This window comes from Grampus griseus (genome assembly GCF_964374135.1).
Source record: "Grampus griseus genome assembly, chromosome: 19".
Classification (NCBI taxonomy): Eukaryota; Metazoa; Chordata; class Mammalia; order Artiodactyla; family Delphinidae; genus Grampus; species Grampus griseus.
Window position 1 is genome coordinate 7405020 of NC_139013.1, and position 60054 is coordinate 7465073.

Below are 60054 nucleotides of genomic sequence, written 5' to 3' on the forward strand. Positions count from 1 at the left end.
GTGGGCTCTGAGAATGAGAAAAAAAAAGAGAAAGGAGACCAGAAAGAAGGGAAAAGGCCAGAGAGATGGGGAGACAGAGACCCAGACACGGGTAGGGCCAAAGACCATGAAAGAAAGGGACACAGACACAGAAAGAGGGAAACAGGAATCCAGATGGATGGTGACATAGCATCCCAGAAAGAAATTGTAGACAGGAAGAGAACATGCCAGAATTCCTAGGGGGTTAAAACCTTTAGTGTCTCTCTCTACTCCCCCAGCAGAGGGCGCCCGGGGCCTCATTCCCTGGAGTCCGGGTGTCCAATCCCCACGACTTCCCGCCAAGCACATCGGATGGGGCTATTTTTACCCCGTGTCATAGGACACCGGTGGCTGGAAGGCCATCGTCTGTCTGTCCTTTGGTCCCTTCGAGTGACCCTGCGGCATTTCCCCAGCCCACCCCTGACCTGTTCCTGGCAGGCCTGCTCTCCTTTTGCACTATTCAGGGCTGCAGCTCAGGCCTTGCTGGGTCTAAGAAAGTCTGGCAGAGAATCCAGGTGGAGACCCGGGGGGTGGGGGTAGGGGCAACCCGAGCGAGGGCACCCCATGTGGGGGGCACACGCTCAGGGTTTAGAGCTGCTGGAGCATCCCCAGGATGGGGAAACCACCAGGACAATGGCAGAGACAACCTAGGGTGAATGTCAGAGAGAGATTCAGAGATATGACTCGGGAGAGGCTCGGTCCTCCAGAGGCCCTGAGACAGAGACTTGCAGTAATTCAGAGAAACAGGGAAAGAAAGATACCCAAAGGGGAGACCCAGAGAATCCCAGGGACAGAGACACAGTGGGCTGAGAGGTAATGAGAGAGAAGAGACCCAGAGAGACAAGACGCAGAGAGACCCAGACAGAGGGGAAAGACAGAGACCAAGAGAGACAAGAAAGAAACAGAGATAGAGATACAAGAATATAAGAAAGACGGAGATTCGGAGAGACCAAGACACAGAGACTGACGGGAATCCCCACAGATGACCCTAGAACGGCAAAGCTCAGGGATAAATGACCCATAGAGATACTCAGAGATAAAACCCCGAGATCAGAGATACAGAGAGACCCAAAGTGAAGACACAGCCAGACACAGAGACATACAAAAGAACGAGAGAGAGAGACAAAGAGATGGAAATTTGTGACTCGAACAGAGCGGCTCAGATACTCATAAAAACATAGACGAGAGACATACACGGAAACCCGGAGAGACGCAGGACAGAGATCTCAGGCGATGGAGAGACAGAGGGAAAGGAACCCCGAAGGCCAGGTGGACCCGGAGAAAGCGCAGCGCCGCGTCGCCTGGGGGTAAAGGGAGGGCGCCCCGGCAGAGGGCGCCCGGCCGCCCTCTGCCCCGCCGGGGTCACGGCGCCCCCTCCCCCGCGTCCTGGCCGCACGGCCGGGCTATTTTTACGCGTGGACACCGGACACCAGGCTGGGGCGGCGGCGGCGGCGGCGGCCGAGGCGGGGCCGGGCCAGGTCGGGCGTCGGGGCCACACGTCCGTCCGCAGGTCGCCGGGGCTGCGCGCACCATGGAACCCGGGTGCCCGCAGCCGTGCGGCTGCTGCGAGCGAGTGGTGCTCAACGTGGCTGGGCTGCGCTTCGAGACCCGGGCACGCACGCTGGGCCGCTTCCCGGACACGCTGCTCGGGGACCCGGTACGCCGCAGACATTTCTACGACGGCGCGCGCCGCGAGTACTTCTTCGACCGGCACCGGCCCAGCTTCGACGCGGTGCTCTATTACTACCAGTCGGGCGGGCGCCTGCGGCGGCCGGCGCACGTGCCGCTCGACGTCTTCCTGGAGGAGGTGGCCTTCTATGGGCTGGGCGCCGCGGCGCTAGCGCGCCTGCGCGAGGAGGAGGGCTGCCCCTTGCCATCGGAGCGCCCCCTGCCCCGTCGCGCCTTCGCGCGCCAGCTCTGGCTGCTCTTCGAGTTCCCCGAGAGCTCGCAGGCCGCGCGCGTGCTCGCCGTTGTCTCAGTGCTCGTCATCCTCGTCTCCATCGTCGTCTTCTGCCTCGAGACGCTGCCCGACTTCCGCGACGACCGCGACAACTCGGGGCTCGCCGCGGTGGCTGCAGCTGGCCCGGTGAGGGGGCGGGGCCTGCGTGTGGAGAGGCGGGATTTGGGAGGAGCTGGACGAGGTCCACGGGGTCCTGGCCAATCATAAAGTGGGGTAAGGGGCAATGGGAGGTGGGGCCTCTCAGGAAGGTGGGGCCTGGCTGTGGATAGGCAAGGCATTGGGGGCCTGGTTGGAAGACCTGACCAATCAAAGGTGGGCAAAGGCCTGTGAGAGGTGGGCAAGCCAGGGACGGCGCCAGACCTGGGAACCCTACATTAAATCCTGGGCTGGGGGCGGGAAAGGTGTAGCTTAATGGGGCGGGGCCTGAGGATCTACATAGGAGGACCTGCCTTTTCAGAAGGCGTGCGCTGAGGTAGGTGAGAAACCCGGCTTTTGGAGGGCAGGAGCACTGGAGGACAGGTGTATTAAGAAATCAAAACTGAGGGATAAGGAGAGACTGAAAAATTGGGGGTCTATACGGCTGGCAGTAACCAATGGGAAGGATGGGCTGGAGGTAGTGAGATCTGGGACCTGAAGAAAGCCGCCGAGGGAGCTGCAGATGGAGGGGTGGGGCCTGAGGATTGGGGCAAAAGGAATCCATCATAAAGAAAGTTGAGCTGAGGGCCGTGAGGGAAGGGGCCCGGGTTTTGGCATAAAGATAAGGTGTTTAACCATTATGGTCCAGGCTGGGTTTGGGGAGGGCAGGGCACAAGGGAGTGGGGCCAGGATGGGGACCCTCCCCATCTGGAAATTCAACTCTGGGGGTGGGATATTGGGAGGGAAGAGATTGAGCCCTACTCAAGCATTATTTCAGGAGCCCCTGCCAATGAAGGATCAGGGACCCTAAAGTCAGCCTTCCCTGGGGGTCCCGAGAAGGAGTGTACTACAGCTAGGTCACCGGGGTTCTGGGGGTAGCAGCTATTGACCAATTTGTAAAGAAGTAGTTGAATATTTAAACAGGAAATATGGCCATTCCAGTGCGTCCCAGCCCTGGTATGGTCCTCCCTGAACCCCTTCCTCTCTGCAGTTTCCAGCTCGGCTGAACGGCTCCAGCCCAGTGCATGGACCCCCACCTCGCTTGCCCTTCGATGACCCGTTCTTTGTGGTGGAGACATTGTGCATCTGTTGGTTCTCCTTCGAGCTGCTGGTGCGCCTGGCAGCCTGCCCAAGCAAGACAGCCTTCTTCAAGAACGTGATGAACCTCATCGACTTCGTGGCCATCCTGCCTTACTTTGTGGCACTGGGTACCGAGCTGGCCCGGCAGCGGGGGGTGGGCCAGCCAGCCATGTCACTGGCCATCCTGCGAGTCATCCGACTGGTACGCGTCTTCCGCATCTTCAAGCTGTCCCGGCACTCAAAGGGCCTGCAGATCTTGGGCCAGACCTTAAGAGCCTCCATGCGAGAGCTGGGCCTCCTCATCTTCTTCCTTTTCATTGGTGTGGTCCTCTTCTCCAGCGCAGTCTACTTTGCTGAGGCCGACCGGGCAGACTCCCATTTCACCAGCATCCCTGAGTCCTTCTGGTGGGCAGTGGTCACTATGACCACAGTTGGCTATGGAGACATGGCGCCCGTCACTGTGGGCGGCAAGATAGTGGGCTCTCTGTGCGCCATTGCCGGCGTGCTGACCATTTCCCTACCTGTGCCAGTCATTGTCTCCAACTTCAGCTACTTTTACCACCGGGAGACAGATGGCGAAGAGGCTGGGATGTACAGCCACGTGGACACGCAGCCCTGTTGCCCACTGGAGGGCAAGGTCAATGGGGGGTTTGTGGATCGAGAGGTTCCTGAGCTCCCACCTCCACTCCTCTGGGCTCCCCCTGGGAAACACATGGTCACCGAAGTGTGAGGACAGTTGAGGTCTGCAGAACCTCACACTTCCTTGGAGGGAGGGAGGGAGGGAAGGGAGGAAGGAAAGTTGGGGGGAGGGTGTTGGGTTTAGGAAGAACTAAGTTAAGTGGTAATGAGTTGGGGAACACTAAGTCTTATTGGGTCTTGAGTTGTGGATTGGTAGCTCCTGTGGGTACCTCCTGAGGTGACAGTGAATGGCAATGGGTTATGCTGATTTGAGGGGGGGCTCCATCGGTTTGTATTGCATTGGGTTGTGTAAAGCTTGGGGTAGTGTGGAGGTAGGTTTTGTCACATAATTTTGTGAGTTTCTTAGTTCCATGTTGGGTCGGGTTGGGTTACGAGTGTAGGTGAGTCTTGTCCAAGTGCATTATGCAGGATTCTGTGGTTTTATGAGTCCCCTAGGGCCATGTTGGATCAAGTAAGGTGGTCACCCACGGCACTGTTGGGACTGATTGTGTGTTCATGCATGGCACTGTAGAGTTGGGTTGAGACACTGGAAACTGCGTGGCTTTGTGATTCTTCTAGGGCCATGTTATTTTAAGTTCTGTGAACTTGTGAGTCATGTAGAAATACAAAGAGTCATGTGATAGAATGTGAGCTTTCTAGGTCATATGAGGTTAAGTTGGGTTGGAATGTATGAGCATAGGAGTCTTTCAGGGTTCTGTTGCGTTGAACTGTGTAGAGTTATATGGCTAGAAGTTTGTCGGGGCTACAATGAGTTGAGTCGTAATGAGTTGTATAATCATGTGAACCTCGTAGGACCAGTTCAGTTGGGTCATACAACTGTTTGATTTGGGTTACATCAAGTTCCGTCCTTGAGTCCTGGAGGAACGTTGGGTTGAGCTGGACTGTATGTACGAGCACCACAGGGCCAGGCCATACTGGTTTGTTTTGCATTTAGTGGTAGCGCCAGGACCCAAGGATAACAGCACTGGGAAGGAATCATGTGTCAAGGAGTGAATATGGTACGTGGACTCTAGGAGACCAACTGAACTGGCTTGCCCAGTGTCATCCCCATAAGGGGCAGGGCTAAGTTCTGTATTTGTAGATTCAGTTGGTCACACAGAAGGCTTCTGGGTGACCTTGGAAGATGTAGATGCCCCTTCCGTTTACCCCACACCTGCTTTGTTTTGCCATTCAAACCCCTTCTCTATCTGTCTTCCCATAGAGTTTTCCTTCCAGACATGGAGATCAGAGCCACAAGGGAAGGGGAAAGGGGGAGAAACTGTACTCTGTTCAGACATGATGGGGGGATAGAAACCCAAAGGAGGGGGACAGAGAGCTGGGGAGGGATAGAGACCCAGAGAAAGAAAGAGAAAGAAACCCCAAGAGGGGAAAAAGACCCAGAGAGAGGGGGAGACAGAGACCCATAGGGGGCAGGTATCAGGCACCCAGAGAGCAAGGGACAGAGACCCAGAGTTGGAAAGAGACCAGAGCACCCCAGAGAAAGAGAACCAAGAAAGAAAAAGGCAGAAAAAGTCAGTGCCCCTGAACCTGAGAGAGATGCACAGTGTATTCCATGGAATCACAAAGGGATCCCAAGTCAGGATGCACCACCCTACCCTCCCGCAGCTCAAGAAGTGTGTCAGACAAACTGCAGGGCCCACTCTATCTTCCTGGGGAGAAAGCAGTGTCTCAGAGCATGGGAGTGGCTTCCCAAGGTCGCGTGGCTTGTCCCCGGGGAGGGATGGGGGGCTGGACTTGTGGCCTGCTGCTTGACCCTACATGTCCCCATCAGCCTGCTGGTCTGCACAAGACTTCCCGAGTCTAACAGCCTCATTTCTCACAAATGAGGAAACTAAGGCTCGGGGGAGGTGGGGGGTTACCCAAGGTCAGAGGTCTTTCAGTACTAAAAGGGCATTTGGAGGAGAAAGAAGAGGAGGATGGTTACATCATTAACATATATAGGGCTGCCTGTGTGCCAGGTAACTTTCAAAGTACTTGTATTCATTATTAAAATCCACCCAGTGGTTTACAGAGAGTTGTTGTTGTTATTTTTAGCTAGGAAACCACCCCCCTTTCTTTTTTGGTCAAATGAAATCTCACTTAGGAGCACCAGTGTGAAGCATCAGAGGGTGTGAACTGGTTTGAGGAGTCTCTCTTGACAACCCAGAATGTGGCTAACAAATTCCGTTTGGAAACCCCTGATTTAATCCAACCACCTTTTTACACAGAGAGAAGAAGGTACAGATTGTGAGAAGTGTTTGATAAAGGTTGAAAATAATGTAACCTTTAAATAATATAACACTTCTCTCCGAAATGGAGAGAAAGGCACATTTGGAAAAGAAACGGAGACAGACAGACCCCCCTCACAGTGACAGACACAGGGCAGAGTCTGGGAGGCAGGCACAGAGCCCAGCACAGGGACCCAAAGAGGAAGAGACACGTGCAGAGAGGACAGAGATACCCAAGGGGAGGAGGGAGAGCAGGAGAGAAGAGGGCGGCGGTCTGGGAGGGGGTAAGAGACAAGAGGGAGGACAAAGACCCATAGAAGGGGGAAGAGACCAGAGAGGAAGGGCCAGAGATCCAGAGAAGAGAGAGGGACAGGGACCCAGACAGAGAGGAGAGGGATAGAGAGAGAGGGGGACAGAGACCCAAGGAGAGAGGGGGAGACGGAAACTGTTTCCCATTACTCTTTGAAAACTCACCCCTACTACCCCTTCAGAGACTGAAAGTTGCATAAAGTTCCTCTGGTAGGGCGTGGGGCATGTCGGGTGCTTAGGGGTATGGGAAGCATGGCGAGGTCAGGGAAGTGACCTGAGTGGACACTCAAAGACTGAGAAGCGCCCCTCCTCCACCCCAATAAACAACTGCAGCAGCCTTCTGTGTGGCCTTGGCTCGGCTGGGGAGAGGTGAGGGGAACACCCTAATCCGGGGACACCCTTCCCGCCACCTTGCCATGCTATATTTAGGCTGAGGGAGGGGTACGGGATGACCCCCCCACCACCTCCACGAAGGCAGGTGTCGGCTTTCCTCCTGAAAATAGCTCCAGGGGAGGGGTGAAGCACTAAGTCTGTCCCGGGACTCCAACTCCTGTCTGATCTCCATCTGTCTTAAGGTCTCTCTTTCTCTGGGTCTCTTTCCCCCTTGTGGGGTTCTGTTCCCTTTTCTTAGCATGTCTGTCTCCTCTCTCTGCATCTGTGTCTTCTCTCTCTCTCTGGGTTTCTGTCTCCCTCTTTCTCTGGGAGTCTGTCCCCTTTTCCTCTCCATTTTTGTGCCTTTCCCCCACCTCCCTTCATCTGTCACTATTCACTTTCTTTCTCTAAGCAGGTCATTCTGTTGCCAAATCATATCTTTGTCTATCTCCGGGTCCTGGAATACCTTGAGTTGCTCTTATCTGAACTCAGGACAAGACCCTCTCCCCAGTCCCCACCCAGGAAATTCCAGCAGAGAGGACTTATGTGGGAGAGACCCCCCTCACCCAGCGTCTCCCCGGGGCCTCGGGCCTTATCACTTCCCGAGCCCAGCTGGTTAATGTCTGGCCTGGAGCTCCCGGGAGAGTTGGGGATGAGAGCAGAGGGTGGGAATCTGCCCGGGGATTGACACTTCACTGGCAAAAGAACGCAAAGGAATCTCAGGCCCAGACTCCTGGGTCTGAGGGAGGAGGCAGCTGGAGCTGAGGAAGAAGGGGCTGGGGGTCCAGACTCCTGAGTCTGAAGGAGGAGGGGGCTGCGCGGGCCCAGACTCCGGAGTCTGCGGGAGGAGGGGTCTGGGGGACCTGGACTCCTGGATCCGGGGGAGGAGGGGGCTGGGGACCCGGACTCCTGGGTCTGAGGGAGGGAGGGGTGGGTGCTGGCGCCTGGCCTCCTGGGACTGAGGCGGGCGGAGGGCTGAGCTAGCCAGGCCGGGCTTCCGAGGTCTCTGCACGTGTGTGGAAGGCGGGATTCCCCCGGCCCCTCCTCCGCCGTCGGGCGCCGCCCCGCCCCCGCCCCCGACCCTGGCCCTCGGGAGCTTGTGCCGCGAGGAGCCGGTGGGCGACCGGGCGTCCCTGCAGCCAGCGAGCAGGAGGAGGAGCCGCCGCCGCGCCAGGGGCAGCCGGGGTAGCCGAGGAGTGCGCCCCAGGTAAGAGCCTCCGCGCCTCCTCCCCCGGGATTCCGGCGTCCGGGTCGCCCTGCCCCCGGGTAGGGAGGGGCGGGGGCGGGGCCTGCGGGGGCGGGGCCTGGCGGAGGAAACTGAGGCAGGAGGGCAGTGTCCCAGAGGGACAGCCCGTGACCCCCAGCGGGGTCTCAGGAGTCCGCACCCCCTGGCTAAACCTTCTGGGGGAGGGGGGCCGGGGAGTCCGTATATCTGAGTACCTGGGAAGGAGCTTGAACTCCAACAAAACTCCAGGGTCTGAAGGAGGAGGGCACTGGGGGTCGGACTCCTGGGTTTGAAGGAAGAGGGATTTGGGGGCCTGGACTCCCGCATCTGAGGGAGGGAGCTGGGGACCTGAGTTCCTGAAAGAGGAGGCAGCTGTGGCCGGGGCTCTTGGGTCTGAGTGAGGAGGGGTCAGCTAGGGCCCAGGACTGCAGATCTGAGGCAGGAGGCAGCTGGGAACCTACACTCTGGGTTCTGGTTGGGTCAACATGTGCCCCTCTTCACAATTCCCCCTTCCCATTTCCCCATCTCCCAGCCAGGGCAGGCGGCCACGCCAGGTATGTGCAATAGAAGTCTTGGACGGGCCCTGGCCTGTCCTGTGAGGAGAGAACATTCCAGGAAGCAGCCTCGGGGACCCGGGGCTTCTTAAGTGTGGGCCCTCAGGGACCCGGGTGTCCAGGCCAGCCCTGCCCCCGCCCTGTCTGAGAGATGAATGGGCTGAGGAGGATGTAATCTTTTCCAGCCTCCTTCATCCTCAGCGTCTCCCCTCCCCTCTCCTCCCCCCATCTGCTTTCCATCCAGGAGCCATCACCTGGGCAGGGGGATGCAGCCTTGACGCTTGGTCCCTTACACTTTAAAAAGAACACTTTTAGAGAAGGGGAGTGTTCAGGCCCCCTCATCCACCTGCCTCTATAACCTACCTGTTCCCTTCCTCTGCTAGGTGGTTGCCCCCTCCCTCTCCTGAGATGTCAGGAAGGAGGGGGCCACCTGCGTCCCCCACAGGGGCCCCCCGGAGCCTGGGGGCCCCCAACCCCGGAGCTCGGAGGTGGAGGAGGTGCTGACAGGTCTGGTAACCACCCACTTCTAATCAGTCCTCTCCAGGCCATCCTGTCCCAGAATCCACAGGCTTCCAGAATGTTCTAGAGAGACTGCAATATGCACACCCCTGCCAGTGTCTCCCAGCCCTGGGCCAATTTCATGGACAGGGAAACTGAAGCTCCACCTGAGAGGAAGTGTCTTGCCTTCACAGTGGCAGTTTTAAGCTGAACCTGGGTCTCCCTAGGATTCCAGAACATGACCTTTCTCAGAATTTTGGAAACTCAAACCTCCTCCAGACTGCAGGGCTTAGGGTTCCTTGGGGTTGTAGAGGCAGGATGGCAGAGTGGAGTTGCTGGGACAGGGTTCAAGTTCCACTTCTGGCATTTGCTGGCTGTGTGACCTGGTGCAAGTCACTAACCTCTCTGAGCCTGTATTTCCCCATTTGTTGGCTATTAATAGTAATCATAGTAGACTAATTATGATTAATCTAGAAGTTGAGCATTATCGAAGCCCTAGAATATAGGGTCCCCCCAAGTTCTAGAACAAGTGCCAGAACCGCCTCCCTGTGGTTCTGGCACACAGAAGTTCCCATCGGCCCCCCCCCCCCACTAGGTTATTATCCTTCTCTCTAATTCCAGCTTCCCTCTCTCTATCCTCAGGTGCTCAGCGAGATGCTCCCCCACCCCTCAGGCTCCCTCCCCATCCTCCTACTTTTCCTCCTCCCCAGTGTCGCAATGGAGGCCCACGCCTCACCCTCACCCCTGCCCCCATTTCCAGTCCCCGAGTGGGACCTCTTGTCCCCCCGAGTAGCCCTGTCCAGGGGTACCCCCGCTGGGCCCCCTCTGCTCTTCCTGCTGGAGGCTGGAGCCTTTGGGGAGCCAACTGGCAGCCCGGCCAACCGCAGTCGGCGGGGGGTGAGTGAGACAGCACCAGCGAGTCGCCGCGGAGAGCTGGCTGTGTGTGATGCAGTCAGCGGCTGGGTGACAGACCGCCGGACTGCTGTGGACCTGCGTGGGCGCGAGGTGGAGGTGCTGGGCGAGGTGCCTGCGGCTGGCGGCAGTCCCCTTCGCCAGTACTTCTTTGAAACCCGCTGCAAGGCTGACAGCGCTGGGGAAGGTGGCCCCGGTGGGGGTGGAGGAGGCTGCCGGGGTGTGGACCGGAGGCACTGGGTGTCTGAGTGTAAGGCCAAGCAGTCCTACGTGCGGGCGTTGACTACCGATGCCCAGGGCCGTGTGGGCTGGCGATGGATTCGAATTGACACTGCCTGTGTCTGCACGCTCCTCAGCCGGAATGGCCGGGCCTGAGGCCCATGCCTGGGAACTGGGCAGGTAGAGGAAGAAGAGAGCTGGATGCTGAAAGACCTCAGGGGTGGCCTGGCTGCTCTAGGCCTCAGTTTGGGAACTCGTCAAATGGTCACAAAAATCACAGCTCTCCGATTTTGAGAGCTCCATCTGGGCAAGAAAGACAGATGGTGAAACCAAATGGGGGTTTTGAAGGATGAATAGGAGTTCTCTTGGATGAACTTGAGGGTAATAATGATGATGATGATGATAGCCAATATTTTCTGAGTGCCTACTGTTTATGAGCTCTAATACACAACTTGTCAGATCAGCTCTGGTGGATTTGACCATTGGAGGCCCTCAGCTTCTAAGTTGCTGACCATGCGATCTCAGAGGACATCACCTTGCCCACCCTGGAGAGAGTGATAAGGAGGGGATATGTCAAGAAGTGTGTGTGGGAGCATAAAAACTGGAACATGTAGGCAGCTAGTTGGGAGCTGGGGTTCAAATGAGAAATCTTACTTAGTCAGATAGGGCAAGTGTTGGCTTAGATATTCTGTTTTGAGGTAGTGAGCTACCTATCACAGCAGGAGCACAAGCAAGGTTGAATGACAGGAGGTCAGGATGCTTAAGAGTTTGGCCTTGGTGGGGAGTTGGAATCAGGTTTCTACCCCTCTTCCCTGTCCCAACCTTTACCCTATACTAGTAAAGAAATAGACCTTACCATTGTCCAGCTTGAGTAGAGCATGAGGTTTTGACCAACTGGCCTGTCCCCTGGCTGGGATCAGGGGTGATTTGGACCCTGATCATCCTAGAATGAGCCAGGAAAATCCAACAGGAGAAGCGGCCCCAGAAGCCTGAATGAGGGGGTCAGTGGCACCCTGGGCCAGGCTGCAGAAGGCAGCCTCAGTTTTCCCTGTCTGAAGAACGGGTTGGTGGGATGAGATAATGGGGGCTGAGGAGGCAGAGGCTTTGACCAAAAGGGCTTTAAAGTGAGGAAGTGACAAGTCAGGGATAGACCCCACACCCTCAGGACACCCCTTCATATATTACCATTCCATAGCCACATGCAAACACAGACACACACTTTTGCCCTTGTTTCTGCATCTCTGTGTTCTGGGTCTGTGGTTCCCGCTCTCTTTTCTGCCGCCTCCTTTGTTGTCTCTCTATCTAAATTCCTGTCCCACCATCTCTGGGTCAGTAGCTCTCTTTCTGTCCCTGTTTCTCACTCACTGTCTCACCCATTCCTGTGTGTGTTTCTTTCTCATTCAGCAAAGCTCCTTCCACACCCCCCTCTTTATTGCTAAGTATTTCCCCGTGGGTCCCTCCCTCTTCTCCCACACCCATACCCAGGTGGAAGTTTTCAACCAAATCAAAGGCAGGTAGGACAGAAGCCGAAGCTGATGCTGAGCCCTTCAGCACACACAGGGAGGGAGGGAGAGCCCTGGGGAAGTCTGGAAATCGTTACCCAGCCCCTCACCCCTACCCTCTGCTGCCGAGGTGGGCTGTCCTGGCAGAGGGAGGCGGTGGCCAAGAGGGCCGGGACCCTATAGGAAAGAGGGATGTTTCTCATGGATGCCCTGATGCTCTGAGTAGCTCTGCCCTCCTCTCCCTCTGTTCCTCTATTTTTGGGTCTCTGACCACCCCCCGCCCCAGGTCTCTGTCCCCCTCTCTCTGCTGCTCCCTCTCTGGGTCTCTGGGTCTCAAACTCTCTGAACTCTGTACTTCTATTGCTCTCCCCCGCACTTTCTGCCCTCCTCTCCCTCTGGGTCTCCGTCCCCACCCCCCCCCCCATTTCTCTGAGTTTTTGTGCCCCTTTTGGGGTCTCTGTACTCTCTCAAAATCCTCCTCTCTCCTGCCTGGGTGTCTTTCTCACTCCATCCATCTGCACGCCTGCAGGCCCTTCATTGGCTGGGTTTAGGATGGGCGGGTTCTGTCACTCGGGGCAACAGCAACAACGAGCCGGCTCCTGCTAGGCTACGGGGCGGGGGTGGGGCCATGGCGGGTCGGACCCTAGCTCGGCGCTACGGTCCCCCACGGTCCCCCATCTCTGGGACCAAGGTGCCTGGATCCCAGCCCAGCTGGCATCTCACCAGCAGTGGCGTCGCCCACCACTGTATCCCGCCCGTGCCCTTTCCCCCGCCCACTGTGCAGGTGAGAGGACCCTAGGCTCTTAGCCAAGAGGAGACTGGGGGCCCAGACTGAAGGAGGGGCCTGGGGATCCAGACACCTGCTGAGAGAAAAGGGGATTCCGGGCTTAGAGTCCTGTCTGACAGAAGGAGGAGGGTTCCAGGGACTGGGTCTGAGAGAGGAGGGGTCAGGGAATCTGGATGCCTGGAACGGGCGGTAGGAAAGGGCTGGGGACTGACTGGGAAGGATCAGGGCTTGCGGACGAGACTCCTGAGTCCTTTTAGCTGACGTCCTGCACCTTCTCCTCAGTCCGCGGTCGCGGAGCCCCTGCTCCTGGCCGCAAAGCAGGATTTGCATATTTGGGCTTTCGACGAGGTCACCAACAGATGGGAGACAACCTCGGGCTCGGCTCACGTGCCCAAGACCCACGGCGGGCCCTACGCGCAGCCCAAGGCCCCAGAACCTGCGGACCGCACGCGGATTGTGGGGATCAAGGATGTGGCGGAAAAAGTAAGGTTCTGGGATGCCCAGGTCCGCGGGAGACAGGGCTGGGGACCGCACTGGAGTCCCGTGCACCCTCATGTTGTGTCCCCGCGTCGTCTTCTTGCAGCTCAGACACCGCGGCTGGCGCCTCCCTCTGATCACAAAGCACCAGTGCAGTGAGACGAGGGCGCAGTACACCGGCTGGCCCAGCCTGGACCGGGGCGCCACCTCCTTCATCGGGCCCCAGCCCCTGGAGCTTGCGGACCACAGCCGAGGGGGCCCTTCCCAGGTAGCGGAGAAGACCGTAGTGGCAGGATCTGGCAGAGCTTTGAGACCCTGGGGCGGGGTCTGAGGGAATTTTGAGTCTGGGGTCTAAAGAGTGGGACAGAATCTGGAGGTTACATTGAGTGGGGAAGGGGCTTAGGCCTTTTGAGGCGGCGCCAGGAGGAGGAGGGGACTGGAAGCCCGAAATCCCAGCTCTGAGGCTGGGGCCACAGCTAGTAAATCCTGGGGCGGGCCTAGGAGGCGGTTCTGAGGCTGTGGGCGGAGCTAGGTAGCCTAATGTACGTGTGGGCGGAGCTTGAATATTCCGAGGCCGATCTGGGGCGGAAGGCGGGGCTGGCTTTCCCTGTTAGGGTGGTGTTAAGGAGTAACAGTCGCCCGAGGCGCAGCTGAATTCCAGGGGCGGGACCGAGAAGGTTTGAATCTAGGGGAGGAGCAAGGAAGGTTTTTTAGTGACTGGGTGCTTGGCTTTGTGTCCGATGACGGGCAGAAAGTATTTGGATTTTGGAGGTGAGGCTAGTAAGGGTTCTGATTTGGGGAGCGAAGCTGAAGTGCACTGGCCAGGAAGGATTCTGATTCTGGGGGCGGGTGTCGGCCTGGTTCAGAGGCGCTGTTGAGGCCAAAGGAAGAGGAATTCCGTCTGGGACAAAGGGCATGAAAAAGGGTATGAAACCTTTCTTGCTCATCCCTCCTCCCGCAATCCTCCTCAGGCTCTAATCCCCTGGACGAAGAACCCCGAGCTGGCCGGCCGGCCTTTCACTATTTCTGACCAGGGCATCCTGGACCGCTATCAGCTCTATCTGACCACTTCGGCCCGGGACTTCCAGGCCTATTCGAAGTGAGCCTGGGTCCTCCCTTGGCACCGACCCCCTGCACAGCCCCCGCATAGGCTGGTGGGACGCCGAGCCCCCCCGGTGTTGGGTCCCCGTCTCTGACTCAGTAGTCTCGGCCTTCAGCTCCTGCACGCGCAGTAATCAGAAGTTCAGACCCAGCCCCTACCTTTTTTAGCACCCTGGTACACTTAGTGTCAACGCTCAGGAACAGGAAGCCTGCAAACGGCCCAAGAAGGAGCTCTGGATCTGGGGACGTGGCCCTGAGGGTCTAGAGCGGGCTTCCTTTGGTATTTGAGTCCCCCAGATAACTCTTTTCTAAGGATGAGAAAAGTCCCAGATTCCAGGCCCTTAAATACCTCGAGGACCCAGGAATCCAGGCTAGGACTCCCCAGTCTCATGCTTCCTAAAGGGTCCCTGACTCCTACAAATGTGTCCTCGAGGATCTATCTAGCTGTGCCCTCCCCATCGTGCCTCCACCCCAAACCCCGACAGGAAGGAGTTGTCAGGCTACCCTCGCAAGGACTCGATGACCTCCTGGAGCTTCGGGAGACGCCCCAGACCTGGGGCCCCGGCCCGAAACAGCCGCCCGGTCCGTGCTCCTCTCGGCCACTCCGGCCGCCGAAAATCCGCGTGCCCCGCGCCCGTGCGGTGATGCCAGTCGTGCCGCACCGCGGGGCGCTGTCTCTGGCTCAAGAATCCTACAGCCCCCCGCTGCACCCACTCCACCGGCTCGACCGTTTCTGCCCGCTGGAGCCGCCCTGGGGCGGCCCCCACTGGAAACCCGAGTCAGACATCTACAGCGTGCCGAAAGCCTACAGCACCGAGAACTTCAACTACGGCAGCTTAAATCCGGCGCTGGCCTGAGCCAGACGGGCCAGCCCCGCCCTGGACACGCCCCCTAAGCGGGGGCGGGGCTGAGCCTGGAAGACTGGGACTAGGGGTACACTGGGTGGGGCTAAGACGGGACCCCCGCCCACCACCTGGGGGCGGGGCGAATCTAACAGGTCCACTCGATCACGGGGGCGGGACTGAGCCTGGAAAATGTACCTTGGGGCTGTGGGCTAGAGGGTGGCACACACCCTCTGGGGCGGAAAGGGCAGAGCTTATCTCAGTCGACGACAGAGTTAAATAGCCTAAACCACGCTCTTTGCTGGGTTCAGTTCCGGCATCCTGGTTTCTGGGGGCCTGAGTGTGGGGCAGGTGGGATTCCCGCTGAATCCCTGGTGGAGGGGCGGCGCGTCTGGGTGGACCACCCCCCACCTCTGGTGACAGAATCCAACATCGAAGCCACCCCCCTCCTAAGAAGTCGGACTCAGTCTACGGCAGGTGGAGCAGGGTTGAGGCTTCAGCCTATAACCACTGGAGGATTGTCAGAGGGGCGGCGCTCCAGCCTCTGGCGGGCTCCCCTCAGGATGGGTAGAGGGGGGCCCACAAGGCAAGGGGCACAGCCTCCTATACCCTATTTCTTGTGCTCCCACCACGGCCTCCCTAGCACCTGGGGACTGAGTCTGTGAAGTCTGCTTCACCTTGGGCGTCTTCCGCTTCTTGGAGCGGAAGCCACTCAAGGAGTGGGGGGAGGGGGGCGCCACTGGGCCATTCTTGCATCTCCCTGACCTTGTCTGCCTCTCGCCCCCGGGGAGATTAGTGTCCAGGTTACCCCACCATGCTGCCGCCCCCAGTGGCCTTGACGCCCCCACAGCCCGCAGCTATAAGACCAGGTAAACGCGGCAGGGGAGACACCGAGGATGGAGATGCTCCAGGTAAGACCGCAGGGCCCCTGGGCCCCTTGCGACTACATCCAGGCCACGGCTGGAAGGAAGAGGGAGAGTCCTGTGACCTGGCAAAGGAGGCCTCTTTCTAGAAGGGTGTGGAGAGCCAGCAAGCTTCCTGGCAGGAGGAGGGAAGCAGCTGGTGCAGGGCCTGAGGGTGGGTATCTGGGGTCCCTGGGTATGGGGATGGGAGATTCTTGAATGGAAGACGTCAGGCAGAGGAGCTGGGTCCCCGAACGTGTGTATGCAGGGCCGGGGGCGGGGTGGTAAGGACTCGGGGCGGAGGGCTCGGGCTGGCCCTGAGGCGCTGGCCTGGTCCCAGGGGCTGCTGCTGTGGCTGCTGCTGAGCGCGGCCGGGGTGCGGGCACCCGGGGGGCCACTGCGGCCGCTGTGCCGGCCCATCAACGCCACCCTGGCCGCTGAGAACGAGGCCTGCCCTGTCTGCATCACCTTCACCACCAGCATCTGTGCCGGCTACTGCCCCAGCATGGTGAGCTGCCCGGGGTGGGTGGGTGCTGCCACCTCAGCTCCAGGTGGATTACTCAGGGCCAGGCCCACAGAAGACAGGAAGTGGCCCCGGGGGTAGAAGCGTGGCCCGCGCCCGGGGCAGGGGCTGGGCGTGTGGGAGGGAGAGCACAGATGGTCCTCTGGACACCGGAGTCTGGGATCTGTAGGGTGCAGTGAGGGAGCTCGGGGGAGGGCTTGGCCCCAAGTAGACACCCAAGCCCTCCCCCGCAACCCCGCCACCTCCAGGTTCGGGTGCTGCCGGCTGCCCTGCCGCCTGTGCCCCAGCCAGTGTGCACCTACCGCGAGCTGCGCTTTGCCTCCATCCGGCTCCCCGGCTGCCCGCCTGGTGTGGACCCAATGGTCTCCTTCCCGGTGGCCCTCAGCTGTCACTGCGGGCCCTGCCGCCTCAGCAGCTCTGACTGTGGGGGTCCCAGAGCCCAGCCCTTGGCCTGTGACCGCTCCCCTCGCCCAGGCCTCCTCTTCCTCTAAGGATCCCCACCTCAACCTCCCATGCCCACCCCAACCTCCCATGCCCACCTCAACTCCTGGAGCCAGCAGACGTTCCTCCCCATGCCTCCTAATAAAGACTTCTCAAACTGCACTCTGCGGGTGTCTTTCTGGGGTGTCAGGGTGTGTGTGCCTGTGTACGTGCACACGCACACACAACACACACAATAGGTCCAGTTTCAGAACCATTTTATACAAAGTCACAGTGTCAGAACTCTGGGAGAAAATGGGGAAGCGGGGGTGAAGGTGATATCAGCTCAGGAGGTGTCCATGGTTTCACCTTCTGTCAGGAGAAGGAAGGCCACGTGGTCAGTGTGGCCCCGAGGGCAGGGCCTGAGCTCTCCAGGCTGGGCTCCCTCCTCCCTCTCTGGGGCAGGCGGGGAGGGGGACACTCACTGAGCTCATTGAAGAGGAAGGCGTCCTGGTACTCCTTCATGTACTGCGTGGAGCGCGACTCATCCAGGAAGAGCGAGTAGACCCGCTTGATGTCATCAACCTGTACCTCGGTGCCCTGATAGGGGAATTGAGACCTCAGTGGGGCCCCTCCCAGGAGGTGGGTCAGGGTGAGGACTCTGGGGCCAGGTCGCCTGGATTCAAATCCTGCCGTGGCCACCTCGTGGCTGTGGGCCCCACCTCCCCACGGCTCAGTTTCTTTTTTTGTTTGTTTTTTTGCGGTACGTGGGCCTCTCACTGTTGTGGCCTCTCCCGGTGCGGAGCACAGGCTCCGGACGCGCAGGCTCAGCAGCCATGGCTCATGGGCCCAGCCGCTCCATGGCACGTGGGATCTTCCCGGACCGGGGCATGAACCCGCATCCCCTGCATCGGCAGGCGGACTCTCAACCACTGCGCCACCAGGGAAGCCCCCCCACCCCTCAGTTTCTTCATCTGTAAAATGGACTTAACGGCATCAACTTGCAGCCAATAGATATTTACTCAGCACCTCCCGTGTGTCAGGCTGGGAGCCACAGAAATTAACTCGAGAGACCAAAGTCCCCTGCCTTTGAAAATTTGGGTTCTGAGACTAAATGCAACTGCCCAGGGAAAGCCCTGGGAGTAGTAGCATGTCCTCCACTCGCTCATCTGACCCCTGGGCAGACGCAGCCGCTGACCTTGCGTTTCCGGCACACCAGGCTGGCGGCCGTGATGAGCTGGATGGCGTAGCGCAGCGAGGTCTCCAGCCCAATGCGGGTCAGCACTGTGTAGGCGTCCTCACTCATCTCCACGTCTTCCTCCTCACACCTGCGGGCAGGGGGCGTAGGTGGCATTCAGCCAGGGCCATGGCACTGCTGGACCTCTGGGATACACGTGGAGTCCACGTCCTCAGATGCACAGAAGAGCCACCGAGGCACAGGCTGGGCCCAAACCTTGGGCCTCCTGAGCCTCTCCCTTCCAGGGCTCTTTCCACAAGGTCAGTCACCGGCACAACCCCTCCCTTCCCCAAAGAGCATCCTCCCATCATAGGCCACTGCTTGGATGCCCAGCCCAGTCCTGCTTCTGGCAGGCCCAGTGACCTCCCCCTCAGACCTCAGTGTTGCCACGTGTCAAACAGGGTGGACACCAGCCCTGCCTCTCAGGCCTGCAGCCTGGTCCTGCCCCGGAAGGCCAGGGGGGCCCCCCCACCCGCACCGGATGCGGAGGATCTGCTTTGTGTCTTTCTCGCTGTAGGGAGAGGTCGAGACGATAAGCAGGCGGTCCAGCAGGTCAATGGGGATGCCGTGGGGGCTCTGGTAGCTGGTGCCCCGGATCCTGGGGAGAAGGGGGAAGGGAAGCTGTCAGGGTGATGCTCTTAGAACCTGGCTCTCCATTCCCTCTACTCAGAACACCCCACCCCTACCAACCCCCTCGGCCACAGCCCGCTCACTGGACCAAATACCAGTTAGCCTTCAGCTCCGCACTGGTGTCACTGCCCGATGGCGCAGCCACCCCCTGACTGCATCAATCCCCCTGGAGCTGAGCTGGTTTTAGCTAGATATCTGTGTCCAGGATTACTGGATCAAGGTCCCACTCCTCTGCTTGACACAGGGCTCCACAAGGGATGCAACTGTGCCGGTCCTGTCCCCGGCTGCACCTGGCCCAGCACAAGGCCTGGCACGTGGGGCTAGGAAACAGCAGATTCCCAGTATTCATGGTAGCTGCGTTCTACAAAGTGGAGGCGAACACTCAATTAGCAAATACAGGGTTAGGCTCTTGTGAGCCTCTGGTCACAATTTTTGGTAACCAACCAACAGATAGCCCAGTTTCAGGTTAAAGACACCTTATTCAATATATATTATTGACTTATTCATGCTGAACTCATAGCCAATAGCACTTGAACTCGTGCCTGAAGGAAGCTCATCTAACACATGTGTTTTCTCTGTACGGCACATCCCTGCCTTCTTGCGCTTAGCGACACTGGACAGCTGGGGGCCATTTTAAACAGCAAAATGACCAGGGAACAAAAAGCATACAATGTGACAAATGTCGCACTAAACAGATCAGGAAAAGGACACTTATTTACAGCACGTGAACTGAAACTAGGAGGCAAAGCACTGCCTGCTTTGACCCTCGCCTGAACGGTCTGCCATGGGCGATTCAATTTTTTCCTGCTCTGCACACGCTTGTGAATGACCGCCAAAGTGTGATGGATACCAATTTGGAGGCTACAAATCAACTGTAGCGAGTAAGCAGATCCACGAATACGGAATCTGCAGAGGAATGACTGCGTTTGCTGCCCCTCATAGGAGACACCCCTGTTCCCACAGCCTGACCTGCAGCTGCTACAAACATGCTCTCAGCTGGTCTCAATCAACCCTGTCATCTGGATACCAAATTCTGGCCCTGCCACCTTCTACGTGTGACCTTGGGCAAGTTACCAGGCCTTGCTGTCCCCATCTTTAAAACGGGGCTGAGGGAATTCCCTGGTGGTACGGGTGGTTAGGACTCCGCACTTCCATTGCAGGGGGCACGGGTTTGATCCTTGATTGGGGAACTAAGATCCTGCAAGCTGTGACGCATTGCCAAAAAAATAATAAAAAAAATAAAGCAGGGCTGAGACAATATTACCTCCCGAGCTTCTTTTGAGGGGGCCGAGCAGTTCATCCTGGAAAAGGGCCAAGCACAGAGCCAAGGACAACCTGCCTGCTGCCCCTGGTAGCCATGCCCCTGTCTTCCCTGCACTACAGCTGGCACAAGGCTGCTGCCCTGGAGGTGCTGGTCCCTGGGCTACCGTGCAGCCAGGTGCTGCCACACACATGAGCAGCCCTGGGTAATGGGTCCAGGTGGCCATGCTGAGTGCAGCCTTTGGGCCCCAGCCTCTTGCGGGCTCTCTGCCCTCCACTTCCTTCTCCCTTTCTGTGGACTCTTGAAACGTAGATGAGGTGGGGAAGAGCCAGCAGGGAGGACATGGCACAACGACACCCTAGGGCAGAGGTTCCCAAGCTTTATGGCGTCTGGTACCCTTCATGTCTCAGGAATTTTTCCATGGTATCCTTAGGTCAAAAGAAATACTAAGCTTCGTTCCCTTTATTTCTATTAAGCAGTTAGGTGTAAGCAACTTAATTGTAGTAGTTTCTGCAGCGTCCAAAACATGTCACTGTGCATCCCTTAAAACCTTAAAACATCCCACAGGGGCTTTCCTGGTGGCATAGTGGTTAAGAATCTGCCTGCCAATGCAGGGGACATGGGTTCGAGCCCTTGTCCGGGAAGATCCCACATGCCACGGAGCAACTAAGCCCATGCACCACAACTACTGAGCCTGCGTTCTACAGCCTGGCTCCACAACTACTGAGCCTGCACGCCTAGAGCCCATGCTCTGCAACAAGAGAAGCCACCATAATGAAAAGCCCGCGCACCGCAACTAAGAGTTGTTCCCGCTTGCCGCAACTAGAGAAAGCCTGCGCACAGCAACGAAGACCCAGTGCAGCCAAAAATTAAAAAAAAACAAAAAACAAAAAAACATCCCACAGCACTCCTGTGTTCTCTGCAGTACCCTGGGGTGCCTTGGCACACAGTTTGGGAACTGGAGCCTTAAGGGCTACTGGAACAAGAAAACAGAAAGAACACGGCACCTGGACTTCCTTGTGGAGCAGAGTTGCCCACCAGCCCTGACCAGCCACCTACTTTAGTTTGAGGGGAAAGTACACTGTCTTGCCTGGGCCACAGAGCTTGGGAATAGCCAAGCCCACCCCTCCCTAACGAGGTGCTCACCAAACGTGCCCTGATTACCCAGTGACCGTTCCCACCACCCAGAGGTCCCCGTTCTCCCCAGGGGCCTCTGAGGGGCCGGCAGTGGCTCACCGGGTGATGCCGCGGTTGGTGGCCATGATGAGGACAGGCGCCATGTCACTCTCCAGGGCCCGGTTGAGGAACGAGAAGCTCTCAATGTCCAGCATGTGGACCTCGTCGATAAATAGCACCTGGGGGTCAGGGGGGCGGATGTCAAACCCACCTCCTGTGTCCCCTCTTCTCCCCCACCGCAACGTCACCTGCCGTGGCCCCGTCCCGGTACTCACGCCGGGGATGATCTCCGCCTTGCCTTCCTCCCGCCACTCGGCCACCTTGGCATTGATCTGCTCTCGGACTTCTGACTTGATCTCCCCTGTGTCACCTGTGGGAGGCGGGGTGTCAGAGACAAGACAGGGATCCAGGGCCGGAGGGTGAACCAAGATGCAGAAGGATGGGACGCCAGGGACAGAGGGAAGAGAGACCAAGCCCCTGGAGTGGCAGCATGACGGGAGGGCCAGGGAGTCGGAGATGTCCCAGAGAGGCAACACGGGGAGAGACGAACCACACTGACAGATGGAGAACAGGAGTCAGAGAACAGGGATGGGGGAAGAGGGGGCAAGCCATCGTCACGGGGGGGCCATACTGGTGGATGGGAGAGGGAGAGGGGAGCTGCCAGGCTCCCCGGGGCGGGGGGAGACGAAGGCTGGGCCTCACCTGAGAAGAGGGCCAGGAAGCCCTGGGTGCGGGAGTTGATGACGTCAATCTCATGCAGGGACACCGTGTGCACCACCTCCTTGCGTTTCTGGAGCTCCCCGTCTGGGCACTGCACGAACTTGGTCTATGGGGCCGGGGTGGGGTTCGTGTGGACAAGGGCAGAAAAGAGCATGAAGGGGGGGCCCAAGGGGCCGTCTGGGGGAGACTGGGGCTCCCTGGAATGGAACTAAGAATCCAGATGGGGGTCACCCAGAAACCCCGGCCCAAGGGGTAGTCAAGACCAGGGCAGTCAACAGCACTGAAGGATATGGGGGTTCCTGGAGGACCCCGGAAACCATGAGCCAAGTGCCAAGTTGAGGGACCCCAGCTGTCCTAGAGGGTACAGGGAAGAACCAGGAGTACCAGGGACATGGGGTTGGGGTGACAGGAGGATCCAGACCCTGTAGGCCCTGGGGTGATGGAGGAGAGAGAAACATCCTGGTGCCTGACCGAGGGGACCTGGAGCCCTGGCCCACCTGGGAGCCCATGGCGTCATAGTCTCGAGCGCGTGTGAACGAGCGTCCCAGCTTGGAGATCTTGCCCGTGGCCTTGTCAATGGTGATCACATCCCTGCAGGGGATGAAGGGTGGGGGTGAGGAAAGGAAGGGCCAGAGCTCCCCTACCCTGACCACCTGGTGCGGACCCCACTGCTCACCCAGCCTGGACCTTGTCCTTGGTCAGGGACTCGATCATCTTAGTGCCCAGGTCGTATATGGTCTCCATCTCTGTGGTCTTGAGGGTTAGCTTGCCCACCTTGGAGCCCTGAGGGGTGACATGCCAGGCAAGGGGCTCAGAGACGGGCCCAATGTCTCCCTAACACAGCTACAGAACAAGCATGACATGGGGCAGCTTTGGGGGCTTGACGAAGATATCCATTGTCACAACTGCAGTGACAGCTTCCTGGGTGCATGTGTGTCAAAGCCTAACATCTTGTAAACCTTCAAGGGCGTGGCTTATTGGCTGTCAACTGCACATTAATAAAGCTATTATTAAAAATCCAGTAAAGAAACAAACAAAAACCTAAAAGACAAAATCTATAAAAACAACAGGGACCTAAGGTCTCACAGAATGGCCAAAGGGGTCCCACTGTAACACTCCTTTTCTATACCCAAATGAAAGGCGGTTTTTGTCGATCACAAACCCAGAAGAACTCAGCTAAACACAACTAAGACAACAAAAAATGCCACGCCCCTCCCCACGAGATAAGCTAAGAAAACAAAATGCCACGCCCCTCCTCACAAGATGAACAGTCACCAAGTCTGGGCTTTTCCCAGCATATTGGAGTCTCTCCTGTTTCCTGGAATTGTTTCCATAGTGAGGTGCTTCCTTTGTAGGGACAGGTGGCAGCATAAAAGGACTGGGATTGGGGAGGGAGTTAAAGCGAGTTTTGGTTGTTCATTTTTAAAGGGAGGATGTATCCACGGATTTCTGCTGTAATCAAAATCTAATTTAAAGAACTATCTGGGGAATAGCTTCCCTATATTTAAAGATTCTCCTACCATGTTTTTAAAATTGAAAATTTAATTGCAGTGGATGAGACTAATTTAGGAGGCTGTTTACAGGTGTTAAAAGTGCAAGTTGACCTCCACCCTCCAGCCTCGGGGGTAGCCTAGACTCGGGGGCAGACTCACCGTCCCTGTTGCTGGCCGATCAATCTGGATCTCCACCACCTCCCCTTCGATAATTTCAGTCTCCTCCCTGGGCAGAGAACAGATCTAAGGAGAGAGCCCGAGGCCTGGGTCCTCAGGAATTGCCAACTCCCGTGAGCCCTTGGGTGCAGGATGAGCTGGCCAGGGCCGGGGGTGGGAGGGGACGTCCCAAGGCCGCTGGGACCTGGCATCACCCCCTGCTTACTTGATGCGCACACCGATGGAGCGCCGAAAGGCCTGTGTCAGCGCCTCTGTTTTGCTCATCTCCAGGGAGAAGATCTCACTGCCGGCGATGGCTGTGAACGGAGTGTCAGGGCCCAGGGCCTGTGCCATGCCTGGGAAGGAGGGGAGGCAGCCTGGGTAGGTGGGGGCAGCCCTGGCACCAGGTCCCCAATACCCGCTCTGTGGCAAACCAGCTCTTCTCCCTCCTCAGGCAGGAGAGCAGAGGGGCAGGGTGCTGAGGGGCAGACAAGGAGACGCAGAGAAGGCAGGGGACAGAGGGCCGCATGGGGAGGATCAGAACCTGCGCTGCCCAGAGGGCAAACCTTATGACTGTAATCTTGCCAAGCCTTCCTCCTAACCGCTAAGAGCTGTCTAGCCTCAGGGCTTGGGGGTGATGAGCAGGGGTAGAGACAAGGGGCTGAAATTGAAGGTAAGAGAGTCAGACTGTGTAGGTTTGAATCCCGGCTCCAGGGCTTAGCACCGGGTGACCTTGAGAAGTCTGCTCCCCAAGCTGGTTTGCCCCTCCGTGTAATGGGACCGATAACACGACAAGCACTGGCACGGGATGGCACCCTGCACAGGAGCGATTACGAGGGCAGGCAGGGATACACTGGTGCTCAACCACGACTCCGTCACGGTCTGGAACCAGCACAGGGACGGGCCTCCTCTATGGCTTGGGGCCTGGAGCTGGCTGGTAGACAGCGGGGCCATTCCTGCCATCACTCCAAGTGCTGAGCCCCTCTGCCAGCTCCCCTTCCTGAGGGCTCTGCCCAGCTCTGAGCCAAGTCTCCCGGACAGGAAGTCACCGAACCCTCCTCACCAGTGTGAGCTGGGAACTCTCCTTGGTCCCCTTTACAGATGTGTGTCACACTCTGCCTGGGTGTCCTGCTCCCTACCGTCTGTCCAGGAGACTCCCAGACATCCTACAAGTCTTAGTTCAGGTTCTGACTCACCTGGGAAGTCTCTCCCGACAACCGCCACCCCGTTTTCTCTCCCCACCACCCCTCATCGGAGGTAGAAGCCTCCTCTGTTCATCACCCTGGACGGTACCGTGTCCACGAACACCTCCCCCAGGCCGGAAACTTCTTAAAGTCAGGATTTTGGTCTTAATCATCTTAGTGTCTGCAGTGTCTGGTCCAGGGCCTGGCACACCAGGGTACCCGAATGAGTGCTACTTTATCTTAACTGCAGACCTAGCTATTACCTTGATTCTCACTGCCTGGCCCCACAGTCAAGGCACAAACGTGGGAATGAGTGGGAAGAGAGGAGAGTCCAGGAAAGCTTCAATGAGGAAAAGATGCCTGGGTAGGGTTTTGAAGGATGAATAGGAGCTCAACAAGGATGAGGGACAGTTGTGAGTAAAAAGATCTTAAATCACTAATGCATTGCAAAAGAGACTGCTGGCTGTCTATGCAATGCCCATCTTTCCCATCTTCCTTCATTCCAGAACCCCCATTTTATTAGGGTAGCAGTGATCCCAATTAAAATATTAAAATAAGTTTTAATGTCTCACTGTCTTGTGCAACAGAGTGTAGCCATTAAGTTCTAGTCAATAAAATATAAGCAAGAGAGTGTGGGAGTCCCAAGACAGCTGCTTAAAGGGAGCTACCTCTTGGAGGTACACCCTCATTGCAATTCCTCTTTCTCCTTCTTCCCATATGGAGTATGGATGGGAAGGCTGGAGCGTAGGCCATCTTCTTGCAACATGAGGTGACCCTGACATGGAAGCAAGTGATGTGGAGGCAGGAAGGTAGGAGCCTTCACTGTTCAACAAGGCTGAATTGGCCTACATTCAGATTATTCTATGGGAGAGAATAAACCCATAGTGTTTAAGGCACTGCCATTTTGAGCTGTTAGACGTGGCTGAACCCCAACCCTGACTTACACGGTAGGGATCATCTGGCAAGGCCAGAAGAGATCCTGCCGTGAGAGGTGTCTTACCCATGGCGATGGCCGTCTTCCCAGTACCCGGCTGGCCGGCGATGAGGACCGCCCGGCCGGCGATCTTCCCTTCCCGGATCATCTCTAGCACCACGCCAGCTGCCCTCCGGGCCGCCAGCTGGCCCACCATGCCCTGGGAAGCCTGGGGGTGGGAGGTGACAGAGCATACAAGGTGACTTCCTCCTGGGCTACTACTGCATTTCTACCACCTCCAGCCTGATGAGATCAAACAGGACACGTTGGCAGGGACTTCAGAAAAAAGCCAAAAAAGCCTTTTCCACTCCCATTTTTTAAAGACCGATAAAACTGCACATGCGGCTGAATTTTATAAATACAGCACAAAGGTCTGGAAGATCATAACGCAGTCCCCATACTCCCCACAGCCCTGGGTCCCCTCTGCCCAAGGCCCCCATGGAGCAGCCTTCCCACCCCGGCCCCCTGGGCTCTACCTGCCGTGGCTCCAAGGCATCGTCTAGCCCCAGCCCCCGGATATGGGAGTGAGCGCCTGTGTGTGGGGAAAGAACCAGAAGACACGGTTACCAGCCAGCTCGTGTCGATGTGTGGCCTGAGGGGCTTCCCCGCCAAGCCCTGGTTTCCTCCTCGGTCACAAGGGCACCTCGATTCCCCGCCTCACTGGGAGGATGGCCGGACATGGTAAATGCTCAGTAAATAAGAATGGCTCTTAGGCTACGTGGTGGCCTGAGTGACCTCCCAGGTTCTAATCTCATTCCATGTAACTCTGAGAACAAGAGTCTCAGCTATTAACACCCTGGATCATGTCCAGGGCTCAATAATCGCCCCCAGGCCCTCATTGACATGGAGGCGAGGAGGAGTTCAGAGAGGTTAGGTCCCTTGCCCAAGACCACACGGCCAGTGAGAGGTGAAGACGCAGGATTCCAATGCTTTACACTAGACCAGGGCTGGGCAAACTACAGCCTGTGGGTGGGCACTTGTTTTTGTAAATAAAGTTTTATTGGCACACAGCCACATCCATTCGTTCACATACCATCTGGGGGTGCTCTCGCATTGCTGCAGTAGAATTGATTACTTTCAACAGAGAAGATTTACTATCTGGCACTTTAAGGAAAGATGTGTCAACCCCTGTGCTGGCCTGTAGGCAGGCTGAGGGCAGGGACTGGGTGCAGCTAGAGTCTCCTGGGTCCTCAGCTCCCAGCAGGGCTGGCCCTTGATAGCTAAGTGCTTTACCTTATTGTATCTTATGTCAACTGAGGAGGTGAACTACTCTCCCACCATTTTGCAGGTAAGGAAACTGAGGCACAGAGAGCAACTAGCCCCTCACTACGCGGCTCAGAAGTGGCACCCAGCAGCGTGCTTCCAGAACCCAGGTTCATAGCCAGCAGCCCTTTACTGCCTCTTCTGGAAGCTCTGAATGAATGAATGTGAATAAGTGTAGTCTCCTCCTTGCAAGTCAGGCTCTTTGCAAAGGCTGCACCCTGCTGTTGCCACTACAGCCCAACTTCCTGGTCCCAGGTGAGCTGGGACCAGGGGCTTGCCTGCTCTGAGTCTTGGTCACCTCAGCTAAAAATGGGATGACAGTCACAAGAGGCACCTTGTGGGGCTACTGTAAGGATTTGAGGGATGCAAACTCATATTCAACAGTTATCTGTGGAGCGTCTGGTCTGCCAGGGCCTGTGCTGGGGACACCGCTAGGAAGGAGACAGACCAGGTCCCTGCCCTCAAAGAGATGATGCGTGTGCCTGGTGTTTGGGACAGTCAGTGCAGGGCCAACCCCAGTCAGCACTCAGCAAATATCCACCTTCACGATTTCCAAGCAGGATGCTGGGGCATCAGGGAGCCCCGCCAGGGAACCAAGCCAGCAGCAGTACCGCCTGGGGTTGAGGCCTGGCATGGTCTACCCCACCCCCGCCCCCAGCCATCTGACCTGCTCTGGAACTCAGGAACCTCCCTCCTTAGATAGCGGGGACGGGGGATGGTGGGATGGTGTGCAGGCCGACTCCCTCTTGGGGGCCCTGGGTAAGCTGGCTCTGTCAGGGGTACAGGGGGCAGGCAGGGGCTAGGTCCTATTCCTGACCCACGCTCACTCACCGATACGCTCAATCCTCGTCACGTCGCGGATCTCTGGGACCTTGGTTGTGGCTGTCTGGGGTTGGAGGAAGACGCATCAGTAAGAGCCTTTGCGGTCCCAGCTTTCAACAACCCCTCCTCTGTCCCTCCTGCCCGCCTCCCACAAGACAGTCCTTTCCACTCCTCCCCACAGACAGGCTGGCATCCCAAACACCAGATCCTCCTCAGCTGTCACCCACTAGGGCTGGTGGGTTGACCCCATTACACCGTCAGTCCCAGGAAGCCAAGGACTGTGTCTGTCTCTTTCACAGCCCCGTCCCCAGGGCCGGGCCCATGTTTGGTGCCCAGGAATTACTTGCTGAAGGAAGAAGTCCTCCCCGTCCCCCAGAGCTGCGAGGACAGATGCAGAGTGCGCATTAACTTGGACGTGTTCTGGCCCCCCTTGCGCCTCGCTGCCCCAGCTCTCTGTCACTAGGCCTTTGCATGTGTAGGTCCCTGGTCTGGCCTGCTCTCCCCACCCCCCTCACTGAATCAGATCAAGCGTCACTCATTAAGGGAGGCCCTCCCTGACCTCAGCCCCTGCCCGGCTAGTTCTAGGGTCTCTGGATATCCAGACAGAAGGAAGGGCCTCTTTTGGGAGTCTGATCTCACACTCACAAGGTAGACTGTTGGATCAATGTTCTTGGCTCCAATGGATGTGAGTCCCATGAAGGGCACAGCCCACATCTCACTGGTCTCCCTTGGGGCTCAATGTTTGGAGTTTGAATGAATGACGCCCTGAAGTGCTGAGTTCACTCAACAAGCAGGAACTGAGGTCTCCTGTGTCCTCAGCTTTCCAAAGAGCAAAGTCAGACATTATCCCTTCTCACGTGGGGGAGAGAGATGAGTAAACACTGCCTGGGACAATTCAAGAACCAAATGGAGATCCACTCAGATATTCATGGCAGTGTTATTTATAACCAAGAGGTGGAAAAAACCCAAAACATCCATCAACGGATAGATAAACAAAATATGGGGTAGCCATAAAACGGAATATTATTCAGCCATAAAAAGGGATGAAGGGACTTCCCTGATGGCGCAGTGGTTAAGAATCCGCCTGCCAATGCAGGAGACACGGGTTCAAGCCCTGGTCCGGGAAGATCCCACATGTCGCAGAGCAACTAAGCCTGTGCACCACAACTACTGAGCCTGCGCTCTAGAGCCCGCGAGCCACAACTACTGAAGCCCGTGCGCTTAGAGCCCATGCTCCGCAACAAGAGAAGCCACTGCAACAAGAAGCCCGCACACCGCAATGAAGAGTGGCCCCTGCTCACCGCAACTAAAGAAAGCCCACGCACAGCAATGAAGACCCAGCACAGCATACAATTCTTAAAAATAAAAAAAAAGACCCAACGCAGCCAAAAAAATATATAAATAAATTTATATAAATAAGTAAATAATATTTCTTTTAAAAAAGGGATGAAGTTCTGATCCACGCTACAACGTGGATGAACCTTGAAAACATTATGCTGAGTGAAAGAAGCCAGACACAAAAGGTCACATGTTGTATGCTTCCGTTTATATGAAATATCCAGAATAAATAAATCTAGAGACACAAAGTAGATTAGAGGTTGCCTGGGGTGAATAAAGAAAGGGAGGCCTAAGAAGCCAGCACGCTGACCCAGTTCCTTGGCCACCTGCCCCCAACCCTCTTCCTCCTCACAGGTCTCCTAACCAGAATGAGAGGAGATGCAGGCATCCAACCCAAGGAAAACCCTCCTCTCTCTGGAACCAAGAGTTCAGACTTCCTGACCGTGGCATGGTCACAAGCCTCCTCCCTTGCTGTTTGTGAACTCTCCCACTTACTCCTCCTCATAGGAGGTTGGTCACTGCCCCCAAACCCCTATCAGAAGATTGAGAACATACTCTCACCCACCCCTATACAGCCTATCAGACTCTACTCGAGACAAAAAATACACATTGGTCCAGGAATCCCAACATAAACAGACCTGCCTCCTACAAAACCTTTCCTTTCACCATAAGCCTCTCCTACCCCGCGCTGCCTGCTGATCCCATGGAAACAAAACTGAGCTACCATCCCCTCACACTCCCAATACTTCATCCACACCCATGCGAACTGGGTCTCAGGAGTGTGGCCACTGCCCTTTCCTCTTCCGCTTCCCCATCCACCCCCTTTGCCATGACAACAGAAACACTCACAAGTCGCCCCTCAGGCACCAGTTAACTCTCATCCCGACCCTAGCCCCATCTTGACTGGGGTCACCATGGGAACCGAGGCATCTGGAAGCCACGTCCAACCGCCAAGCTACGGCTACATCCCTTCTTCATTTAGATGTTTCTCAGAAAAGTACTAGGTGCCTGGCCCAGTGTACCTGGTCTCTCCTTTATGGAGTTCACATGCATACATTCAAGTGCTAACTTATTGAGCATCCACGTTGGGCATGTCCTGATGAAATGCTGGGAATATGAAAATGGCTAAAACAATCCCATGACAAGTTCCTAAGCCTCTGTGCCCCCGGCCCTTTCCGCTCTCTACTGACACCCTCTGGGTTCTCAACACTCTCTCTTTTGGCTCAAGACTCAATAAGCAACTCCACGATCTGAAGCGCATTGGGCAGGTCCCCGCCTGTGTTTCTCCCTTGTACTCAGGTACTATTCACACCATCAACAACCCAAGACTGCTGGATGGCTTGGAGCCCAAGACACTACAACCCTCATCAGACTTTAAGGCAAAGGACTGGAGAACTGGCCACTACTTGCGCCCAGAGGATTGGAAGTTGGAGTTCCTAGAAGATGATGGAGTCAGATTTGACCACTGAGACCGTAAGTATTCACTTGAACCCAGGATGCCGGTATCCTAGTCCCTTCTTTTTTCCTCCCTCAGATCCAGAAGCCCGGGCCCCCAGCTCCCTCCTTCCTCAGAACCAGGAGTCCAGGCCCCCAGCCTCCTCTCCGCTAAGATCCAAGAGTCCAGGCCCCCAGCCTCCTCTCCGCTAAGATCCAAGAGTCCCCGTCCAGCCCCCTCCTCCTTGAGACTCCTTAGCCCTCCGCACGCCGACACTCACCACGGTTGCCATGATGCTCACCAACCGCCAATATCCTAGCGGAAACGGAAACGCGCTGGGAACGAGGCGTTCTGGCCCCTCTAGACTGCCAGGTCCTCCAAATATCTCGGTGGTTCTCCTGGTGGGGCGCGGCGTCACTTTTCAGGGCGCGGCGTCACTTTTCAGGCCCCGCCCATCCAGGCTGCTCTGGAAGATGAGTTCCCAGAACTCCGGAGTCCATTCCCCACGCCTCGTGGCTCCTCCTCCTTTTACCCAGGCCTCCTTACTAAGGCCGATTGCAAAATTCTTAACACTTCTTTGGGCAACCACACGTCCCCCACGCCTCCTTTCCTCCTTATCCACCGTCTTCCCTCCCCCGTCAATTTTGGGGCCTCTAGCTTCGGATTGACAGAGCTGAAGGCCAATCAGCTAGCGCCCACTGGAGCTCGCACCAACAGCCAAGGCGGGGGCGGGGCTGAGCGAACCCTGCACTGTTCACCAATGAGAGACGCGGGAGCCCCGCCCCCGGGCGCAGACCAATGGCGCTGGCCGGGGGGCGGGCACCGCCTCCTGGTGGCCGCAAGGTTTCACTGCAGGAAACCCACTGGGCTCAGTGACGCTGCGGCCGCCTCCGGCCCCGGTTCGAGCGCTCCAGGCGGTAGTGCGGTCGTGCAATAGGAAGCTGAGGGTGGTGCAAGCTTCCCGTCGGGCACCAGCTACCTGGCCCAGCGCCCTGCCCAGTGCATTCCTCAGACACCTCTGGGGCCCCCACCTGTGGCCCCCGGAGCCCTCTAACCGCGTCGGCCATGCCTCTAAACCGCAGTTTGTCCGTGTCCTCACTGCCAGGACTGGAGGATTGGGACGATGAATTCGACCTGGAGAACACAGTGCTCTTTGAGGTGGCCTGGGAGGTGGCCAACAAGGGTGAGCACGCCGGGCGGAGGGACCCGGACGAGAAGGGCAGTCGGGGATGGGGGTAACGAGGCTGCATGGCATGACTCTTGGGTCCTGGGCAAGGAGCCTGTGACTCCTGTGTCCTTGGGGAGGGACTGGAGTTTGTCTCCTGGGCCCTGGAGGGAGGGGATGAGTCGCCTAAGATGAAAGGAGGTTGGAAACCCAGGTCCTGGGTCCTAGGGGTGAGGGGGCTAAAATGAAAAAAGACCAGAGACCTGGGTCCTCAATAGGGAAGGAGATGGGGGGAGGGGTTTTGCACTTCAGAACTGTGGCCCTAGGGGGAAGGGTCTTGGGATGTAACTCCGGATTTGGGAGAGAGCCCACTTGGAGATACGATGCGTGAATCGTGGTGGGAGAATTTGGGGAACTGGTCATTTGAGAGTAAAGATGTTAAGGGGCTGGAGACCCTAATTCTTAGATCCTAGAGTGAGAGAGAGTTAAGGCCTGGATGCCTGGGTTCTGAGGGCCTGAGCTCTGGGTTCTTAGGAGTAGAGGAGCCTGTAGCCTCAGAGACATGCGCGCAGGAATGGGGAAAGGCTGGGAAGTCCTAAGCTGGTCAGGGGCTGGGCCCTGGGATGGGAGTGGCTGGGGGCCTGGATTTCTGGGTTCTGGGCTCCAAAGGGCCTGAGGTTCTGGGTTTGGAGAAGGCTGGGGCTGGAATCCCAAGAGCTAGTCTAGCTCCACAGAACAAAGGGAGCTGGGATTTTGCTTTGCTGAGTCTTGGGAGAGAAAGGGGAGGTCTGTGAACATGGAGACATGGATCTCCAGGGCCCAGGCTTCAGGAGGTAAGGAGGCTGGAGGCCCAGACTCCTGGGTCTGGAGTGGAGTCATGGGAGGGGCAGGGCCCTGCATGCCTGTGTCCCCATGTAGGGAGAGGGAACTGAGGGACAGGTCGGCAGAGTCCGTGGCGGGTGAGGAATAACAGCTCTGGCTTCTTTGGGGCAACTCCGAGAACCTAAATGAGGCCACGAAGAGGGATTCTCCCTTACTGTGTCCTGGAGCCTGACTGGGAATTTAAATCCAGCTCCTGTAAGCTGGGAACTCAAGAAGCTAGGCCCTAATAACCCTTGTCAGGTTATGTCCGCCTCAGCCCCAGCCCCTAATTCCCTCACACCTAGAAGCCTAGGCCCCCAGCCCCTTCTCTCAGACTCAGCACCCTCCTCCCTTCAAGTCCCGACCCCAGCCCCCTTCTCCCATAGACCCAGGAGTACTGTCCACCACTGCCCTCTCCCCTCCTTCCTCTGACTCTGAAGTGTGGGCTCCCAGGCCCCTTTTCCCTCTGAGCCAGAGGTCCGGGGCTCCCGTGGCCCCACCCCCCACCCCGCCCCAGGCCCCAGATCTGTGAACCTCTGCCCACAGTGGGTGGCATCTACACGGTGCTGCAGACGAAGGCGAAGGTGACAGGGGATGAGTGGGGCGACAACTACTACCTGGTGGGACCGTACACGGAGCAGGGCGTGAGGACCCAGGTGGAACTGCTCGAGCCCCCGACCCCAGCCCTGAAGAGGACGCTGGACTCCATGAACAGCAAGGGCTGCAAGGTGGGACATGGCCCGGCTGAGGGCAGGGTGGGGGCAGCAGCAAGAGAAGGAGCAGGGGATGGACAGCCCCAGGGAGAGAGGGAGGCATGGACAGAAACTCAGGATGGCCCAGCACTTTCCCGGGCAGATATCTGACAGACACTCAGACAGATGCAGGACCCCGTGAAGTGAGTGGGTGAACCCCCAGCTCTAAGACATTGGTGAATGGACTGACAGACAGCAGGTATGAGACAGACTGAAAGATGGTCCCAAGAGGCCAAGATCCTCAGATCCACAGAGAGGAAAAGAGCTATATGGACAGTCAGACAAAACCCAGGGGAGGTGGGCTTAGGGGTGAGGCAGGAGGCCAGAGCAGGAGTTCTGGAGCCTGAAGTTCAAATTCGCCTTCTCTGCTTCCTGCCTTGTGACCTTGGCGAATGAACATGCTAATAGCATCCGCTTTATAGGTTTCCTGGGAGGATGAAATAGTTCATAAAAAGTGTTCAGCCCAGGACCTGGCATGCAGTTAGTACTGTCTGTGAGCTCTGAGGTGTTGTCGTGGTTATTATTATCATCATCATTATTACTGAAAGCAGCCACACTTGCAGACTGAGGTGGACAGGCAGGCAATGGAGAGAGGCTGAGTGTTCCAAAAAGTGATGGTGGCCCCAGTGGTTAGAGCAATAGGGAGATAGACAGAGTCCAGATACAGAAAAGAGGTAGCCTGATGTTTTAGAGAGAAGGATCTCGAAGGAGAGAGGAAGATGGAATATTGAGGAAGGGAGGAGAGGTAGGCAGGCAAACCCAGGGGACAGAGTTTTGGATGCGCAGCCAGGAATTAAAAGGAGGAGGGGAGAGTCCCAGGCACCCGCTGAGAATTGAAGGATGAGGACAGAGAGGTGGCTGTCCCCCAGGGAGAGGGCCATAAGGCAGCAGGGCTGAGGTGCAGACATTTGGGTCTGGGAGGGAGAGGTACAATGCTGCCTTCATTCATTCACAGCCTCTGATTTGGGGTGGGGTCTGGAGTCCAGTTAGACGGGACTGTGTCCCTAAGGAACCCTAGGGCGGCCCAGTCCCTCCCCCATGGCAGCTGCTGTCCATGTGCTGGGGGCCTAAGAATAGCCCCCCCAGCAAAAGGGCAGACAACAGCTGGGAGGGGGAGGAGCATAGGGGGTCAGGCGCCTAAAGCCGGGAAAAGCCAGGTTGGGGATGAGTAGGACGGCTTTTCGGCCCAAAATCTGGCAGCAGGCCCAAAATCTGGATCACGGTCTCAGGAGGAAAGCAACAGATCAATGAAACGTGGCAGGGCCAGAAATGCGACCACGAGGCTTAGAAACACAGCAGTGGGTAGAAAAATGTGGCCCCCATGCACGGAAAGTGGGTGGGCAGTGTTAGAAATGAGGCTGCAAAGTACAAGATGGGCCTATGGGCAGAGAAAAGAGGAAGCAGGTGACAAATATATGGCGAAAGGATCAGAAACAAGGGAGCGAGTGGAAGAAGAAGGAGCCAGTACAAGGAGTGAGCGGCAGAAAGGAAAGATAATGGGAGAAAGCAGCATTATGGTTGGTGAGAGAAATGTGGCAGCGAACACAGAAGCAAGGCAGCGAGCTGGAGAAATGATTAGCAGGGTGGAGAAATAAGGCAGTGGGGGCACAGAGACAGGACACGTGCAATGTGGGTTTATAAGTAGAGAAGAGAGGCAACTGTTAGAGAAACTAAGCAAGGGATAGGGAGATGCTGCAGCCGAGATGGGAAAAAATTGTGGTGGGAATAACTAATGGCAAATAGAGAAATAAGGCAGTAGGTGAGAAATTAGCAGCAGATACAGAAACAGAAGGTAGAAGCACTGAGGCCATGAACCCAGACGTCTCCCTGGGGATGGGAGAAACGCAGTTGCTGTGTCCAGAGACAGGTGGCCAAAACCCTAAGCCTCCCTGTGTCCCCCTGCAGGTGTATTTCGGGCGCTGGCTGATCGAGGGGGGCCCCCTGGTGGTGCTCCTCGACGTGGGGGCCTCAGCCTGGGCCCTGGAGCGCTGGAAGGGGGAGCTATGGGACACGTGCAACATCGGGGTGCCCTGGTATGACCGGGAAGGCAACGACGCTGTCCTTTTTGGTTTCCTCACCACCTGGTTCCTGGGTGAGGTAGGCCCCACTGCCAATCCCCTTGTCACTCCTTTCGACCCCAGGCCCAAAATTACAATGGCCATCCGAGGCTAGAGAGTGGCCAGTGTCTCCCAGAGCATTCTGGGAGTTGTAGTCCTTTAAACCGAGGATTAGCTCTGCTCTCTGGCAATATGGACATCCAGGGGCCAAGATTCTTCTTTCCTCAAAGACCCAGTCTCCCAACCCCAGGTTCATTCACTCCAGTCTTCCAAATATAGGAATTCTAAGCCATTAGCTCTTGGGGAGGCTGGCTTGACGGGAGGGCTCACCCCCCAGGGAGTTCTGGGAGTTGTAGTTCTCTAATATGGGCGGGACTTGGCTCTCAGATGAGTCCCCGGATGTTTGGGAATCCCCAGCCTATCTGAGAACCAGGAACCGCAATTCGGACCCTCTCTTAGGTTTTAAAAGGCTCAAGAAACTTGTTTCCCATACCCTGGGACAGTTTATGAATTGGCCGCTCCTAGGGCATTCTGGGAGTTGTAGTCCTTCAACCAGTATCCAGTACAGGTCTACTCTTGATTGACATAAAAGGTGTCCAGGAATTGTGTTCAGGACTTGGGGACACTAAAACTTTGGTCTTTCCAATTCAGCCCTTCTGGGACTTCGAAAGTTGGTCAAAAAAACACAGCTCCCATCAGCCTCTGGGAATGAAGTCAGCTAGCTAGTCTGGCTGCCTTAAGGATTTAGAGCTCCTTGTCCCATGGGGATTGCAATGGGTCACCACCCACTCTGTGCAGTTGTGGGGATAGATTGACCTCTCCCCTGCTTCCTCATCCACGTTGGGGATTGCTGGTTGTCTTCACAACACACATGGAGACACATGTGTGTCTCCCTATCCCTATTGCCCCACAGTTCCTGGCCCAGAGCGAGGAGAAACCACATGTGGTTGCACACTTCCATGAGTGGTTGGCGGGCATCGGGCTCTGCCTGTGCCGTGCCCGGCGGCTGCCCGTGGCTACCATCTTCACGACCCACGCCACGCTGCTGGGGCGATACCTGTGTGCTGGTGCCGTGGACTTCTACAACAACCTGGAGAATGTGAGCTGGGAGCATGGCAGATGGGGGTTGCCAATATTTCAGGACAGCCCGAGGCTGTCTGCGAAGCCCAAGGGGATCAAGTTCCCTCTTCCCCCAGGACCCAGGAATCCAAGTCCCCAACCCCCTCCACCCTCAGGCCCAGGAGTCCAGCTTCATGGCCCAATCTCCCCTAAGACCCTGGAGTCTGGACCGCCTGTCTTCTCCCCAGTTCTTCTAACCTGATTGCCCTCCCTCCCTACCCAGTTCAACGTGGACAAAGAAGCAGGTGAGAGGCAAATCTATCACCGCTACTGCATGGAGCGGGCGGCAGCCCACTGCGCTCATGTCTTCACTACCGTGTCCCAGATTACCGCCATTGAGGCTCAGCACCTACTCAAAAGGAAACCAGGTAGGAAATAGGCCTGGGTCTGTAGACGTAAGCGAGGTAGTCTATGCCAAGGCCTGTTGCAATGTTTTTGCTGTAAAGAGCAGAGAACTACAACTCCTAAAATGCCCTAGGTTGGTGACCTGAATATGAGGCTGCCTGGCTGCATGCCCTAGAGGCTAATGGGAAGTGTAGTTTCTTTAATTTCAGAAATGGTAAAATTCTTTTACTGGCTAATGTAGATATTGGTCTTCTGAAAGAGGAAGGAGGTTCCTTGCATTTTGTTTTTGAGAAAAGCAGTGTTGGAACCAGTTATTCTTCCCAAACTATAGCATCCATTCTCATTGGGTATAAGGTGAGAACTATAACTCCCAGAATACCTCTGGCTGTCTAGCTCCTTATATTCCTGGAATTTTGCCCCAGGAGCTGATGGAGGTTATAGTTTTTCACTGATATGCTTTAATTTCTATGATAATAGGAAATGGTTGGGGCCCTAAAAGAGGCTTGAAGATAGAGAAGCAGGATGGGGACATTGACTCATTCCCCCAGCTCAGGGTGGCATAGGGGAAACAAAAGAGCTACAACTCCCAGAAGCCCCGATGTTGCTCTGTTCCCTGTCTGGTTAGCCATTCACAGGGGCTGATGGGAGCAATATTGGGCAAGAAGGTATCTGAGTGGCAGGGCAGCTGGGTCACCACAGGAGCTCACTGGGGAGCTACTGAAACAAAGACATCGTGAAAGGAAAGGGGTCTTTCCTTCATTTATTCATTCAGCCACATTGATCTGAACGAAGAAATGAAGAAATGAAATGTGGGACCTTCTCCCCCAATCCCAGATATCGTGACCCCCAATGGACTGAATGTGAAGAAATTCTCTGCCATGCATGAGTTCCAGAACCTCCATGCTCAGAGCAAGGCTCGAATCCAGGAGTTTGTGCGGGGCCATTTTTATGGGTATGTAGGCCAGATACCTAGGTCTTGAGAGAGAGGGTGGTTGGGAACCCAGACTCCTGGGGCCAGCAGAGGGGACAGCTGAAGACTCAGCCTCTTGAGTTCTTGAGCGCCAGAACAATGGCTGAGTATTTAAGGAAATCCCCATCTAAGGAGAAAAGAACAATTCCCAGGAGTTTCCATGATGCCTCTGTCCTAAGATGTTCTTTGCCCCTGTGGCTTCTGGGGTTTGTAGTTTCAAGGCTGGGGCTAGTGGGTGAGGGTCTTGGCTTCACCCTGTGTTGTGGCTTCTTTAGGCACCTGGACTTCAACTTGGACAAGACCTTGTACTTCTTTATCGCTGGCCGCTATGAATTCTCCAACAAGGGGGCCGATGTCTTCCTGGAGGCCTTGGCCCGGCTCAACTATCTGCTCAGAGTAAGGCCTGGGCTGCAAGGGGACAAGGAGGATGAGAAAATCAGTACATGACTGGGGAGAACGGAGACCTGGGAGGTGGGGGCAGGGAAACCCATGTGTAAAACAGGAGTGTAGGGACCCAGAAAGAAGATCAGAGTCCCCGTGGGAATGGTAGCTCTGTCCTATAATTCTCCTTGACAGTGAGGGGCATGGCAGGGTCCTCGTGGTCTTGGGGGGTGGCAAAGGGTGGGACAGCCTTCTCCCATGTGAGCCTCACACACTCACACGCGCACACACACACACACACACACCCTCCCTTTCCTCTGCCCCAGGTGAATGGCAGCGAGCAGACAGTGGTTGCCTTCTTCATCATGCCAGCTCGGACCAACAATTTCAACGTGGAAACCCTTAAGGGCCAAGCCGTGCGCAAGCAGCTTTGGTCAGCAGCCCTCAGCCCGGCATCCCTGCCGCTCCCACTCCCAGCTGTGTGCTTTGGGTCCCCTGTTTCTCCTGGAGTCTCAGTTTTGTCATCTGTGATATGATCAACCCATCCCCCACCTGATTCCCAGCAAAGTTACTTGCTCCAGATGCCTGCAACTCGGGGGCAGTACGAAGTCGCAGTCGCAGGCAGGACAAGTGTGACAGCATGACCAGGGCTCTGGTATCAAGCTGGCGAGATCCCGCTCATGCCCCTGTCCTGCTCTGGCTTTGTGACTTTAGGCAAACCACTCCCCGTCTTCAAGCCTCAGTTTCCTCATCTGTAAAAAACACCTATTAGCCATCAGCTATTTCTTGAGCTCCTACTGCGTGCCAGGTGCTGTTCTAGGCACTGGGAACACAGCTGTGAGGCAGAAAGATAAAATCCCTGCCCTTATTGTGTTCACGTTCTAGAAAGTTCTATAGAAAGTGCTCTGGCCAAAAAAAAGCAGGACTGGAATATGAGACAGGGTTGTCAGGACAGGCCACACTGAGTAAGTGCCAGCAAGTAGAGACCAAGAGAGGAAACAAGGGAGGAAACCCTGTGTGTATCTGGGGAACAGCATTTCAGGCAGAGGGAATGGCAAGTGCAAAGGCCCTGAGGCATGTTTGAGAAACAGCAAGGAAGCCAGCGGGGCTGAAGCAGAGTACCCTAGGGAGATGGGGTAGAAAATGAGGCTAGAGCTACGAGAGGACCATGAACAGAGGAATGTCAATGAAGTTGTAGGGTGGCACTCTTTGCTAGCTTTACTTGTGTCCATACATTTTCCTCTCTCAGAATGTAATTTTCCCTTTTTATAAAATGGGGCTTAGCATCACGACTACCAGGACTAGCCTAAGTCCTAATAATAGCTGACATTTTTGGAAGGCTCACTGTGTGATGGGCACTGTGCACTTTTTGTCATGACCTCATCGAATTCTCACTGCAAACCTTTGAGGTTGCTTCTATTTTTATCCCCATCTGACAGATGAGGCATTGAAGTCAGAGAGGGAAGGCCACCTGTCCCTGGCCGCAGAGCTGATGCAAAGCACAAGGGATCCGAGCCTTCCAGGGCCTATTCCCTGAGTCTCCATCCTCCAGCCAGAAATATCCAGAGCTTCTCTGCTCAGACTTCAACTTCCCAGCTGCCCCAGAAGCCTAACAATAAATGGCAGCTGGTCTATAAGTGATGTTGTCGCTCTGCTCCTTCCAGGGATACGGCCAACACAGTGAAGGAGAAGTTTGGGAGGAAGCTTTATGAATCCTTGCTGGTGTGAGTGTCCCGCCCTCAGCCCTGCATCCTCCTGGGCTCTAAACCCTCTCATCACCCATTCCCAGATGCATCCCACTGCTCACCTTACAGGGGGAGCCTCCCAGACATGAACAAGATGCTGGACAAGGAGGACTTCACTATGATGAAGAGAGCCATCTTTGCCACGCAGGTATGGTTTGGACTCCTGAGTCGAAAGATGGCGATTCCCAGCAGCCCTGGAGGCAGCTTGCCGTGTTAGCTCTGACCCCAGAGATGGCTGGGAGTTCTGCTTTGTTGGCAGTCCTTATTCAAGGAATCAATTCTGAAGTCAGAAGGGTGTGTGTGAGCTGACTGGTAGAACTTGAATTCCCAGAAGCCTTTAGGGCAGCCTGCTTTCCCACAGCTTATTCTGCCACAGAGGCTTCTGGGAGTTGTAGTTTCTTTGAGTCCTTGGGGATCCATGAACAAAAGGTGGAAGGGACCTTGAACTAAAGTCAAGATAGCCACAAAAGGAGAGCTGCAACTCCCAGCTAACCCTGGGCCTTGCTGCAAGCTACCTCCACCTCTTCCCCCAGAGGCTGCTGGGAGTGGTAGTTTTGTTGGGCCTCTAGGGATAGAGCCAGGTCAGCTAAAAAAATTATTTCGGGACTTCCCTGGCAGTCCAGGGGTTAAGACTCTGTGCTTCAAATACAGGGGGTGCGGGTTCGATCCCTGGTTGGGGACTAAGATCCCACGTGCCTCATGGTGCTATCAAAGAAGAAGAAAAAACAACAAAAACAACAGTTATTCACTGAAGAACGTTGAAAACTTTCAGCAGCTACTGTTTCTTATCCCACTGGTTGTGTCTTAGCCTCCAAATACCCCTGGGAGTTGTAGCTTCTTTAGATACCTGGGGTTAATTAGATGGGTGGGAAACCTTAGAGAAAATTAGCAGTCACAAAATGAGAACCACAACTCCCAGCAGCCCCCAGGGCTTTCTGCTACCTTGACTCTTCCCTTGCCCCAGAAACTTCTGGGAATTAGAGTTCTTTTATTATCTGGAGTCAAGGGTTTTTTGTACCTATAGTCAGGGTTGGTGATTTCCCCCAATCCTAGGGAATGGAAACCAAGACAGCCAAGTTGCACAAACAAGGTGTGAATTGTTTTTGGCCAAACTATAATTTCCAGTAGTTCCTAAGGCAGTCGGCCTCACTGAGGATGTTTCTGCCATGGGGCTGCTGGGAGTTGTAGTTTCCTGGGCTCCTGGAGTCAGTAAACTGAAGATGAGTAGATCTTTTAATGAGAGGAATAATGGGACAGCTGCAAAGAACTATATATCCCAGCAGCCCCTGGGACTGCTATCACACTAGCTCTGTCTTCCTCCAGTGGCTCTTGGGAATTGTGGTTTCTTTGGGCCTCTTTTGAGGGTGGAGGTGGAGAGAATACAGGATGGAGAGTAAAAGGAACTTGGAGAGAAAGAGATCCAGGATTTTCATAAGAAAACTATAACTTCCGGCAAGCAGCCCCTGAAAGGCACAGCCTCCATCAACTGCTGGGAGTTACAGTCCCTTTGGGTTTCTTTGATGAAAGCCCAGAGTACAGAACAAGATAGCTACAACTCCCTCTAGTCTATGAGGCATGTTAACACTGGCTCTGCCTCTAAGAGAGCTGGGATTGTAGTTTCTTTTCGGCTTATGGTGGTTAAAGGGAAAAGAAAACCTTTACAGATAGAGACAAGTAGGAAATCTACAACTCCTGGTAATCTCTTGGGTTTGTTGCTCCACAACCTGATGGGAATTGTCTCCTTAGATCCCCAGGATGAGCATGGCTCATGGGGAAGTAGGAAGCCCTCTGTCCCTTCCCTGACCCCCCCACCCCACTTGTGGCCCCTACAGCGGCAGTCTTTCCCTCCTGTGTGCACCCACAATATGCTGGACGACTCCTCAGATCCTATTTTGACCACCATCCGCCGAATTGGCCTCTTCAATAGTAGTGCCGACAGGGTCAAGGTGAGGGCACTGGCCAGGGTGGGTTGGGCATGGCTGGGGGGGGGGGTGCTGGGGAGGGCGGTGATATGGGGGCTGGAGCCTGAGCCTCACATTCCCCATCTCCCCTGTATGTCAAAGGATTGCAATGTTTAGAAAGAACCTTTGCTTCTGAGGCAGACTTGGATTCCAGTCTTTGTCCTGACACTGTCTTGTATGGCTTTAGACAACTTTTTCATCCTCTCTGGGATCCCCAGGGAGTAGCTAAATAAGGTGCTCGGGCTGAGCCCTTGTTTTCCACTGCCAGGTGATTTTTCACCCGGAGTTCCTCTCCTCCACGAGCCCCCTGCTCCCTGTGGACTATGAGGAGTTTGTCCGCGGCTGCCACCTGGGCGTCTTCCCCTCCTACTATGAGCCTTGGGGCTACACACCAGGTGAGTTCAGCGTCTGGCGTGATCTCAGCACAAGGGACTGGCCCTTCCTGAGCTCCAGACTCCTCCTTTGCAAAACAGGAACAATGGAAACAAGTCTGTTCATGTGTTTTTGTGACACAGTAGCTCATGTGAGTAACTAGAGGGCTGATGTCAGAGTTCACACGTGATTTCTCCCAATTTGCTACTGTTTGGTTCCCCAAAACAACAACAGCTAAATGCACAGCTTCTTCTCTAACAATCAAGCTACTTTCATATGTTTTTAAGGCAAAATAAATACCACATTTGCTGTAATATTTCTTAAATGATGAGTGATTTGACAAGTTTGCCAGTTTCATCCACGGTTAAAATGGTGCATAGGTCTTGTGTGACCAGCTCCAACCCTATTTTTCCCATAAGCCTTGTTATATGTAGTGCCAACTTTTGCAGCTTACAGAGGTTTTTAGAAACACTTATATAAAAATTATAATAAACTCCTTGAAGCATTTCTCAGCGTTATTTAAGGGAGTAAGCGAGGTGTAGTAGGTGCTCTGTACACAGTGATAGTAATAATGAGAGACCTTGTCTTACCTCTTGTCAAAACAGACTATAAAGCTATGACAACCAAAACAGTGCAGTCTGGCACAAAAAAGTGTCTTACAGGTCATGAGGATAAATTAAAATGGTAGACATTGGCCCAGAATACCGTGCTCAATAAATTAGCATCCTTATTACCCAATTATGGACTCTTCCTTACCCTGAGGCCTTGGGGCAAATGAATTCCCTTTTCTGAGCCTAGTAGCTTCCCCTCTAAGGAATAGGGACTATCATACTTCAATGCACAGCCTAATTTGTCTGGTTCCTGACTTGCGCGGCACAGCGCCCGGCTCTTATTAAAGGCGCCGATAGAGGGCGCCATTGGGGCTTTCACTGGGATTTAAGGCAATAAAGAGGGGCAAGCTAAGCGGACCTTTCTCACGCCTTCCCGCAGCTGAGTGCACGGTTATGGGTATCCCCAGTGTCTCCACCAACCTTTCTGGTTTCGGCTGCTTCATGGAGGAACACATCGCAGACCCCTCAGCTTACGGTCAGCGCCCAGAATGAGAGCCGGGACTCTTGGATCCTGGGAAGGAGGGGCGTGGTCTCTTGGGTCACTAAGAGAGGAGGGGGTGGACTCCTGAGTCCCAGTGGGAGGAGGCGTCCTGGTGTCTGCAGAGTCCCAGAGACAAGGAAGGTTTCCCCAATCTGTTTTCTGAGACTCTTCCTGGCCCCGACAGGCATCTACATTCTGGACCGGCGTTTCCGAGGCCTGGATGATTCTTGCTCGCAGCTCACCTCCTTCCTCTACAGTTTCTGCCAGCAGAGCCGGCGGCAGCGCATTATCCAGCGGAACCGCACGGAGCGCCTCTCCGACCTTCTGGACTGGAAATACCTAGGCCGGGTATAATTCCCCTCCCTGTCCTCTGCTGTGAATAAGTCACTTACGGCTCTGGGTCTCTGATTCCCCGTGCCTCGAAAGCTGGCGCAAAGGGCATGGTCTCTTCCTATTTGTAACGCTTGCTGTCCCTTTAAGAAAAGAATCAACTTTCAGACTGGAAGACCACCGAGGTGGGAAGTTCTCTATTTGCATAAGGGTGCGGCCAAAGAGGTACCTGACTGGAGAATTCCGCCCCTGTTAAAGGAGTGTGGCTCAGAGACTGTCCATTCACAGCTCTGCTTATCTACATAAGGGGTGGAGCCTGAAAGATGGATGATTAGCAGAGGGGCCAACTGGAAACCACCGCAGGTTGTGCTCATCTGCATAAAACGTGTAACCAGGCTTCACCCCACCTCCAAACCTGCTGGGGGCGGGGTCAGGCTCCTGCCCCCTGATGCCCACTCCTCTTCTTTCCCCCCAACAAGTACTACATGTCTGCGCGCCACATGGCGCTGGCCAAGGCCTTTCCAGAACAGTTCACCTACGAGCCCCACGAGGCTGATGCGGTAAGTGGATCCGGGGTCTCTCTAGGGGGGGCCAGGAGCTAGAAGGGTGGGGTGAAGTAGGGTGTCCCTCCTGGAGTTGCAAGGCCTCAAGGACGCTGGACGCCCAGGCAGGCTGCAGAGGCCTCTGCTCACTATGCGGTTTGTGCCCACACCTCCGTACGCAGACCCAGGGCTACCGCTACCCGCGGCCAGCCTCAGTGCCACCATCGCCCTCACTGTCGAGACACTCCAGCCCGCACCAGAGCGAGGATGAGGAGGAGCCCCGGGACGGACCACCCGATGAAGATGGCGAGCGCTACGACGAGGACGAGGAGGCTGCCAAGGACCGGCGCAATATCCGCGCCCCGGAGTGGCCGCGCCGCGCCTCCTGCACGTCCTCAACCGGCGGGAGCAAGCGCGGCTCGGTGGACACAGCGCCCTCCAGCTCAGTCAGCACCCCCAGCGAGCCCCTCAGCCCCGCCAGCTCCCTGGGCGAGGAGCGCAACTAAGTCCCCTGACCCGCACTCCCCTGCCAACCCTGCCTCCCTTATCTTGAGGGTGGATGCAGAATGGCGCTGTCCCTAAACTCCACTCCAGATCCCTAGCCCTCTGTGGGGTCCACAGCCCTACCCCCTCCGCCATACACTCCAGCCCCTCTAGCTCCTCTCTCGAAATCCCAAACACTCCAGAATCCTCAACGCCGTGCCTTTCTTGGGTTCCAGAATGCATAATCTGTGCCCTGGAGTCCCCCAGGCCATCCCAGAGGCCAGGAATCTGCCATTATCCTGCCGTGGTGCCAGAGGTTTTCAGAAACCTGCTCTGTTGCCTTCTATGCTGGGGCTCCTTGAGCCCCTTGCGGCTTGCTAATTTTACAGCATACAGAGCCTGCCATGCCCAGGCCTGGCCCGGGGCCACCAAGCACTGGAAACCACGTGCAGTCCGTGCTAATGAGACAATCAAGTCCAGAGCTGGGGCACTTTCAGGGACTTAATGCAGGTTAAGTCCAGAACTCGGGCTCCAGGCCAGTGCACTCGTGTTTACTGTGATTTAGCCCTCCCTGGGGTGTCCGGCTCTGCCTGGAGGATCCCTCCACCCCTGCTCCCTTCTTCCTCTGCACTTTGGCCAAGCAAGTGGGGGCAGAACCACTTGGTTTCTCATTCCTACTGGAGAACAAGCTGTCTTGGTCTAGATGCCTTTCTGGACCAGACCCTACTCCTTCTTCCCTGAGTCTGAACTCTTCCCCATATCTCTAAACTCCTGCGCCCTACAGGGAATCCCTCTGCTGAGGACAACTGGCTGTCTTCCCCAGTACCTGCACACATAACCCCCAACCGCTAGACCCACCATGAAACCACTGGATTCTAGGTCCCAGCTGCCAAATTTAGAACCTTACCACTTTGCTGCAAACTGGTCCCTTCCCTCTGGTCTAGAACTCAGCCCACTGGATTCTAGAACCTCCATATTTACCTCGAGGCTCTTCCATCCTTAAGCTGTGCCCTGCCCCCAGCTTTGGTGAAAGGGAGGGGCCCCTCACGTGTGCTGTGCTGTGTCTGCTGCCCTTGGTTTGCAATTGGGAGGGGGGAGGGCAGAAGGGGTGTGATTGAAGTGTGTCCAGAGATGAAAAAATACATCTATATTTAAGAATCTCAGGTCTAGTCTGGCCGGAGGGCTTGGTGGGCCTCAATTCTGGCCCCACCCTCCTCTTCCTTCCCTCTTCACCTCTTGATTCCTCCCTTTGCCCACTGCTGGGTCCCGGTTCTCTTGTCTCATTCTACTGTCTTAGAGACTTGGATTGCCACTGGATTCCAGTGTTATTTCAAAGGAAGGCAACTCTCTTGTTTTTGACTCGACTTGCAAGTGGCAAAGTTGCCTCAGGCTCTTAAATTCCTCAGTAGCGCTAGCCATATGCAAGGGCTCAACAGCCACTGTGGCCACACGTGGCCCATGGCTACCCTATTGGACAGCACAGATACAGAACACTTCCATCACTGCAAAAAGTTCTGTTGGACAGCACTGGCTTAGAGCATGTTTCTAGCACTCTGGAAAAAAATCTTTTTCTCCTTTCAGTTCTAATCGTCCCTAGGCTACACGTGCATCTCTGAATCAATCGCTTTTCAGGGGAGTAGAAAGCTCTGAAATTGGATGTGTGATCATCTCTCTGTTAGCCGCAGTGTTTGTGACACCCGGGTCCCCTCCCCCACCAGAGTTACCAGCAGGAGAGGCATGGTGCTGAGCAGCCGTTTCCTCTTAGATTCAGCTACCAGAAATAGGATGGGGTGGGGGGGTCAGAGCTGACATCGTTTTATTGCTTGGACCCAGCAGCTGCTTACATCATCTTCAAGCTTCTTCAGTTCCCATTTGGATAATTTCACATCCCATTTCTGTCTGTGCTGAGCCCTGAACCCCCTAGCTCAGCACCTCTTTCACATCATGTGCCCTCAGCAGCTCAGACCCACTAGCCAGTTTCTACCTATTATGTGCCTTGAATTCCACACCTGTAACAAACAGCCTTTGGAGGTCAGACCTGGGCGTGCCTCCCGGTTACCATGGGTAATTTACACAGTTTGTCTCAACTTACCCATATGAAGGAGCTCACATTTCTACTTAGCCTCCCAGAATTGAGGCAGAGTACTTTCAGAGCTTGGCAAGTGCCTAGCAACATAACTCATGTGAACCGGTTTCTCATTACTGATCTCCTTAACAGCTGTCTGCTTCCAGCTAGCAACCCCAGGTTTTATTAGACTCTCCCTGGAGTCTGGGCTCTACCATCTTAGGAGGGGCAGTTAACAGCCTGGCAAAGCAGAAAACCCACTACAGCAACACCCCACAGGTGTTATTATGTCTTAGAAGTAGAGCGCCAAACTCCTCTCTCCCTGCCAGCCCAATGCAGCCAGAAGCCTTGTGAAAACAGATCCCACCTTTTTTCCCAGGATACACACATAAAACCACTAGCTGCTGCAAAAAGCTTTATTGTTTCCATTTGGTCCAAGGCTTGGGAGAGGGCTCCAGTGTGGTTAACAAGCTGCCTACTGGCTGCAGAGAGGGGCTTCAGGCAGAAGCCCTGACACCAGAGGGGCTCCTCAAAGGCCACTGGGCTCCGGAGGCTCCTAATCGTGCTTGAGGGTGAGCCTTTCGAAGAGATACTCGCCCAGCCCAGCCTGGGGACCAGCCAGCCTGCGGAGGTTGGTCAGGTGGTCACCCATCTTCTTGATGAGTTTCACCTCCTCATCTAGGAAGTGGCTCTCCAGGAAGTCGCAGAGCTGAGTGATAAAAGAGAAAATGTTGCCACGTACAGATCTAACAATGTGACAGATGGGGGAAGGAGGCTCAGAAGGAAATCTGCCCAATCAAATGAGGCCAATGCTTCGTATGTAAGCATCATTCCAGGGAAGGTCTCATAGACATGACTGGAGATACTTACGTGGGGGTCTGCGCGGGCACAAGCCAGGGCATGCAGATCCAGAAGGGCCTCGTTCAGGTTCTTCTCCATTTTAATGGCGGCTTCCATAGCGTCCTGAGTTTTACCCCACTCATCTTGAGATGGCTTCTATACCGAAAACAAACGGCTCAGTACTAGCCACATACTCTGGAAAGGACTACAAACTAATTTTCCAGTAGTTGCGAGAGTAGAGGGCTTAATCGGAAAAAAACGTCTAAGAGTTTGTATCTATCATTCCCCAGTGTCCTATAACTACACGTCCCAGGATACTACACGCTGCGCTCTAGACCGCCACGTCTTGGGAGAACTGGGTGCGCCTCGATCTCCAGCTGTAATAACCCACAAAAGACTGAACTCAATCTCCGAGAGGCCTACGCGGTGCCTAAACCAATACAGTCAAGGGGCCTCTAGTGCAGGGACTGTTGGGAGATGTAGTCCAATGCCCACACACTATTTACCTGCACGTCCTGGAAGAGGGCGCGGCCGCCGCGTTGGTTTTGCATTTTCAAGAGACGCTTGGCGCCCTCGTGCTTCTCTTCGGCCAATTCGCGGAAAAAGTGGCGCACGCCCTCCAGAGCCACATCGTCGCGGTCGAAATAGAAGCCCTGCGGGAAGAGATGGCGGGAACAATGGTTAGCAGGAGGCGAGGCCAGGCATGCGGACTCCGCCTCCGACTATCCAACAGGACAAAGAAGGCCAGCGCGTGCGCAGAGGGCCGGAGGTGCGCAGCTGAGGGGAACTTGGGCTGGGGGCGTCCTGGGGACCCTCACCAGAGAGAGGTAGGTGTAGGAGGCCCGCAGATGCATGTTGACCAGGCGGTTGACGGCGGCCTCCACCTCGGTGGAATAATTCTGACGAATCTGGGAGCTCATGGTTGATCGGTAATAAGGAGTTCGGCTCAAAAAATGGTGTTGGCTGGTCCCGGTGACCGAGGACAGCTGAGTGGCTGACTCCGAAGGTTGGAGGGTGGATAGATGAGTGGGACTCCGAAGGTTGGAGGGTGGTCGGAGGCTGGAAGAAAGGGCGACCCTGGGTCTGTTCCGTCCAAACACTGTTGAAGCAAGAGACAGATCCGGGGAACCGCCGAGCGCAATGAAAACTGCTGTGGTCAAGGTGGCTTATTTTATAGTGCGCAGGCCCTCGGAAGTGGGACGTCCAGGGAGAGCAATCGGCCAATCTGCGGTGGTGGGAGGCGGGGCCTGGAGCCCACCCGTGACCAATCAGGAGCATATAGGACTCCTAGACACACACCGCCCCCCCCCCCGGAGGTGGGGAAGTCACGCGCCTGTAGGCGACGGCTGTTGTGAAATGGGGAATGGGGGGGTGGGGGTTTTCGCGGGATGCAACAGCTCTGGGGCTAATTCTGCGAAGTCAAGGGATTCTGGGGGGGGATGGGGAGGGAGACTCTCTAGTAGGTGAAAGATTAATGAAGACACTGGGAACCCTGGAAAATAATCATTCCTGGGCCTGGGGGTGTCTCAGGAAAGTAGATCGGATTCTGGTGCTGTGTCAGGGCACGGGCTTTACTGGAACCCTGGGGGCGTTCCTCAGAGGTGCTGAAACCTCCAGATGACTGGGGTTTGCGCTGGGAGATACGGGGGTACCCGGATCATTGAGAAGGTTGGAAGGCTGTGAGATGATATTTCTGGAACCTTGGGTCTCTCTCTGGGAGGACCTGGAGCCTTGGGGTTCAAAGGTGGGGGGAGTTTCTGTAGCTTTAGAGTTCACAGTGGAAGTCCATATTTTTCTGGAAACTTCCCCGGGGGGGGTAGGGCGATCTTTAGGCCCTTGAAGTGATCTGCGAGATTAAAAGGACAGTTGTAGAGCCCTGCTGTTCAGCCCCGGAGTGGGGCAGAGGGATGTTTCCAGAAGCCTAGTAGGGGCTTTTTAAAGAGGTCAGGGGTCTTGGAGAGCCTTTTGGAGCGCTCGAAAGATTGTCTGAGCCCCTTGGAATACCTAGGGGCTATTTTAGGGGCTCGCTTTTTCTGGAAGCTGAGATGGGGAGGGGTGAAATGACACTGGAGTTTTGGGGGTCCCTCTGAGGCTGCACTTCGTGGAGATGACTTTGAAGGCAGCCAGAGACTGGGAATTCTTTTTGACGCTGAAGCAGCCTCGCTGAAATTGTCCCTGTCTTGCCTGACGCATGCTCCTTCAAGATCACGGAGAAGTACTGAGTCCCGGTGAAACAAGGAGGGTCTGGGGACCTACGGATGGGATGTCTGTCTTTAACCAATGGACATTTGTAAAGTGTGTCTGGTCCAGGCTGGTGCCTGGGTGGCAGAGCTGGCTGAAGGAGCCCTCCAGGAGCTCCCATTGTGGTTGTTTGCGGGGAAGGAGAAACAAAGACAGGACTTTGACCCTCTTTCAGTGCCCTAATGGAGGCAGCTGTCCGGCTGGGGCAGGAAAGCTGAAGCCGCTGGGGCGTTGGGAGCAGAGGTCAGGGCTCACCTTGCAGAGAAGCCTCCCCAAGCAGCCCGGGCAGGGTACTCCCTGATCAAGGGGACGCCAGTCAGGCTGGTATCTGGGGTCCTCAAGTGGTGTCTGGGCCAGTGCCAGGAGAGCAGCCGTGCTGAGTCATGCTGAACTCAGCTCTGGAAGGGGCTCCCGCAGAGGGGCGGGGTGGAGCCCGCTCGCTGACCTCATCTACTTTGGGTGGACTGCAGTCTGCCTGGGACCCGGGGAACTAGGCCTGGCTGGGCCCCAAGTCTGGCCCCCTCCCCCAAGGTGCCACCTCGAGTGCTTTGTCAAGGCACTGTCTTTTTAGTTCCCTTGATGGTTTCCCTGGGCTCCCACCTGTGGCCATATTGTCCCCTCTCTCTGGGTGGTGACTCAGTCTCCCCTCACTTCTGTCTTATCTGCCATCTCTCCCCTGACTGGCCGTCTCTGGGGCAAGCCTCTGGGGGAGGGGCAGTTGCCCCAGGCACACAGTCACAATGGGGTCTGAGTTACTCATTCACCAAATTTCAAACCTCAGCCCAAAGACCTTTAGCCTGGGAAAGGAGAGGTGACCTGGGAAGTGCTCACAGGTGGAGGGAGAGGAAGGGGTGAGATAAAGATTATCTGAAGAAGGTGGGGGGAATCAGGGGGGATAGGAGAAGACAAGTGACCCAGGGAAACAGGGAGAGAGAGACAGGGGGACAGAAAGACCCAGAGAGGGACAAAGAGACAGGAACAGAGACAGAGAAGGGGACAGAAGGACCCAGAGAGAGGGGGATGGAGAACCAGAGGGGTGGGACTTCCCTGGTGGTGCAGTGGTTAAGAATCCGCCTGCCAGTGCAGGGGACACGGGTTCGAGCCCTGGTCGGGGAATATCCCACATGCCGCAGAGCAACTAAGCCCACGAGCCACAACTACTGAGCCCGCCTGCCCTCGGGCCTGCGTGCCTCAACTACTGAAGCCCGCGCGCCTAAAGCCCATGCTCCGCAACAAGAGAAGCCCAGGCACCGCAATGAAGAGTAGCCCCCGCTCACCGCAACTAGAGACAAAAAAAGCTGCGCATAGCAACGAAGACCCAACGCGGCCAAAGAAAGACAGCCAGAGAGGTGACAACGAACTGTGACTCTCCGAGTGACCTTATTCTCTGTGATTCCCTTTTCTGATTCTCCTTCTTTGGCTCAATCTACTGTGCCTCTTTGTGAGCGCAGCATCTTCCCAGGGGGCTGCCCCTCTCCTGGAGGGCCCTTCCCATTTACGGGGCCAGACCCTAGACTCCTCCTCCTTCTCCAGCCCCTCCCTCCACAACCTGTCAGTCTCCAGCCTGTGTGTCTCCTCGGCAACCACACAGCTCAAGCTCAGGCCTCCCCTGGAGTCCTCCCTTGGACCCTCTCTCCAGCCTCCTCAGCCTTCCAGCCTCCAGGGGCTTCCCCAAAAGGCTCCAGCGCCCTCCCCTGCTTTCCTAGTCCTCCCGAGGTCTGCCCCCCTCCAGCTTCTTCCCCATTTCTCCACCTCAGTAAATGTGCAACTTCCTGTGGTCCCATATGGTGGAAGCTTCCAGGCCCTAGTTCCCAGGGTCCAGGAGGCTGCTTTGCACCCTGCTACCCTGATATCCACCCCCCACCCCCGCCCCAGCCCCCTCTGCCGGGTTTGGGCCTGGCACAGTGCTACCTCTGACACAATACCCTAGGCTGTGACACATGAGTCATGTGATCTCGAGTCACCTCGGTTCCCCTCAGGACTGTGGGCTCCTTAAGGGCAGGGCCAAGACTTAACTCACCACCTACCCATAGAGGGCACCAGGCAACCTCAGAATAAGATGGGTCAGCACGTGAAGCCTGGTCTCCTGCGACAGCCAGGAAGTGGGCCCAGTGACTCAGACTCTGAAAGTGTGGCCCGAAAGAGGTTTATTGCCCCCCGAGACCACTCCTCCCCACCCCACCCCAATAATTACAAAAGTAAGAAAAATGCCCATGGCCCCCAGTCCCCACCCCTCCCGAAAAATGCCATAATTTATGCAGAAAAGACACAGTCCAAGGCCGCTGGTGGCCTCAGCCCATCTTCTTCCAGATGGTAAGCGAGGCAGTGAGTACTCCGGCCACGAGGATGGTCACTGTCTGCCACGTGGGTGTCCCAAAGTAGGAGAGGAGGCCGTCCTGGGGATAGGGACATGAGGCAGTTCAGCAGCTCAGCCTGGGCCAGCACGTGAGGGGTCACAGAGAGGTCAGAGGGCATGAGTGGGGGCAAGGGCCTAAGATTAATGGTACTAAAGAGTTGGGGGCCAAAGAGTTATCATAGAACTTGAGGGATTCCGAAGGAAGTAGAGGCACCAGGGAGGGCAGAAGGCACTAGTCGGGTCAGAGCTCACCAGGAGGTCAAGGGTCATGGAGAGGTCAGTGGGTGTCATATGAATCAGGGTTGATCAGACATGTAAGAAAACGCATTACAGAGTACATCTGATGATCCGAAAATGGGGAGGAGGGTACCACTGTGGTGGGCTCAGGAAGGCCCAGGGGTCCCAGGGGAGTGGGGGATTGGATGGGGTTAGGGGCCTCACCCAACCACCCTGGTCCTGGATCCAGCCCAGCAGCCGCTCTCGAAGGAAGTCCAGGGTCCAGCCCATGATGGTCCTGATCAGCTGGGGCACCTTGGTGCACAGGGCCTGCAGGGAGTGGACTGGGCCTTAGGGACTAAGCCTTGTCGCCACTGCCTGGGGCAATGGCCCCCAGCCTCCTTTCTCAACTCTCTGCCTCCCCTCCTGCCCTTCTGCAGTCTCTTTTCCACTCACAGTCAGAATGACCTTCATAAATTGTAAAGTGGATCTGGTCACTGTCAACTTTCCTGCTCACAAACCATCTATGGCTCCCTAGTACCTCTGGGATAAAAAATCAAAAGCACATCTTGGCCCACAAGGCTCTGTGTGAAGCCTCTGACCTGATCACATTCCAATTTTCCTCTTCTTTTCTGTGCCTCACTGCCCTTCTTCCATATCTTTTTTTTTTTTAATTTTAAACTTTTTTTATTTTTTCTTTGGCCACTCCACACAGCTTGTGGGATCTTAGTTCCCCGACCCGGGATCGAACCCGTGCCCCCTGCAGTGGAAGCACGGAGTCCTAACCACTGGACCGCCAGGGAATTCCCACCCCTCTTCCATACCTTCATTCCCACCAAATTCTTAACCTGCTTCAGGACCTTTGCAATTCTGCTGCCTCAATGGACCTCAACCTAGGGAATTTTCACTCATCCCTCACAGCTCAGGTCTAATGTCACTTCCCCAGAGAGGGCTTTCTGACCTTCAGACCAGGTAAGGCCTGACGCCTGCTCTTCAACTCCCTAAGCTTCCCTACTCAGCCTTTATCTCGCTGCTTCTCACCTGCTGTCCCCAGCTCCACACGGAGCCCTACCATCACCCTGACTGCTGTCCCCCTCACCTCTAACATTCAAGCCCCATCAGCTCAATCTTGCAAACACATCAAGAAATCTACTTCTCCACCTCCAATGCTGCCCCCTGACTCCAGGTCAGTCTTCCGTTAGCCAGGATTATTACAGGTACCTCTTTGTCAGCGTCCCAGTTTTTGCCCTTGTGCCCCATAATCCATTTTTCTACCCAAAAGGGCCAAAATAATTTGCTGGGCTTCCCCTCCCCCAATATTTTATAATGAGAATCTTCAAAGAGAAAAGTTAAAAAAGTTTCTAAGCGTACAGGCATATACACACAACCTAGATTCTACAATTAACATTTTGCTCTCCTTGCTTGAAAAGTCTTTTCTATTTATAAATCAGGTCACCTCACTCTCTTGTTTAAAACCAGCCAATCACTCCTGTCGCACTCAGAGTAAAGCTAGTCTTTACAGCGGCCCACAAGACCCTCGCAATCTGCCCTCATCTCTCACCTTCTCCCCCTCCTCACTCTGTTCTAACCACATGGGCCTCCTCATTGCCCACAACACACTAGGCTTGGCCCTACCTCAGGGCCTTTGCATGTTCTGCCCCTCTACGGGATGCCTCTTCCCCCATCTTTATACAATATATCACTGCATCTTTCTTGTCATTCCAACTTTAGCTTTCACGTCACCTCCTCTTAGAAGTCTTTCCTGACCTCTTTGCCCAATCACGTCACCCTAGTTAACTTCGCTCAGCACTCATCATACGACGTGGGCTCCCTGAGAGCAGGGACCTAGCCTTTTCTGTTCTGTGTCCTGGGTGCCGAGTACAGGTCATACACACCATAGGCCCCATAAATGTTTGTTGAATGAATAAATGAATGAAAAAGCAGACAAGCGGTCCACAGCTGCCTCTCTCCATTCCCTCTGTGGTTACTGGGCTGCCACAGGGGTTGACCTCACAAGTCCCAGGTCCTCATAGGGGAGCCTGCCTGGGCTCACAGCCCTGCAGCCGCCCACCTTGAGCACCAGTTTGCTGGCAAAGTAGAAAAGGGCGACAACCCGGCCCCAGTTGAAGTTGCCGTCAGAAAACATTTCGGCCGCCACTCGGAAAAAGACCTCTCGGGGGGAGTCTGTGTCCACGGCCGCGATCATCCTGCAGGAGAGAGGAAAGCCAGTGCTGGGGAGGGAGGATCAGGCGGAGTGTGGAAACTCTGGTGTCCACCCCATACCAAAGATAAGGAAACTGAGGCCTGAGCCAGGAAGCCATCATGGGGGAGAGCCACGAGGTGGACATTGAGGAAACTGGGGAAAATGACTCCCTGAAGGAGAGTTTCAAGATCCTAGGGCAGGGGAGGGCTGGGAGTCCAGAGTGCTGAGTTGAGTGGTGGGGCCCTGGACCCCTGGGTCTGACGGAAAAGGGGGCTGTGGGCCTGGACTCCAGGATCCCAGGGAAAGTGGGGGGTGGGAGCTGGGACTCCTGGGTTCTGAGGGAGAAGGGGCTCACTGGCTGGACTCCTGGGTCCCAGGGACCACACCTCTGCAGCTCCATGTTACTGTCCAGTTCATCTCCAATGCGCTTGAGACACTCGCTCAGCTTCTTGGTGGATGCATCCTGGGGCGCCTGCTCCAGGCCCAGCTCGGGCGTCTCTCCCCCCATTCGCCCTGCTCGATCCTGGATGAAACTAGAGTGGGAATGGAGTTGCAGGGAATGCAGAATCAGAATGGGGCCTCACTCCTCAAATCTGCTCCGCAATAATCAGACCTCAAACTCACCCCTGAAGCAAAAGGGCCCCTGTCTTCATGATCTGCTCAGAGCTGGTGGGCCCTAGAGGAGAAAGGAGGTAAGAGGTGCCTGAACTCTTGGGTCCTAGGGGGATCCAGGGAACTGGAGTGGCTCATGATCCCTGAGGGAGGACAACGCTAGGGGACCCTGGTAGATAAAGTGACTGGGGGCCCAGGCAGCTGAGTCCCTGATGGAGAAAGAGGCAGGAGTCCTGGGCCTGTATCCTTCATTCTTCCGGGGAAGGAGGCTGAGGGAACACTTCATGCAACCAGACCCCTGGCCTGAGGGGACTGAGGGGAGACCCGCCCCTCCCACCAGGAAGTGGTGCAGGCAACAAGCCCGGGCCTGCCCCGTGGGCTTGGATTATGGGGCTCCCCAGCTTCTCGGGGGTCCGAAAGCGCCAGACAGGAAGGGATCCGGACGCAGAGGCCAGAGAGCCCGGGACCCCGGGAGTGGGTGGAAGCTGGCAGCGCCGGATCCCGGAGTTTCTGCCCCGGAGTGCTTGGCGATCGCACGGCCCCATACCGGCAGGAGGGATCCTGGGGTCGGCCGGCGAGGGGCTCGCCCTCCTCCCGCCCGTCCGCCTCCCGCCTCACCCCCGCCTCTGGGTTGCTCCCCGGACCCGTCCATCACCGCCGCTCCCGCCGCCGCCTCTCGCCGGGTCCGCCCGGGCGGCCGCAGCACGCCCCTGGTCACGTGAGCGCCCCGCTGAGCGTGCGTCCTCTCACGTGATCGCCCCGCAAAATGGCCGCCGCGAGCCGCTGCCCCGCAGGGCTATCCGGACACAGGACCGCACCTGCCTCACCTGCTCCGGGAAGGCTCGGCCCCTATCACGTGACTGCCCAATCAGCACTTCCCCTTAGGAAGTGGTTGTGGCGCCATTCCACCAGGCGCGCATTCAATCGCAGTTATAACTTTTATTCATTCATTCATTCCTGCAATGTTTTCAAAAGTTTCGGTTGGGACTTGAGCCCTTGCCAGGACAGAAGGAACATCAGAGGCCAAAGATAGCATTCTTTGAGGCAGGACGTTCCAGATGACTAAAGTCTATGAATGTTTATATGTGTTTCTGTGAAAATAAAAAGAATCTGAAGTTCAAAAAGTGATAGATTGGTGATAGATTGGCAGGGTGAGGACGGAGAGGCTCCTGGGGTGTCCGAAATGTGCTATATATTTATCTGGGTGGTGATTACTTGGGCATACACATATTTAAAAATTCACTGAGTTGTACACATAAGACGTGCAGTTTACTGTATGGAAATGATTATATCTCCCTTTCAAAAGAAAATAGTAAGAAGAAAAAAGAACTGAGATTAGAAAAATAGGCTGGGGCCAGATGATGCATGGTTTGGGCATATAAGAGAAGGGAATCTGTCTCCCAAGGGTGGCTGGGAGCCACGGCAATTGAAGATTATAGGTATCTTAATCCATCAGCCTGACAACACCAGGAATATAGTCTGACAAATTAAAGTTTATTGACCCACTGAGATGATGGAGACCACACAACAGAGAAACCATGGAGCATCTTGACAAAGGAAAAGGTAGAGTTATTATAGGATTTGGAGGAAGAGTGGAATTTAGGTGATGACTGTATGTTAGGCTCAAAGCCAAGCAGTGTGTGGACTGCAAAAGGAACCAGGGTCCTGTATCCTTGCAAACTACAAGATGAATGTAGATGTGTAGTGTTGGGTCCAGAAACCCTTTACTCTGCACCTGGGTTGGAAATCAAGGCTGCTACTATGTATCAAGTGACTTCAATCCTACAGGCAAAGTGGGATGTTTCATTTTTACTGATAGAATTTCCAACAGTGTGAGTAAGAAAGCATGTCCTTGGGAAATAGTGTTTCATATTAACGTTGAAGCTGGCTTTATTTGTGTCTGTTATTCCAGCCCAATGAATTAGCCCTCCCTCCATCCCAGTTACAGAGAAGGAAGAAAGGGCTTTTAATGCAGCCACAGACCTCTAAATGGTACAGCTGTTGAGTAGAGGGGAAAAAACTTTTGAGATAGTTCTGAAGTCAATATTGTTTACAATAATAAAGATACTATATCAGAACTATGAAGCCCACCTCCAAGATGGACCTCAATGATTCTCACCTCCAGGTATTCAGGCCCCTGTGTAGTCTCCTCCCGCACTGAATAGGGCTGACAGTGTGACTAACAGGGCGTTGTGGAAATGGCAGTGTAACTTCCAAGGTTAGGTCATAAAAGTCACTGCAGCTTCTGCCTGACTCTCTCTAGGATCACTCACTTTAGAGGAAGCAGCTGCCACATTGTGAGGACACTCAAGTAGTCATCCGCTGGAGAAACACACATGTCGAGGAACCAAGTCCTCCAGGCCCAGTCAAGCCTTCAGGTGACAGCTGTCCCCACCAACATCCTGACTGCAACCTCGTGAGAGATCCTAAGCCAGAACCCCACAGCTCAGCCATTCATTGATTTCCAACCCTCAGAAATTGTGTGAGACAATAAACGTTTATTGTTGCTTTAAACTGCTAAGTTTGGGGGCAATTTGTTACACAGCAGTAGGTAACTAATACATCTAGGATAATTATGGCCTATTTATAGATGCAGAAACCAGAGCCCAGAGAAGGAGATGGATTTGCCAGAATTGTACGGTTCTTATGGGTGCTGTCAGGTCTCCAGCTTGACCTGTGTCACTTGGACAGGGCTTTCTTACTCAGCCCCACTCATAGGCCCCAACCTCCTGTCCCTCCCCTCCAGCCCATCTTCCACATGAACCTAGATGGGTTTTTCTATATCCAGAGCTGGCCCTGGTCCTCACCTGCTCACAGCCCTCCCACGGCTCACTGGTAATAGTAAATCTCTCTTACGCATTATTATAAGACAATGAATCTAGTACAATCTGTTATTTATTGTATATCCAAAGGGATAAGAGAGAAAATGATGTTTTAAGACTTTTTGGGGGGGGGGGCATGTCGCATGACTTGTGGGATCTTAGTTCCGAGGCCAGGGATGGAACCCGTGCCGCCTGCAGTGGAGGCGCAGTCTTAACACCTGGACCACCAGGGAAGTAACTTAAGACTCTTCTAACAAAGGAAAATACAGTTTATAGGTGTTTTAAAGTTACCGATGTATATTACAAGATGGACATAATCGGTGGGATCTGGGGGTGGCTTACTTGGGTCCTCTGCTTTGCATTCTCTCACAAGGCTATGAAAAAGGTGTCAGCTGAGGTTCTGGTCTCATCCAATGACTCATCTGGGGAAGGATCCATTTCCAAGCACCCATAAATGGTTGTTGGGAAGATCCGGTCACATGAGAGATGCTGGACTGAGGGCCAGCATCCTGGTTCCTTGTTGGCTGGAACTCCTTTCTTTGCCATGGGACCCCTTCATAGTGCAGCTCCCAACACGGCAGCAAGCTTAATCAAAGTGAGCAGGCAAGACTGAAGTCATAGTCTATTATAACCTAGTCTCGGAAGGGACATCCCATCACTTTTGCCATGAGCAGCAGGTCACTAGGTCCAGCACAGTCACAGGAGAGGGGATTATATGAGGACATGAATATCAGGATGTGGAGGTCATTGAGAGCCATTTTAGAAACTGATTACCCCAGAGAAAACTCTAATTCGAAGAGACACATGCCCTCCTATGCTCATAGCAGCACTATTTACAATACCTAAGACATGGAAGCAACCTAAATGTCCATCGATAGATGAATGGATAAAGAAGACGTGGTCTATATACACAATGGAATATTAGTCATAAAAAAGAATAAAATAATGCCATTTGCAGTAACATGGGTGGACCTAGAGATTACCATATTAAGTGAAGTAAGTCAGACAGTGAAAGACTAATATCATATGATATCATTTATAGGTGGAACATAAAAAAATGATACAAATGAACTTATTTACAAAACAGAAATACACTCACAGACACAGAAAACAAACTTATGGTTACCAAAGGGGATAGTGCAGGGGTGGGGGGAGGAGAGAATTTAGGAGTTTGGGGTTAACAGATATATGCTACTACATATAAAATAGATAAACAACAGGAACCTACAGTAAAGCACAGGGAACTGTATTCAATATCTTGTAATAACCTATAATGGAAAAGAATATGAAAAAGAATATATATATTCAATATATATATAACTGAATTACTTTGCTGTACACTTGAAAGTAACATGACATTGTAAGTTAACTATACTTCAATGAAAGAAAGAAAGAAAGAAAGAAAGAAAGAAAGAAAGAAAGAAAGAAAGAAAGAAAGAAAGAAAAGAAAAGAAACTGACTACCACTCCAGGAAAGGAAGAACGCTTTGCACATAGAGGAAGGACAGCAAAGAGAGGGCTAACATGTTGTAGATGCTAAGTTATTCAGGGGAAGAGGACCCTGGTGGCTGATCTAGTGAAGGTTCTGGGGTGGAGAAGAGTGAGTAGGATTTGGGGGTTCCACTTCTGCTTAGACATATTAAAAATGAATCCATCTCTCCCACTATAAAAGTTATACCAGATGTTCCGGTTCACTATTGCTGTGTAACAAATCAGCCCAGAGCTTAGTGGCTTAAAACAACAATTATTTTATTATCTTGGATAGGCCTGTGGGTAGTGAGATTGGGAAGGGCTCTCTGGGCAGTTCCAGCTTGGGGTCACTCAGTGTCTGCAGTCAGATAGTGGCTGGAACCGAAAGAGCAGGGAGACTGAAGGGTGTCGGGACCTGGTGGAGCATATATTTTCATGGAGCCTCAAGCCTTTCCATGTAGTTTCTTTGTGTGGGATATTGAGCTTCCTTATAGCTTGGTGGCTTCAGGGCAGCTGAACTACTTGCCTGATGGCTGAAGGTTTCAAGAGTATTTCAGCTAACAAAGAAATTGCAGGCTTCCCTGGTGGTGCAGTGGTTGAGAGTCGGCCTGCCGATGCAGGGGAC

The 60054-nt window shown here is 55.1% G+C and overlaps 8 protein-coding genes across 10 annotated transcripts; 5 read left to right on the forward strand and 3 right to left on the reverse strand.

Moving 5' to 3' along the window:
* The first annotated feature begins 1491 nt into the window (after window positions 1-1491).
* Window positions 1492-5843, forward strand: KCNA7 (potassium voltage-gated channel subfamily A member 7). The gene is made up of 2 exons (XM_082676467.1): window positions 1492-2104; window positions 3105-5843. The coding sequence occupies exons 1-2, from the start codon at window positions 1550-1552 to the stop codon at window positions 3921-3923; spliced, it is 1374 nt and encodes a 457-aa protein (XP_082532593.1). The 5' UTR covers window positions 1492-1549; the 3' UTR covers window positions 3924-5843.
* A 3868-nt stretch (window positions 5844-9711) lies between these two features.
* On the forward strand, window positions 9712-10344 carry NTF4 (neurotrophin 4; the record flags this gene model as incomplete). Its single annotated transcript, XM_082676886.1, has 1 exon — window positions 9712-10344. One exon carries the CDS (start codon window positions 9712-9714, stop codon window positions 10342-10344), a length of 633 nt encoding a protein of 210 aa, XP_082533012.1.
* Window positions 10345-12318: 1974 nt separating this feature from the next.
* SAXO3 (stabilizer of axonemal microtubules 3) lies at window positions 12319-14961 on the forward strand (the record flags this gene model as incomplete). The annotated part of the gene is given in 6 exon segments (XM_082676974.1): window positions 12319-12474; window positions 12760-12960; window positions 13061-13222; window positions 13926-14053; window positions 14541-14590; window positions 14593-14961. Coding segments are annotated over 6 exon segments (1017 nt in total). The 3' UTR covers window positions 14913-14961.
* A 564-nt stretch (window positions 14962-15525) lies between these two features.
* LHB (luteinizing hormone subunit beta) lies at window positions 15526-16853 on the forward strand. Its single transcript, XM_082677037.1, has 2 exons — window positions 15526-16307; window positions 16571-16853. Exons 1-2 carry the CDS (start codon window positions 16062-16064, stop codon window positions 16811-16813), a joined length of 489 nt encoding a protein of 162 aa, XP_082533163.1. The 5' UTR covers window positions 15526-16061; the 3' UTR covers window positions 16814-16853.
* A 150-nt stretch (window positions 16854-17003) lies between these two features.
* Window positions 17004-31088, reverse strand: RUVBL2 (RuvB like AAA ATPase 2). Of its 2 annotated transcripts, none has more exons than XM_082677476.1 (15): window positions 30711-31087; window positions 27667-27721; window positions 26049-26104; window positions 25600-25741; window positions 23642-23771; window positions 23419-23485; window positions 22443-22549; window positions 22264-22357; window positions 21749-21872; window positions 21322-21416; window positions 21107-21225; window positions 18458-18577; window positions 17941-18070; window positions 17228-17342; window positions 17004-17114 (listed from the first exon to the last, which is right to left on the reverse strand). In XM_082677476.1, the coding sequence occupies exons 1-15, from the start codon at window positions 30720-30722 to the stop codon at window positions 17089-17091; spliced, it is 1392 nt and encodes a 463-aa protein (XP_082533602.1). In that variant the 5' UTR covers window positions 30723-31087; the 3' UTR covers window positions 17004-17088. The 2 variants fall into 2 exon arrangements, with proteins under 2 accessions (XP_082533602.1, XP_082533603.1); XM_082677477.1 differs by having other exon boundaries at window positions 17074-17111; window positions 30711-31088.
* A 224-nt stretch (window positions 31089-31312) lies between these two features.
* On the forward strand, window positions 31313-46996 carry GYS1 (glycogen synthase 1). Its single transcript, XM_082676401.1, has 16 exons — window positions 31313-31613; window positions 33003-33184; window positions 35114-35305; window positions 36179-36364; window positions 36608-36752; window positions 37564-37681; window positions 37975-38095; window positions 38407-38513; window positions 39745-39804; window positions 39895-39973; window positions 41658-41771; window positions 42055-42181; window positions 43149-43244; window positions 43435-43598; window positions 44060-44140; window positions 44305-46996. Exons 1-16 carry the CDS (start codon window positions 31496-31498, stop codon window positions 44626-44628), a joined length of 2214 nt encoding a protein of 737 aa, XP_082532527.1. The 5' UTR covers window positions 31313-31495; the 3' UTR covers window positions 44629-46996.
* A 76-nt stretch (window positions 46997-47072) lies between these two features.
* On the reverse strand, window positions 47073-48662 carry FTL (ferritin light chain). Its single transcript, XM_082677933.1, has 4 exons — window positions 48329-48662; window positions 48017-48163; window positions 47541-47666; window positions 47073-47379 (listed from the first exon to the last, which is right to left on the reverse strand). Exons 1-4 carry the CDS (start codon window positions 48428-48430, stop codon window positions 47227-47229), a joined length of 528 nt encoding a protein of 175 aa, XP_082534059.1. The 5' UTR covers window positions 48431-48662; the 3' UTR covers window positions 47073-47226.
* A 3253-nt stretch (window positions 48663-51915) lies between these two features.
* On the reverse strand, window positions 51916-55851 carry BAX (BCL2 associated X, apoptosis regulator). Of its 2 annotated transcripts, none has more exons than XM_082676319.1 (6): window positions 55757-55851; window positions 55151-55202; window positions 54913-55059; window positions 54395-54530; window positions 52549-52653; window positions 51916-52147 (listed from the first exon to the last, which is right to left on the reverse strand). In XM_082676319.1, exons 1-6 carry the CDS (start codon window positions 55788-55790, stop codon window positions 52043-52045), a joined length of 579 nt encoding a protein of 192 aa, XP_082532445.1. In that variant the 5' UTR covers window positions 55791-55851; the 3' UTR covers window positions 51916-52042. The 2 variants fall into 2 exon arrangements, with proteins under 2 accessions (XP_082532445.1, XP_082532446.1); XM_082676320.1 differs by having other exon boundaries at window positions 55783-55809.
* Between the last annotated feature and the right edge of the window lie 4203 nt (window positions 55852-60054).

What these genes read in the sequence shown, in the direction of transcription:
- KCNA7 (XM_082676467.1), top strand. Translation starts at nt 1,550, where the DNA reads ATGGAACCCGGGTGCCCGCAGCCGTGCGGCTGCTGCGAGCGAGTGGTG. An exon ending in CGGTGGCTGCAGCTGGCCCG is followed by an intron (nt 2,105 to 3,104) that starts GTGAGGGGGCGG and finishes TCCTCTCTGCAG; the next exon opens with TTTCCAGCTCGGCTGAACGG.
- LHB (XM_082677037.1), top strand. Translation starts at nt 16,062, where the DNA reads ATGCAGGGCCGGGGGCGGGGTGGTAAGGACTCGGGGCGGAGGGCTCGG. An exon ending in CCGGCTACTGCCCCAGCATG is followed by an intron (nt 16,308 to 16,570) that starts GTGAGCTGCCCG and finishes CGCCACCTCCAG; the next exon opens with GTTCGGGTGCTGCCGGCTGC.
- RUVBL2 (XM_082677476.1), bottom strand. An exon ending in ATGACGCCATGGGCTCCCAG is followed by an intron (nt 21,873 to 22,263) that starts GTGGGCCAGGGC and finishes CCGGCCCCATAG; the next exon opens with ACCAAGTTCGTGCAGTGCCC. An exon ending in AAGCAGATCCTCCGCATCCG is followed by an intron (nt 18,071 to 18,457) that starts GTGCGGGTGGGG and finishes CCCTGCCCGCAG; the next exon opens with GTGTGAGGAGGAAGACGTGG.
- GYS1 (XM_082676401.1), top strand. Translation starts at nt 31,496, where the DNA reads ATGCCTCTAAACCGCAGTTTGTCCGTGTCCTCACTGCCAGGACTGGAG. An exon ending in GGCTCAACTATCTGCTCAGA is followed by an intron (nt 38,096 to 38,406) that starts GTAAGGCCTGGG and finishes CCTCTGCCCCAG; the next exon opens with GTGAATGGCAGCGAGCAGAC. An exon ending in GCCTTGGGGCTACACACCAG is followed by an intron (nt 42,182 to 43,148) that starts GTGAGTTCAGCG and finishes GCCTTCCCGCAG; the next exon opens with CTGAGTGCACGGTTATGGGT.
- FTL (XM_082677933.1), bottom strand. Translation starts at nt 48,430, where the DNA reads ATGAGCTCCCAGATTCGTCAGAATTATTCCACCGAGGTGGAGGCCGCC. An exon ending in CCTACACCTACCTCTCTCTG is followed by an intron (nt 48,164 to 48,328) that starts GTGAGGGTCCCC and finishes CTCTTCCCGCAG; the next exon opens with GGCTTCTATTTCGACCGCGA. An exon ending in CCCTCTTCCAGGACGTGCAG is followed by an intron (nt 47,667 to 48,016) that starts GTAAATAGTGTG and finishes TTTTCGGTATAG; the next exon opens with AAGCCATCTCAAGATGAGTG.
- BAX (XM_082676319.1), bottom strand. Translation starts at nt 55,790, where the DNA reads ATGGACGGGTCCGGGGAGCAACCCAGAGGCGGGG. An exon ending in GGGGCCCTTTTGCTTCAGGG is followed by an intron (nt 55,060 to 55,150) that starts GTGAGTTTGAGG and finishes TTCCCACTCTAG; the next exon opens with TTTCATCCAGGATCGAGCAG. An exon ending in TCCAGGACCAGGGTGGTTGG is followed by an intron (nt 52,148 to 52,548) that starts GTGAGGCCCCTA and finishes CCCTATCCCCAG; the next exon opens with GACGGCCTCCTCTCCTACTT.